The sequence below is a fragment of the Zea mays genome, chromosome 6 (genome assembly GCF_902167145.1).
Source record: "Zea mays cultivar B73 chromosome 6, Zm-B73-REFERENCE-NAM-5.0, whole genome shotgun sequence".
Classification (NCBI taxonomy): Eukaryota; Viridiplantae; Streptophyta; class Magnoliopsida; order Poales; family Poaceae; genus Zea; species Zea mays.
In genome coordinates, this window is record NC_050101.1 from 162,270,179 (window position 1) to 162,341,558 (window position 71,380).

The 71,380-nt window shown below is 49.8% G+C and overlaps 2 protein-coding genes across 2 annotated transcripts; one reads left to right on the plus strand and one right to left on the minus strand.

Moving 5' to 3' along the window:
• The first annotated feature begins 43,037 nt into the window (after positions 1-43,037).
• On the plus strand, positions 43,038-45,140 carry LOC100193990 (uncharacterized). Its single transcript, NM_001349842.1, has 5 exons — positions 43,038-43,407; positions 43,543-43,611; positions 44,137-44,214; positions 44,300-44,462; positions 44,557-45,140. Exons 1-5 carry the CDS (start codon positions 43,298-43,300, stop codon positions 44,848-44,850), a joined length of 714 nt encoding a protein of 237 aa, NP_001336771.1. The 5' UTR covers positions 43,038-43,297; the 3' UTR covers positions 44,851-45,140.
• A 129-nt stretch (positions 45,141-45,269) lies between these two features.
• LOC103630430 (delta-1-pyrroline-5-carboxylate synthase-like) lies at positions 45,270-53,404 on the minus strand. The gene is made up of 20 exons (NM_001352327.1): positions 53,201-53,404; positions 52,442-52,513; positions 52,116-52,322; positions 51,871-52,032; positions 51,426-51,703; positions 50,446-50,596; positions 50,192-50,356; positions 49,935-50,012; positions 49,763-49,852; positions 49,568-49,654; positions 49,420-49,506; positions 49,247-49,343; positions 49,047-49,150; positions 48,179-48,254; positions 47,272-47,422; positions 47,123-47,191; positions 46,894-46,960; positions 46,685-46,755; positions 45,860-45,939; positions 45,270-45,769 (listed from the first exon to the last, which is right to left on the minus strand). Exons 1-19 carry the CDS (start codon positions 53,258-53,260, stop codon positions 45,861-45,863), a joined length of 2,151 nt encoding a protein of 716 aa, NP_001339256.1. The 5' UTR covers positions 53,261-53,404; the 3' UTR covers positions 45,270-45,769; position 45,860.
• Positions 53,405-71,380: the final 17,976 nt, after the last annotated feature.

Below are 71,380 nucleotides of genomic sequence, written 5' to 3' on the forward strand. Positions count from 1 at the left end.
CCTTCTTCGGACATTGCATCACCCAATGGCCTTGCTCTCCACAGTGGAAACATGCTCTGTTTCCAACCTGAGCTGGTGCTGCCTGACTGTTCTGCTGGGGCAGGAAGACGAGGTGTCTGCTGATTCTGCCTCTGAAACTGACCTCCTCCTGACTGATTGTTCTGACGATTCTGATACTGGTGTTGAGAATACTGCCTTTGGAACTGCTGATGTTGCTGAGGTGGACGCTGGTTCTGCCTGAACTACTGAGGTTGATTGCTTGAGAAATGAGGACGATTGCTGCTTCCAGGCGGGGGTCCACTGATCTTGCGCTTGCGATCCTCCATCTCCTTACGCTTCCTCTCTGTCATGATTGCTCTGTCAATCAAGTGCTGGAATGTCGGGAAGGTATGATTCATCAATTGGTACTGAAGAGGGTCGACCAAGCCTCTCAGGAAACGATACTGTCGCTTGGTGTCGGTGTTGACATCTTCCGGAGCATAGCGAGACAACTGCAGAAACCTGTCTCGGTACTCACTGACAAACGATGACCCTTGCTTGAGGGCCAGGAACTCCTCCTTCTTCACTGTCATCAGACCTGCAGGAACATGGTACTGACGAAAGCTACCTCTGAACTCTTCCCAGGTGATGGTGTCGGGGTTGGCATGGGTGGCGAGATAAGACTCCCACCATGACTGAGCTGCTCCTCTCAACAGACGGGGACCATACAGGACTTTCTCCCTGTCATCGCACTGAGCGGTATGCAACTCCCGCTCCACAGTGCCCAACCAGTCTTCAGCATCCATGGGGTCAGACGAATGAGCAAACGTTGGAGGATGACCTCTCATGAATTCAGCACGCTTGTCCCTGGGCATCTGAGGCTGAGGTGGGGCCTGCTGCTGCTGTTGCTGAATGGCGGCCAGAGTCTGACCGATGGCTTGGACTGCCTGAGTCTGCATCAGAAACATCTGCTCGATCGACATCGGGGCGGGGGCGGCAGTTGCTGTTGCTGGGGCACCTCATCCTGCTGAGCGGCTTGCTCCTGCTGAGCACGCCTTCCTCCTCTGCGCCTGTTCTCTGACATCTGCAGGATGCAATCACACATCAGAACTGATCTTGCAAATCTTGCAGCATAAGAAAAGAGTATAGAATTCTTCAACAACACTGAACAGATGAGCATCTTCACTAATCTCCAACACAGACCACAGAACTTCTTAGATAAAGAGGAAAGTGGATTAAAAGGCTTCCCAACTAAATAGCTAACTCCTTTAACATATAACAGGCAAACCAAAATGCAGGGGATACCCACACTCTGGTGACAGTCATTACAAAGATCCAAATCAAACATAGTTCATCATGACAAACATAAATGCACAGGATATAGCAAACTACCCTGTCTAACTAAGACTAACTAAAAGCGAGACTAACGCTAAGACTGTAGCTTCTACATATATATATATTTTGTATTAATTACAAGATCCGATTCTAACGATCTATGGTTCTAGATTTATCTTGGTCTTGCAGTCGGGATTGCCATAAGACTGGTGTCCACGCCGAGGTGAGCGGTACGGGTGCTGAGTCCCGACGGGAGCGGGGGAACCATCATCCAGGTGACGACGCTCCGCGCGCTCAGCCCGCAGCAGGGCGATCTCAGCACGAGCCCTACTCAGCTCGTCTAGTGCATGGTCCAGCTCCGTGTTTAGCACGGCGGCTAGGTTGACTGTGCTACTCAACCTAGGATTGTCCTCGCCAACAGGTGAGACAATCACGCCTCCTGTGCTGCCAGATGGACGGCGGGGGTAATACTTCAGGTTGAGACCGTCAACTACCCCACCGAGAACCGAGCAGTAGTGCGAAAGCGCACGCCGTGCGACATCTTGCATGGCCGCCTCAGCTGAGTCCCGCTCAGAGACAGAATAGTGCTCTGAGCAGGCCTCCGCACCCTGGAGACTGTTCTCCGGACGGCGCACCAAGCAGGTCGCCTCCCAGCGGTCCGGGTAGACCCCGCGACTGTGCTGGTAGACCACACAGCGATACTCGATGGACCAAGTACGCCGGTTAAGTGCCCGACGTAGCAGGGTGTCGAGCGCATCGTGGAAGTGACACCCGCGAGCAGCGTCGCGAGTGATGGGTCGAGCAACCCATCCTTCTGGCTCCTGGTCAGCAGAAAAGTCGGTGTCGTGGCTCGAGCTGTCGTCGCCACCTCCATCGTCTGAGTCTCCTCCAGCAGCTACTCCAGAGGCTGGGGCGCCTAGTGGTGGTGCAGGGGGTGCCTCCAGGGGAAGCACAGGGGAGCAGCTCCTCACAGACTCTATCTCCTGCTGGAGCGAGAAAGAAGAGCCCTGCTGCTCCTGTCGTCGACGTTCCTGCTCCTCATGCAGGCGGTGGTGCAGCCTCTCCAAGTGACTGGACTGCCCGGCCACGGGATGACGAAGCGGACGCTCAGCAAGGCGGGAGGGTAAGAAGGGGATGACGGACTTTCGTGCAGTGTGTCTAAGACGAGCCATCTACAAAAGACACCGCAAGCAAAAGAGTGAGAACAGAACTAATGTGACCAGCAAGTAATGAACCATAAATAAATAAAGGATTAGAATAAAACACAATTTTCAGCAAGGTATAATATATAGTAGAACATAGTTTTGGTCGATATGACCAACTTTTGAAGGGATATCAAAGTCAAGGCAGGGACAGAGGTCTATAATCCTTAGAACAACCATTCTACTCTAGGTTAGCGGTCCTACAGTCAGCACGACTTTGATACCACCTATGTCACACCCGGTTTTAGAAGGCAAACCGAATGCTAACCATGTACGTGACAGGATCAGCAATTCACGTACACATCAGTTACATAACATGGACATCATCACACAATGCTCAAATAGTATTAAAAGGGAAATAGTCGATTACATCATATGTCCGAGACATCCACATAGTCTTTACAATAAATCAAAGTGCGAAAACGAAACGTAGATAAACGCGGCCTTCACAGGCAGCCGACTGGGGGTTGCCGCTAACCCACGCCTAGAACTCGTCGTAGTCTTGGAACTCCTGGAAGTCTCCTTCCACGACTTCATCTTCTCCTGAGCAGTGGTTGCAATGTTGACAACCTGGGGATGGGGGGGGGGTTTGGTGTGTAGAGCAAGGGTGAGTACACATCAATATACTCAGCAAGTGTCTTGTTTGGCTGTAGTGGACTAGCTTTATGTGGGGGATAAGTCAAGCAGTTGCTTTTAGTTGGTCAGATTATTACTTACTAGTAGAAAGCCAGGTTTTAACATTAACCCAAGTTATTAACCCGATGTACCCTTTCCAAACGGAAAGAGTACCACTTACCAGCACCATAGTCATAACCAGGACCATCAATCTCATTGCCACCTGTAAACCCAAAATGTCTCCGATCAAGTACCACTAATCACTGGAGCTCCCTTGGCCGCTCATAACCGCGAGCACGACTCATATATCAGTTTTCAAACACTCTGCAGAGGTTGTGCACTTTACCCACAAGCCGTGATTCCCTTTTCTGCCCGGAGATCATGACTCTCCATTGATCACTACCAAGGTGACCCAGCAGGGTTTCACTACGTAGCCTTTACAAAGACTCCCCAGGGCTGTAGTCGCCCGTTAGGTTTCCTAAATGTACCGCACTCCTCCCCAAGGGACAAATCAACCTTGGCAGAGCGAGCCGCATACACCGAGCCCCATTGACGGCACGACGGCTAAGCGAACTACACCCCGGATCCTCTAATTATCCAGCTAAGGGCACCCCATTCCACCCTCATGGTTGCACTGTTTTCCCAGGCGGTCATCCAAAGAACAGGTCCTTACGGAGAGGCACTCGAGAAACCGCTCGAGCCCCCTTAAAGGCCACAAGTATAACATCATAATAAGAAGAGGGAAAACAGCGTATCATTGATCATTCTCATCATGTTCATTGATTAGAGTTGAGCAATAGCATAAGACTAAGCAATAATAATCCAACCCAAATAGGTAAACAAGGACATGGATAACAAAACTAGTCAATCCTTAGGCATAAATGTGTAATGCGGGAGGTGAATTAAAGAATGAATAGGACAGAGATAGGTCAAAGGACACTTGCCTCCACCAACCGACTGCTGCTCAGGGGCTTCTCCTGCGAGTTCTTCGGGCTCTCCGACCGGATCGTTCTCTATGCGAGTGCAAACATACATATATCCACATATTTAATACAAAAGAACAGTACACCATACAATAGAATGCAGTAAGTAAACAGACGTTCCATGCGGGTTCGTAATTAAGGCTAAGAGAGAAAGAGAAAAAGACAGTCGAGAAACGATCACGTTAAAAGATTGTAAATCAAACTACTTGCTTAATGGAAAGGAATTAATTTGAATACTACGTTTGGCATAAAGTAAAGTCAAGTTCCACATTTAATCATTATAAACAATTGAAGATTAATGAAAGGGAGTGGCCGCACGTCGAGACGTACGACACGACATTTAGATTGCATTAAGAAGTAAACGACTCGCTGCGCGACAAAGCGCTCAACGAGACGCTTGCACTAATTATAAATAGACGTTAAGCATCGCGCGACGAAGCGCACGACGACATACTCCAACAGAGTTGAGTTTAAAGTGGAACATCGCACGTCTGGACGCGCGACATCGCACCTTAAACAACCTGAAATTAAAATAGATCATCGCGCGACGAAGCGCGCGACACAACACTTTAATAAATATAAACTAAAAGAATCGTCGCGCGACGCAGCACGCTAACTAACGGAGTTTGAAATCAACTACAAACTAGAAATAATCACTGCGCGCGTGGATTTACGCACGCGGGAACGCGTTAGGGGGTAAACGAGGCCACGCGAGTCACGCCGGGAGCTGGGACGCCACGCGCAGGGGGCCGAGGCGGGGGCGGGCGAGCGCCGCCGCGGGGGAAGGCCGGGGCGGGGGCGGGCAAGCGCCGCCGCGCCGGGGGAGGGGCAGGGGACGGGCGAGCGCCGCCGCAGGGGAAGGCCGGGGCGGGGGCGGGCAAGCGCCGTCGCGCGGGGGAGGGGCAGGGGGCGGGCGCCGCCGCGCGCAGGGGAGAGAGAGGGGGGGCGTAGGGAAGAGAAGGGGAGGGAGAGGGGGAGAGAGGAGAAGGGAAGGGGAGGGGAGCTCACCTCGGGGTCCAAATTCCGGTGATCGCCGTCTCCAATCCCTAGGGCACCATGGGGAGAGAGAGGTGGAAGAGGGAGAGGGAGGTTGCTGCGCGGGAAATCCAAATGAGAGAGGGAGAGGAGGAGGGGCGCATGGGGGGGTGGGCGCCAGGGGCGCGTAGGGCTGGGCTGGGCCGGACCGGGCCACTTCGCGGATCGAAACCCACGACACGCACGACCCAATCCGAGACGCACGACACAGGCTCCAATCGCGAATCGAAAACCGAGACAGAACGAGACGAACACGCAATATCAGACAAAGAAATGTGCTTCGGCATGATGCAACACCCATGACACTTAGGTCTTTGTTCATACACGACACGAACACTTGTCACTATACTGGTTTGAAATTGGGAAGAAAGAGCGAATCAGGAAGAGAAAAGAGAGTAACGCCCGAATTTGGTGAGAGAAAAGAAGAAAAAAATCCTACCCCCAAATTCAGGGTGTTACAAGATGCACCTTGTTGGTATGAGTATTCTATCAATCCTATTAAGTCTGGGGCCAAAATATCACAAAACACAACCAAGGAAACCACTAGTAACCTTGGATGTAGTTTTTGAACTGCTGAACGTAGTTCTAAGGACTACCAGTAACCCTAGACGTAGCCCTCCCATATCACTCAAATTCAACTTTCCATATTACATAAAGATTACTTGACTAAATGAAGCAATTAATTAATCAAATTAAACTTTATCTAAAATTGAACAGGGCTAAGCAACTCTACCCATAACAAAAGGAAAACACCAATTACAAGGAATTTTATGCAAATTCTAATGAACCTTACAATAGTGTTGTACCATCTTTTAAGTGAAATGGTGAACTTCAGATCCACCTAAGTATGTGTTCAATGGTTGCCCCTAACGCTCCCCCTAAAGTTCTAGGCACACTCTAAAGCCACAATGGTTATCCCTAAACGACACCCTACATTTAGAGACACACCCTCTTACCCCTACATCTATGGTGTTCTCTCTCTTCCCCCCTAAACTTTTTATACTCTAAACTACGAACTAAACACATAATTCATATGTGTGTATCATTTTAGAGTATAAAAATACATATGTGAAAAAATCTAATTTAAATAATGTTAGGAATATGGTGTATTATGTGTAGGGAATGAATTTAGAGGGAACTATTGCAGGAGTTAGACTTAAGGTGGAGAGGATGGTGAAAAAGTGAGATTTAGGGAGATAGAATAGAGGGAACCACTGAAGATGCCTAAATGGGATGTAGTTTACTGACTAGAAACTGAACCTCGAGGAAAAATTCCTTGTGTCACTTGACCCATTCATTTGCATTCTTAACACTTGCAATTAGAGATGGTAATGGATACCCGTTACCCAATACCTGATAGGTTTTTACTCTGATAGGGGACAGGTATGGACAAGTTTTTATACCCGCGAGTGGCTATATAGGATGAATTCTTTACCCAACGGCTAAGCGGGTATGAGTACATCCTGTAGCCACCGATACCCGTTTACCGGTTTACCCATTTATAATTAAGCCGACCAACAGATCTTAGCCTAGTCACCGAGATGCCCAGGTCTAGTCCACAAACAAAGAAACTATCTACATCAAAAGAGCAAAACCCTACCCCAAGCGGCCAAGCCCCAATCTCTTGGTCTCCTCTCCCCCAGTCTCAGGTGGAGGCGGAGGCGGCCAGGCCAGGCTCGCCGCTCACAACCTCTCCTCTCCTCGTCTCCCTCTCGATCCCGAACTCTAGATCTCGAGCAGGCGGCGAGCGTGGCCGCGACTCGACAGTTTGGCCCTCGCTTCTTGGTGCCTAGACGTTTGACGACTTGACTTAACCAGATACCCTGGTCCACTTGCGGGCTTGCGACATCCCCTGTGACCAAGGCCAGTGCAACGAGGAGCCGACGTCGCCCGTGGTTGGGAGCTCCAGCCACCCGCTATTCTTTCTAGGGAGCTCTGACCTCTTTCTTCTCCCCTCTGTGAAGTCTGCTAAATGCTCTCTGTTCTTGACTTTCATCAGTTTTCGGTAGAGTTCTTTGCTATTAATAGCTTGTCCTTGAACTTTCTTCTGAAGGATCTGTAATGAAGAGTTAAGATTGCCTGGGTAGAGTAATAGTTAGTTGAACCAATTTATGGTTAGAACACAAATTTACAGTTAAAATCATGGCATCGAACAACACAAAATTACAGTTAAAACAAATTTACAGTTAGAACACAAAGGTTAAGGTTGCTGAAGTAAAAGGAATATTGAGTGATTTGATGAATGGGTATCATGTGGAAGAGGGTGAAGATTGTAGTGAAGAACTTCCATCTTCACTTGACAACATGGACTTCCTATCTTCATTCAGTGCTCGTGTGCAAATAAAAGGCCAATGGAAATGTTGTTTAAATCTGAGCTAGATCGTTATCTTGAGGTTGAACTAGTTCCATTAGCAACCAAAAAAATTCAGGTTTTAGATTGGTGGAAAGTAGGTAGAACACGTTATCCTACTTTGAGGAAGATAGCAATGGATATATATGCAATTCCTGTTACTATAGTTGCTTCAGAGTCTGCATTTAGCACTAGTGGGAGAGTGCTTAGTGAGTATTGCAGTAGACTTACTCGTAAAATATTGGAAGCTCTTATGTGTTCACAAGATTGGTCTCGAAACAAATACAAAGGTATATATGTTGTATGGGTATACAAATATACTCTTTTTAGCTGCAAACTAACTATTTATTTTTTATAGTTGTTGACAAAGAGAAGCAACAAACTACCTTCTGGTCTTGTCTTCAAGATATTCAAGAGGACCTTCATGTAGCTATTGATTTATTTTCTGTAACAATCAATATAAATTGAACCGCATGAATAAAATTCTCTATTGTGTAAAATTGCTGGAAGTAACAATATAACAACACAACAACAGGATTTTACGATGTAACAATGAGGAATGGAGGATTGTTGTTTGGAGATTGCAGACTTGCAACTTGCTAGTGATTTGGGTGATTGTGAAGTTGTGATTGTTGTGTGCATGTCTGGCTTGCAGGTTGTAGATTGCTAGTGCTTTGGTACCCAAAACTATGTGATGAGTTGAACCTTTTAAGTACTCCCACTGTTTGCTTTGCTTGTGTTTTGGCAATTGTCACTCTTAATATATCATTGTAGCTATTATTGGCAATGTTAAACCAGTTATTGAATATTGGCAATGTACCTGTAATTTGTCAATGGTTTTGTGCGGATGTGCTCTTTATTCTCTATCCCAGGCTCCTAGCCATTCAGCGAAAGGGCAAGGGCCAGGGCACTGGACTGAACGCATGGCCTGTTACTGGCCACCTGTAGCCAACGAACAAGGGAGGAGCAAACAAGGGATGTACTCGGGTATGGGTTGCTAGTCGGGTGAATATACCCGCACGGGGACAGGTACGGGGAAATTTAATACCTACGATTATAAATGGGTTTTATAACGGGTGTATTCTTGTGAGACAGGTATGGGTACGGGGAGGTATTACCCGTTGCCATCTCTACTTGCAACTTTAAATTCATATTTTGTGCTTGTGTTGTTGCTTGGTAACTCTAATTGTTGTTGTAGCTAGCTCTATTGTTTAGTTGAAAAATATGTGCATCAGAGCGGTAGTAGAATTTTTGTTTGGTCAGTGTTTTAATACCGAGAGATGCAAACTTGCTTGAAAAAGTATATATATTAAAGACATAATAAAATCTTGCATAAGTACACGTACACACCTATCAATATAAACCCTTTCGAGAGAACATGCCAGTAGATCCTATGATTAACAAATCACCAAAGGCATCTTACTTTCAATAACCACACTAGTACACATAGCCTCTATAGTGGCGGTTCTAGAGACATTTTCACTGGCGCTTTTCAGTGCCGCCAGTGCTAGGGGCCAGTGGAAATCGTCATTTCCACTGGCGGTTATTCAAGAACCGCCAGTGAAAATGCTATTTCCACTGGCGGTTTTATTAAGCAAACCGCCAGTGGAAATGCTATTTCCACTGGCGGTTTATTTTATTTAGCCGCCAGTGGAAAGGTTTCCCGCCTTTTTTTAAAATTTTCGTACTGAAATTTATATATTTATATATATATATTGATAAACATGTAGTATTGATATTAAAAGCAACATGGAATTAAATTCTATCATACATTTATATACATCAAAGTCTTGTTTACAACCATGTATGCATCACACATTATATACATCAAAGTTTTCACTTAAGCTCTAATAACTATCTCGGCTAAGAGATAGTCTACTAATTTTTGTTAGTATTCTAAACTCTGGCAAAGCTAATGTTCCGGAAGCATCGTGATATTTTCCTTCTGCGGGAATGACCTCTTTCAATATGAATGTGCACAGGTCCTCAACTATGCCATACAATGCACCTTCAGTCAAGTTCTCCAGGCTTCCTTTTTGAAATTGTTGTAAAGGAAGTTTATAAACATCATCTATTTATACTCAATAATAACACATTTGCATCTTTAATGACATAAATACATACGTGACTATTACTAATAATACCTTGCCAGGGTTCGTGATGTATCGTCCGTTCATTCTCATGAACTCGCACACGTAGAACCCACATAGGACCGATCCGGGTGGTTGCTTGTGGCACTACATAACGGGAGATTGGTTATTTAGTTGCAACATTGTCCTATGTACGTACATGTATGATATGTATTCATAAATTCACATACTTACCGGCCAGTTATAATGGATGTCTAGTGGCACGCCTTTTTTGGACGTGTCGTACTTTCCACCATGTAGCTTATAAAACCTAAATGCCCTGTGATCTCAAATAGAATCACCATGTTATTCTACAATTCTCATCGATATAAGTATGCATGCATAGAAAAGGCTTACAACTCTAAGATGCTAAGGAATTTTGAATAGGCCGAAGGCTCGGTGTGCAAGGAGTCGAGCACCAGCACCTTTCCAACCTTAGGATAAATGAAGAAGCATATCCAGTGGTCCCTGTACGAATCAAACTTGTGATACATGTGTATTGAAATTATTAATTTTATTTATGCAAAATCACACTTACTTAAAGTTGTACGGGGCCACTATGGATTCCCTGTCTTGAAATTGAAGCTTTGCGTGTCCTATGTAGGTGGCGTATCTTGCTTCAAAACCCTTCTTCAGATCCTGGATACGCACCTCAATTTCTTCGTCTGTTAGCCCCTGTAATGCTTCGTTGCCTTTTCCGATTCTAAAAGTGTGGTTATCCTCGCATATCTTTATTGGGTTGAGATACCCAACCCTTTTACTGGCACTAGCATTGGGATTGGTACCATAAAGGATCTCCTGCTGATCATGTTGCATTCTGCAACGCACACGTGCATGTCAGATATTGAAAATTTATACAACTCACTAATAATAACACATATATGTGGAGTATGAGTGACACTTACAATGCAAATATGGTTACAAGTTGCACGTCGAGTCTCTGAAGGTTCATCATTAACCACATGTCCTCGAATGTAACAACGGCCTTTTGATTTGAACCTATAAAAGCATGGGCTGGTATATTAACACTGATGGTGTCGATGCCAACTAAAGATGCCCTCATGTACCAATCATGCAACCTTTTAATATTAGCCGGGACCTTCCTTAGTTTCTCAAAAGTGAGTAGTGGTCTACCCGGCACATATTTTTTAGGCACGTTTTTATAATCTGCCTTAGTTGGCTTCTTTATCTTTGCGGCCATTGCCTTAGCCTTTTTTGCGGACTCCTCGAGATTGGCCAAATCAACAGTGTCTGACGTGAGGCTCCGTCCAATCCCTTTCAAAAAACGAACAGTGCCAGCAGTGGATTTACTCTTCTTTTTCTTATCAAACGGGGACACTACTTTTGGTATAGAAACTTTAGATTTCTTTGATGGTCGTGGAGATGGTTGTGGAGAAGGTGGATCCCTGAAGGTCGATGTATGTGGCGGAGACGGTGGGCCACCATGAGGATGAGGAGAAGGAGGGTCAGAAAGAGGATGAGGAGCAGCATGTGAAGTTTGAGGAGGTGATGATGGATGTACAATAGGAACAACAATTTGAGAAGGCGGAGACGGTTGGGCCTGCGACGAATTCGACCAATCAACCAATTCGACATCCCTTCGAGGCCAAAGGATAAAATTCTTGATAGCTTGTCCAAGTGTCTCGATACCTTCGGGCCCAGGGATGTCTAGCATGTCGTCCTCGTATCCTTGGACGACTGTCGTCACTTCTACCCTGCAATATTCTTCTAGAATATCGTTTCCATGGAACTTGCGTTCTGGGATCGCAAGGCCTGTGGCTACTTTCTTTGTACGCCGATTGTTAATATCATATCTTATAACTAGTGTGCATGCCACAGGCCTTGTGATGTCATCAACTGGATAGCGGACCTTATTTCCCGTTGACGCGACAGAGCTTGGGATGGTCGTACCCTCGGTGGCAGCCGACGTTTGAGCTGCTGGAATTATTTGCATTTGTGGAGTGGTCATCTGTTGAACAGACATCACACTCGCCATCGCCAATTGCTGCATCAATTCTGGAGGAGGATTCGATAGCATTTCAGACATCAGGCCTTTGAACTCTTTCTTGGCCTCCTCCTTAAAATAATTTGCCATCTCTTCCTTGTATCGATCACGTTTCTTGTACAGACCTTCCCATTGTGGTCCGAATCCTTCCTTAGATGAGATTCCTCGTACACGACCAGGATGCTTAGGGTTACCGAGACCAGTCGTTAGAATGTCTTTCTCCCTTTGCGGCTTAAATGTTCCTTCGCTCTGCTTAGCTGCAATTGCATATATGTTTTTTGCCGCTTCTTCGACAGTGGGATCATCAAAAGATACACCAGACTCAGTTTCCCTTGGTTTTCTAGCACGGATCCAATTAGCTGTCCTTTCACCAAGTTGCTCGGACAACGTCGGCAACCCTGCAGCCTTCTTCTCGGCGTCTTCTTGTCTCCATTTAGGAACCTGACGCTTGTAACCACCTGTGTCAAGGTGGTGGCGGTATTTGTTCTTCTTAGACAGTTCTGAATTTGCCTCACTTAGCGATATGAAATCAGGGCTGCTCCTCTGCTCTAGAAATACTGCCCACTGACCTGCTGAGATTTTATATTTTTTCGTCGGGTCTAGGCCTTTCTTTGCAAACTTTGTATTCATCTCAGACCTCCAGTTTCGGAAATTGATTGCAAACTGCTTCATCGTGTATTTTTTCACGAGTTCTTCTGAACCCCCAGGCAAAACGAACCTCGTTATTAGCTTATTCCACATTTGATTCTTGACATCATCTGATACATCTCTCCACTGTCAGATTGTGATGTCAAGATTATCTCTAACTAAGAACCCAAGTGCATTCCGGAACTTAGGCAGTGCCTCTTCTGGAGCTAGGGGCTGACCATTCGGGCTCACGTCTGTGATTTTATATGTCTTGTTAGGAAACTTGTTTAGCCCCCTGTCACCTCTGTTCCGATCGCTCTGCTTCCTTTTCCTTGACCTCTCGGTGGTTGTCTCGGTCGATTCCGGTGCGCCTTGGGTCGGTTCCGGTGCGCCTTGGATCGGTTCCGGTGCGTCTTGGGTCGGTTCCGGTGCGTCTTGGTATCGTGCCGCAACTTTTTCGAGCATCGCACGAAATTGAGACAAGACCTCCTATTCATGTAATAAAATGCACAAGAAATCATGCATGTGTAATAGACATTGTGAAATCAGCTAATTAATTAGGTACACACACGAAATTAAGGATGTGTAATTTACCTCATGTTCTTGTGGATCATAAGTAGGGTCACGTTGAAACTCACGCGCAGCGGCCCTATCTATCCTAGTGGTAGGAAAAGGGTCGCTAGGCGTTTCATATCCTTCACTGCTGGATTCTTCTTGAGCAACACTCTTGTCCATGTGGTCGGGCCCTAATCCTTGGTCCTTGGTTGGAGAACTCATTGAGCTACATATTAACATAAGCAATAATTAAATTCATATTAACAAATACCCTAACCCTTAACCACTAACACTAACCCTAAGCCCTAACCCTAACCCCTAATATTGTGATACGAATATTATCGAGTTACGTATAGAGAGGGAGAGTCGTACAGGACGTAGAGAGAGATGGAGAGTCGTATAGAACGTATAGAGAGAGAGAGGGAGAGAGGAGGAGTCGTATAGGATGTATAGAGAGGGAGAGAGGGAGAGAGGGAGATGGAGAGTCGTATAGAACGTATAGAGAGAGAGGGAGAGAGGAGGAGTCGTATAGGACGTATAGAGAGGGAGAGAGGGAGAGAGGGAGATGGAGAGTCGTATAGAACGTATAGAGAGAGAGAGAGGGAGAGAGGAGGAGTCGTATAGGACGTATAGAGAGGGAGAGAGGGAGAGAGGGAGATGGAGAGTCGTATAGAACGTATAGAGAGAGAGAGAGGGAGAGAGAGGAGGAGTCGTATAGGACGTATAGAGAGGGAGAGAGGTGATGAGAACTCGCTCTGGTCAAGTGGGGTTCTGATGAGTTGCTCTTAATCGAAACAACGCAAGTGTGTCGTACGTCGTCTTCTAATTTCACTAGCTAATAGTACTACAATGGAATACATTGTTTACTAGAGAGTGGAAGCCAAAAAAACATTTTATACTAGTGAATCTAGTCTACATTTTACAATGGAATACGTTGTTTACAATGGAATACAATGGAATACGTTGTTTACAATAGAATACAATAGAATACGTTGTTTACAATGGAATACGATGGAAAAAACATGCTTTCCGTTGCTCTCTCCTCTCTCTCTCTCCATCTCCCTCCCTTTCCTCTCTCTTCCCTCCCTCCCTCTCCCTCTCTTTCCTCTCTCTTCCCTTTCCCCCTCTCTCCTCTCTCTCCCCCTCCACTCTCTTTCCTATATATACACTCCCTCTCCCTCCTCTCTCTTCTCTCTCCCTCCCTCCCTCCACTCTCTTTCCTCTCTCTTCCCTTTCCCTCTCTCTCCTCTCTCTCTCTCTCCCTCCACTCTCTTTCCTATATATACACTCCCTCTCCCTCCTCTCTCTTCTCTCTCTCTCCCTCCCTCCACTCTCTTTCCTCTCTCTTCCCTTTCCCTCTCTCTCCTCTCTTCTCTCTTCCCTCTCCCTCCTCTATCTTCTCTCCCTCTCTCTCACTCTCTGCAGAGACGCGCGCAGGGGTCTCCCTCTCTTCCCTCTCACTCTCTCACTCTTCCTAGGCTTAGGGTTTAGCCGCGCGGCGGCGGCGCGTGCACGGCGGCGGCGGCGCGCATGCCCGAGCCCGAGCGATCATAGACGAAGAAAGGGAGAGAGAGAGAAGAACTTACCTACGGCGCGGGGACGACGGCGTGAACGACGGCGGCGCATGGCGGAGAAAATCGCCGGGCGAAATTTTGGCAGCCTGACGGCAGGAAGTGTGAAAGACAGGGCGCCAGAGACTTAGCAAAATTTTCGCCCCCGTGCGCGCTTCTTTATATAGGAGATATTTCTACTGGCGGTTTCTACTGGCGGTTGTCATAGAGAACCGCCAGTAGAAATGCCATCCACAGACTGTGGAGGCCATTTCTACTGGCGGTTTTCATCGACAACCGCCAGTAGAAATCATTTATACTAGCGGTTTTCGTTGTGAACCGCTAGTAGTAATGTTTTTAGTATATTATTTTTTATTGTATATTCATACATTAAGTATATAAATTTTTATACATATTAAATATATAAATATATATATTTAGTATACATAATATATATATATTTATATATTACTTCTCTCTCTCCCTCCTCTCTCTCTCCCCTCTTTCTCTCTCTCCTCTCTCTCCTCTCTCTCTCCCCTCTCCCTCCTCTCTCTTCCCTCTCTCCCTCTTCTATCTCTCCCTCTATCTCCTCTCTCTCTACTCTCTCTCCTCTCCCTAGCTCCTCTCTCTCCCCTCTCTCTCTCTCTCCTCTCTCTCTCTCTATCCTCTCTCTCCTCTCTCTACTCTCTCCCTCTCCTCTCTCCCTCCTCTCTCTTCCCTCTCTCTCCCTCCTCTGTCACTAGAATGCCCGTTCTTGCAGTGTTTAAATACTACGTCGTCTCCTAGCTTCGCGTCTCTCATCACCATTGGCGTGAAGTTCTTTCACAAGTATCAGATCTGGTAAACATCTTTCCAAGTTCTTTCACAACATGTTCTTTGAAGATGCTTGTTTCTTACTGCCTGATATGTATATATTAGTCGAATAGTCCTCCCTGCTTTTATTTTACCTCGCGTTCTAGGTGATAAACCATGACCGGGAAAAAGACCACGACTTCCTCTGATGGCGGCACTCCAAAGAAATCCAAGGTGGTGGTGGAGGATGAGGAAGAGGCGGGGTTGGAGGATGAGGAAGAGGCGACTGTGACACTATCCGTGGAGAAGGACGCGCTGGAGTGCGACATCTGCTGCCTACCCTTCCAGTCCGAAGTTTTCATGGCAAGTCAGATTACCATGCATGTATATATATAGTACATATTGATTGGTAGGCTCCAGCATGATGCTCTGCTCTGTGTAAAATCAGTGCAAGAAAGGGCATTCTGGATGTGCAAAGTGCTGCATCCGCACGGACGGTAAGTGCTGGACCTGCTCCGAGCGCATTGGCAACAATAGCTCTCTCTCCCTCTCCTCTCTAGAAAGTCGTGTAAAATTACATGCTTCAGTTTGTCGCTAACAATAATCAATTACATGACATGTCCTAACAATAATCAATTACATGACAACTATATAATCTAGGGAGCTATTGTTCTGCCTTGTCCATCGTGGCGTACCCAGGGCATCGAATTGCGTGGGATGCTTCGCTCAATGTTCCTTATCTTGGTTGGATGGTCTATGAAAAGAGACATGTCGTTGAACTGGTTAAAATCCTCTAAATCAGATACACCATCAACTCCTATAGCTTGTTGTTTTCCAGGAAAAACTACATGCTTCGGTTTGTCGGTGCTTTTCTTCTCATTGTTAGAAATGATCTGTTCAGCATAGAAGACCTGTGCAGCATGATTAGCAAGGATCCATGGGTCATCTTTGTAACCTACCTTACTTAGATCAAGAACTCTGACCCCATAGTTGTCTACCGTGACATATTTGTCTTCAACCCATTGACATCGGAAAACTGAGATCTGAAATGTACCATAGTCTAGTTCCCATATGTCCTCAATAAAGCCAAAATATGTAATAATCTCACCAGTTTCATCATCTATGGCCTCGCATCGAACACAACTGTTTTGTGACATGCTCTTTTTGTCCTTGGACTTTGTACAAAATGTGAATCCACTAATGTCATAGGTTTGCCATGTTGTGACCTGGCGTGATGGTCCAGATGCCAACCCCTTGATGGTTTTTTCTTCTATTGTTTCTCCACGTGGAATGTCCTTCACCATTAGCCATGTGTTGAACCGCTACTTATGTTGCTTCATTACCCAATCAGCTGTATGCCCAGGATTTTGCTCGTGAAGCTCATTGATGTGTTGTTGGATAAATGGCTCTATTATCGCTAGCTGATGTAGGATGCTGTGATGTGCCTCAAGTACTGTATTGTAATCTGGTGGAATGAAAGATTTTCGTCCCATCCTCCCGCTTCCATACAATCTACACTCGTGTCGTGACGGAGGCAGACCTATTGCAACCTGATCTTTTAGGTTATTATTGCAGAATGGACCTCCGGACTCAATGGCCTCTTTGGTACAGTACCCCTCTATCATGGATGCCTCGGGACGAGCACGGGTTGATACATAGCCATTCAGTATTGACATGAAACGCTCGTACGTCCACATTTCATGCAAGTACATAGGACCCAATGCCTCTATTTGTGGCACCAAGTGCACCACAAGGTGCACCATAATATCAAAGAACGATGGAGGGAAACACATCTCAAACTGTGCTATTGTCTCCACTGCGAATTCCTGAAGAGATGCCAACTCATCACGGTCAATTACCTTTTGTGAAATTCTGTTGAAAAAGTAGCACAACCGTGTGATTGCCATCTTTAAAAACAAAGGATTTATAGCCCTGATGGCAATAGGTAGGAATGTAGTCAGCATGACATGACAATCATGTGAGTTGTAGTTGGTGACTATCAGGTCTTTCATTGACACAATACTTCGTATGCTAGAGCAGAATCCGGATGGGACTTTCAAATTCTTAAGCCAAACACACATCGCATGTTTCTCATCTACATTGAGATTGTAGCTTGCTGCTGGGAGATGATACTTCCCATTTTCTTGAAGAACAGGATGCAGTTCCTTTTTATGCCTAAATTTACCAAGTCCATGCGTGAATTGAGCCCTTCTTTTGTTTTGCCCTTTATGTCTAGCAAGGTGCCAATTATGCTTTCAAACACGTTCTTCTGAAAGTGCATACCATCGATCGCATGTCGCACATCTAACTCTTTCCAGTAAGGCAAGTACTCGAAGAAAATAGACTTTTTCTTGAATATAGCCCCCGGAGCTGGTTTGACATCCTTCCTTGTTTTTCCGTCTTTTGTCTTCTTCCCGAAAACAAACTTGATATTCCTGACTATTTAAAAAACTCTATGACCTTTATTGTTACCCGATGGAGCAGTAGAATGTAGTTCACCATTATTGTCAAAGTACTTATCCATCTTTCGCATGCGGTACCTGTGTCCTTCCAATAAAAAGCGTCTGTGCCTCATGTACACTATCTTCTTAGATGTAGTAAGGGACACGTAAGCAGTTTCATCAATGCATACTGTGCAGCCAACCTGTCGGCGTTTCGAGACCGGGGGGTCCCTAAGCCGACGAGTGAGTGTGCCGCGTGCCCCAGCCCAGATGGGTCGAGCGCGTGGGCGAGCGCGAAGGGGGGAAGCGAGGTGGCCGGAGACGGGCGTGAGAGAGGTGGAAATCCCGCGGCCTTCGTGTTCGTCCCGCGCCCAGGTCGGGTGCGCTTGCAGTAGGGGGTTACAAGCGTCCACGCGGATGAGGGAAGCGAGCGGCCCCAAGAGAGCGCCTATCTCGTCCTCGTCCCCGCGCGGCCAACCTTCTCTAAGAAGGCCCTGGTCCTTCCTTTTATAGGCGTAAGGAGAGGATCCAGGTGTACAATGGGGGTGTAGCAGAGTGCTACGTGTCTAGCGGGGGAGAGCTAGCGCCCTAAGTACATGCCAATGTGGCAGCCGGAGATATCTTGGCACCCAGCTGGTGTGATGTCGTGGCTGTCGGAGGAGCAACGGAGCCTGGCGGAGGGACATCTGTCGGAGCGGTTGAGTCCTTGCTGACGTCCTCCTGCTTCCGTAAGAGAGCTGAGAGTCGCCGTCGTCACAGGGCTTGCGGGGCGCCATCATTGCCTATCTGGCGGAGCTGGCCAGACGGGACACCGGTCTTGTTCTCTGCGGCCCGAGTCGGATCGGGGCAGGGTGATGATGGTGCTTCCTGTTGACGTGGCTGGCCTGCGCCCTAGGTCGGGCGACGTGGAGGCTCCTCCGAAGCCGAGGTCGAGTCTGTCTTCCATGGCCGAGGCCGAGCCCGAGCCCCTGGGTCGGGCGAGGCGGAGGTCGTTCGGCAGAGGCCAGGGCGGCGTCCGAGCCCTGGGGTCGGGCGAAGCGGAGTTCGTCGTCTTCTGGGGCTGAGCCCGAGTTTGAGCCTTGGATCGGGCGGAGCGGAGTTCGTCGTCTTCTGGGGCTGAGCCCGAGTCCGAGCCCTGGGTCGGGCGGAGCGGAGTTCGCCGTCTTCCGGGTCTTAGCCCGAGTCCGAGCCCTGGGTCGGGCGGAGCGGAGTTCGCCGTCTTCTGGGTCTTAGCCCGAGTCCGAGCCCTGGGTCGGGCGGAGCGGAGTTCGCCGTCTTCCGGGTCTTAGCCCGAGTCCGAGCCCTGGGTCGGGCGAAACGGAGTTCGCCGTCTTCCGGGGCTTTGCCCGAGTCCGAGCCCTGGGTCGGGCGGAGCGGAGCTTCCTATGGTGCCTTTGGCAGGGCCTGACAGCCTGTCAGTCTCACTCTGTCAAGTGGCACTGCAGCCGGAGTGGCGCAGGCGGCGCTGTCCTTCTGTCGGACCGGTCAGTGGAGCGGCGAAGTGACGGCGGTCACTTCGGCTCTGCCGGGGGGCGCGTGTCAGGATAAAGGTGTCAGACCACCTTTGCGTTAAATGCTCCTGCGACTTGGTCGGTCGGCGCGGCGATCTAGTCAGGGTTGCTTCTTAGCGAAGGCAAGGCCTCGGGCGAGCCGGAGATGTGTCCGCCGTTGGAGGGGGGCCTCGGGCGAGACGGAAATCCCTCGGGGTCGGCTGCCCTTGTCCGAGGCTAGGCTCGGGCGAGGCGTGATCGAGTCACTCGTATGGACTGATCCCTGACTTAATCGCACCCATCAGGCCTCTGCAGCTTTATGCTGATGGGGGTTACCAGCTGAGAATTAGGCGTCTTGAGGGTACCCCTAATTATGGTCCCCGACAGTAGCCCCCGAGCCTCGAAGGGAGTGTTAGCACTCGCTTGGAGGCTTTCATCGCACTTTTTTGCAAGGAGACCAGCCTTTCTCGGTTGCATTTTGTTCTGGTGGGTGCGCGCGAGCGCACCCGCCGGGTGTAGCCCCCGAGGCCTCGGAGGAGTGGTTTCACTCCTTCGAGGTCTTAATGCCTTGCGTAATGCTTCGGCTGGTCTGGTTGTTCCCTCATGCGAACTGGTCGTAGCCCGGGTGCACGGTCGGGGCCCATGTTCTCGGGCTGGTATGTTGACGCTGTCAACGGTTCGGCCGGAGCCGGGTTTGCGAGAGCAGCCCCCGAGCCTCCGCACAGGGCGAGAGGGCGATCAGGGACAGACTCGGCTTTTTTACATACGCCCCTACGTCGCCTTTCCGCAAGGAGGAGGGGGGGAGAACGCCATGTTACCCTTGATGGGCACCGAACATGGTGTCTCTGGTGAGCTGCAAGCGGGTAATCCGAGTGGACGTCCGTGCCCCGTTCGTTGGGGGTCGGCTAGGGGCCCAGAGGCACGCCCAAAAGTACCTGCGGGTGATCTGCCGGACCCGGTCCCCTGGCGACGGGGTCCGAGGGCTCGATGCCTCCCTCCGATGGGATTCCGTTACAAGATCGCTCCCGCTGGTCTCGGAAATGTCCTAGGGTACCTCGGGAGCGCAGCCCGAGCCTTGGTTATGTATCGAACGTACCCCTGGTCATCCCTCGCTCGGCGTCTGAGGCGACTGTGAACCCTTCGGGGGCCAGCCTTCGAACCCCTGATCAGTAATGGGCGCGGAGCCCGAGTAGCCTGAGGCAGCCGTGGAGCCCTTCGGGGGGGGGCGGCCTTCGAACCTCTGACCAGTAGTGGGTGTAGGGCCCACGCGATCTGAGGCGGCTGTTGAAACCCTCGGGGGGCCAGCCTTCGAACCTCTGATCAGTAGGGGGGCTCGGAGCCCGGTTCCTTCACGGGGAAGGATCCTTTTCGGGGTATCCCCCTTTCCCGGTCCCTGTTGCAAGAGATAGAGAAAGAGGAAAAAAAGGAAAAGGATACGAAATCGAACGACGTGGCGTACCTTTTTTGGCGCGGTTATTACGGCGAAGGCGAAGCGTCGCCCGCTTCTCCTGCCAGAAGCGCCGCCTGTTCTGCCGCGGAGTTAATACGACGGGGCGAGTGGTTGGCAGGGCGGCCGTTGCGCGTGCGCGTCGTCTTCACGCCGTGAGAGGAGGCTCTCTTGCTGCCCCTGGATGGGACGTGAGCTTGGCTGACGACGTGACCGCTGCTCCCGCCCGCCTGCCACCGTCATTACTGCCGGTCCACTTTCGGCTGCATTGACCGTCGCGCCAGGCTGGCGCCGCTGGGTCGTGCGCTGGGTCGCCTCGAATCGCGGCATTGGTTCCGCAACCGAAGAGGCGCGATGGTGGCGCAAGTGGCGGTGCAGTTGCTTGCATGCAGCATCTGGCGCACCGGTTGCGTGACGCGTGGGCCTGGGCCTCCATGCTGGCGTGTTGGGAGTCGGAGAAGCGCGTCCACCTGGCGCGATTGCATGCCGCCTGCATGGCTGCCTGCCTCTTCCGCCCGTTGGTCTGGGCAAAAGTGGGGGGTCACTTGTAACCGCTGGGCGGTTGTGTGCACCACTCGCGGCGGTTTGGCTTCTTCTGCTCTGAGCCGGTTTGCATGACATGCGGGACCCAGTCCCCGCGCCGCAGGGGAGGGCCTTAGAGCGTGTTGGAGAAGACTCAGCCCGTGACGTTTGGGGGAGCACGTAGGGAGAGTTGCCTTTAAAAAGGGGGGTGACCCCTTTCGGAAGGCGACTATGTCTTCTCCCTCCCTTATGCCTCGCGTCTTTCCACCTTCCAAGCCCCCGGATGGGGGAACCTGCCGTCTTTTCGCTTCATCGTTGGAGGAACGCAACTCCGTGGGAGTTGGTACCTTTCAGCCATCGTTCGGCTTCAATGATTTTCATCAGCCAGCCCGGCTGCACCCCCCCGCCGGCGGTCACCCAAGATGGTGACCACCAGTTCCTGGGTGGGGAGAAGCAAGCCGAGCTGCGATCTTGGTCCCACCCTCAGCTTCAAGGATGTTCATCATCCTCGCTGGGGTGGGGACCGGGCTGAGCCGGCGCTCTACCTCCCGCGCGGGTTCGTGGGTCACCCTCTCCCGCGGCGTTCGAGGGAGAGGGCGCTCACTGGCCCTGCGGGCGGCCTGGACTTCGACAACGTGGGGCTGGTCGACGGCGGGCGTCATCACCTCCAGCGTGTCGGAGTCGTCGGCTTGGCTCCCGGCGGCCCCTCCTACCGGAGGGCGGTTGCCGTGCTGTGTGCACGGGAGGACCACCCACGATGTCGCGCGCTGCTAGGGCGGCGTTCGTGTTCTGGGGTGGTCCTGCCTTTGCACCGGGATGGCGCCCTCGCGCAGAGGCCGGTGCCCCACTCGTCTAGGAGGATTTGAGTGGGGATCTGCCGGGGGGCTGGTGGCCCCTGCCATCGGCGCCGAGGCGGAGGCGGCTCGAGAAGTCCCCGTCACCGATGGGATCACCGCCACCATCCGCGCTTCGGGCCCCCGGTCCTTCGTACTTGTCCTCGCCCCTCGAGCGTCGGCGTGGGCGAGGGCAAGATTGCAGCAGCGCCCACCCTGAGGCCTGCGCTGCTGCAGCTCGACCATCCGGAGTGGGGGTCGTTGTCGTCGTAGTCAGAGCGGGCGGCGGCGAGCCGCTCGTCAGTCTTCTGTTGCTCCGCAGGCCCACCCCCATCGAGCGGGGTTGTTCGTACCTGTGGAGGGGGAACCAGAGTTCCGTTTGTAATGGCACTTTGAATGCCAGGGTTTTTTGTTCATTATGGCTGTCGAGGCCTGAACATGTATGTAATTTTGGCACGGAGCCGTGTTTTTTCCTCATTTTCGAGCACTAAGACTCGCCTGTTGATTATCTGAACCGCTTCACCAAGCATGAGTCGCCCTGTGTCAAGGTGACGAGTGAGGTATCCGTATCCCGGAGGCGTAGGAATCCCTCGGCTCGATCGGCCTTGTTGTCTGAGGCTCCTCTAGCTTAGTTAAAGAGACCCCTTGGCCGCTCTTCGACGAGCCGAGGCCAGGGGTAGCGATATCAGCACGAACAGAGGCGGAGTTGGCTCGAGAATGAAGACCTGGTTGGCCGGAGCCTAGCCGGGTTGTCCGTTAGTGGGGCCGACGCTGGAGTTGTCCAGCCGAGGCCTCGGATCGGGCTGGCGCCCTTGGAAGATGGTTGGCCGAGGCCCCAGGGGTAACCGGTCGAGCCGCCTGCTCGGGCCGGATTCCCGGAGAAGTCCCTGGACCGTGTCGCCGTCCGAGGCTGGGTCGGGCCTCGCTGAAGGTGTCGTCGATGCCGAGGGTGCTACAGCCCCCTTCCAGCGTGAAGACCCGAGCCTGCAGGATCAGATTGCCTTGTAGTGTGTGCCTTCTGCGGCCGCCGAGGCCAGAACACACACCCTCGCTGCGTTGTAAAGCTGCGTCTCTTTTCCTCTTGTTTCGAGTATCTGGACTTTTTGTCGGTAACAGGGGTGTTTGTGCGAGCGAGAGTTGCTTCTCGCGGAAGGTGATGAGTGAGGTATCCGTATCCTGGAGGCGTGGGAGTCCCTCGGCTCGGTCGGCCTTGCCGCTTACGCGTACTTTCGCCCGTCCATGAGGCCCTGTCACCGACTCAGTCGAGAAGGCTCGAAGGATCGCTTTGACAGAAGAGCTTCCGAACATAAAGACTTGTTCGGTCCGCGGAATCACTTTATCCGAACGCGAGTTACTTATCGCAGAAGGTGATGAGTGAGGTATCTGTATCCCGGAGGCGTAGGAGTCCCTCGGCTCGGTCAGCCTTGGTTGCTTATGTGTACTCCGTCGTTTTCAGGATCCGCTTTTCGAAGTAGTCAGAAAGCACGAAATACATTCTGGTGGAAGAGATCCTTTTTCGAGGAAAATTTTAACGCAGAGGGGGTTTCCCCCCTTTTAGCCCCCGAGGGAGGGTCGGGCTTTGCCGAGGCGAGGCCGACCCTTGCTTGTTGACTAAACTTTGCGTGGGTGCGAGGTATATGAACAACTTGAAAACATCTTAAGGGTAGAAGCGACGTAGCTGTTGGATGTTCCAAGCGTTGCTGTAGACCTCGCCTTAACCGCCGGCCAGCTTGTGCGTTCCGGGCTCCAGAACGTCGGCGATGACAAGCGGCCTTTCCCGGGGGTGTGTGCAGCCCCCGGGTACCCCCAGCAAGGGCTCGGGGTTTTTTCCTGGTTGGCTTTGATGCCCCGTTTGGAGATAATGAACTCCAAAACCATGCCCTGGGACGCCCCGAGGGCCCACCTTTTAGGGCTGAGCTTGGCGCTTTTCGCTTCTTTTAGCTTGTGGATCTCCTCGCCTATCACTCTGCGCTTCCCCTTGTCGAATCGGCGCAGAGGCTGCCTGACGGGTCGGGCTCCGGCCTGAATATCCAGCGAGTGCTCGGCGACATCCCTCGGTACGCCAGGCATGTCCGAGGGACTCCACGCAAAGACGTCGGCGTTTGCGCAGAGAAAGTCGACGAGCACTGCTTCCTAGTTGGGGTCGAACCCGGAACCGATCCGGATCTACTTGGAGATGTCGCCACTGGGGTCGAGAGGGACGGCCTTAACCGTCTCCGCTGGCTCGAAGTTGCCGGCATGACGCTTCACGTCCGGCACCTCTTTGGAGAGGCTCTCCAGGTCGGCGATGAGGGCCTCGGACTCGGCGAGGGCCTCGGCGTACTCCACGCACTCCACGTCGCATTCGAACGCGTGTTTGTACGTGGGGCCGACGGTGATGACCCTGTTGGGGCCCGGCATCTTGAGCTTCAGGTAGGTGTAGTTGGGGACGGCCATGAACTTCGCGTAGCATGGCCTCCCTAATACCGCGTGGTAGGTTCCTCGGAACCCGACCACCTCGAACGTCAAAGTCTCCCTTCGGAAGTTGGAGGGTGTTCCGAAGCAGACGAGAAGGTCGAGTCGTCCGAGGGGCTGGACGCGCTTCTCGGGAATGATCCCGTGGAAGGGCGCAGCGCCTGCTCGGACGGAGGACAGATCGACGCGCAGGAGCCTGAGGGTCTCGGCGTAGATGATGTTGAGGCAGCTGCCCCCGTCCATCAGGACCTTGGTGAGCCTGACGTCGCCGACGATGGGGTTGACGACGAGCGGGTATTTCCCCGGGCTCGGCACGTGGTCGGGGTGGTCAGCTTGGTCGAAGGTGATGGGCTTGTTGGACTAGTCTAGGTAGACTGGCGTCGCCACCTTCACCGAGCAGACCTCCCGGCGCTCTTGCTTGCGATGCCGAGCCGAGGCATTCGCCACATGCCCACCGTAGATCATGAAGCAGTCGCGAACCTTGGGGAACTCTCCTGCTTGGTGATCTTCCTTCTTGTCGTCGTCGCGGGCCCTGCCACCCTCTGCGGGTGGCCCGGCCCTGTGGAAGTGGCGCCGAAGCATGACGCACTCCTCGAGGGTGTGCTTGACAGGCCCCTGATGATAGGGGCACGGCTCCTTGAGCATCTTGTCGAAGAGGTTGGCACCTCCGGGGGGCTTCCGAGGGTTCTTGTACTCGGCGGCGGCGACAAGGTCCGCGTCGGCGGCGTCGCGTTTCGCTTGCGACTTCTTCTTGCCTTTCTTCTTGGCGCCGCGCGGAGTTGACGCCTCGGGAGCATCTTCCGATGGGCGGCCCTGGGGCTGCTTGTCCTTTCGGAAGATAGCCTCGACCGCCTCCTGGCCAGAGGCGAACTTGGTGGCGATGTCCATCAGCTCGCTCGCCCTGGTGGGGGTCTTGCGACCCAACTTACTCATCAGGTCGCGGCAGGTGGTGCCGGCAAGGAACGCGCCGATGACATCCGAGTCGGTGATGTTGGGCAGCTCGGTGCGCTGCTTCGAGAATCGCCGGATGTAGTCCCGGAGAGACTCTCCCGGCTGTTGCCGGCAGCTTCGGAGGTCCCAGGAATTCCCGGGGCGCACGTACGTGCCCTGGAAATTGCCGGCGAAGGCTTGGACCAAGTCATCCCAGTTGGAGATCTGCCCCGGAGGCAGGTGCTCCAACCAGGCGCGAGCAGTGTCGGAGAGGAACAGGGGGAGGTTGCGAATGATGAGGTTGTCGTCGTCCGTTCCACCCAGTTGGCAGGCCAGGCGGTAGTCCGCGAGCCACAGTTCCGGTCTCGTTTCCCCCGAGTACTTCGTGATAGTAGTCGGGGGTCGGAACTGGGTCGGGAACGGTGCCCGTCGGATGGCCCGACTGAAGGCCTGCGGACCGGGTGGTTCAGGCGAGGGACTCCGATCCTCCCCGCTGTCGTAGCGTCCCCCACGCCTGGGGTGGTAGCCTCGGCGCACCCTTTCGTCGAGGTGGGCTCGACGGTCGTGACGATGGTGCTCGTTGCCGAGGTGGCCCGGGGCCGCAGGCGCGGTGTTGCGCGTGCGCCCGGTGTAGACCGAGGCTTCCCGCATGAATCGGGAAGTCGCGACATGAGGTTCCGAGGGGTATCCCTGCCTTCGGGAGGCAGAGCTTTCGGCCCGTCAGACCGCAGCGCCTTCTAGGAGATTCTTGAGCTCTCCCTGGATTCGCCGACCCTCGGTGGTTGATGGCTCCGGCATCGTGCGGAGGAGCATCGCTGCGGCTGCCAGATTCTGACCGACCCCACTGGATGCGGGTGGCGGTCTGACCCTGACGTCGTTGGCGACGCGGTGCTGGAAACCCTGGGACAGGTGACGTATTTCTCCGGCCGGGGGTTGGCCCGCCCATACATGCCCGACGTCCCGGCGGATCGGCTCAAGCGCTCCTGCTGCCTCGTCGAGCCTGGCCTGCGCCCCGCGGACTTGCTCGAGCTGTGGGTCGTGACCCCCCGCCGGAACGGGGACCATAGCTAGCTCCCGCGGGATGTCAGCGTGAGGCACCGGCCTAGGAAGATCACCGTCCTCCGGCATGCCGAGATGGTTGCCTTCGGAGGGATCCCCTAGCTCGACGTGGAAACATTCGCGGCTTGGGCCGCAGTCCTCGTCGTTGAGGCTGTGGCTACCGTCGGAACAGTCGGAGAGGCAGTAGTCACATGCGGTCATAAAGTCCCGCATGGCACTGGGGTTGCCAAATCCAGATAAATCCCAACAGATGCTGGGATCGTCATCTTCCTCGGACCCAGAGGGCCCTGAAGCGTCCCAATCCTCTGGGACTCAAATGTGATACAATTACTAGTCCCAGGAGGCTAGTAAACACATTTATACATCAGATGATTCCAGATCTGCTTAAACGAGACAAACCTATAAAGGTGGCGAACAACTTTAAGAGTTGGTCCACAACTCGGGACATATCATCAGAGTGGGGCTGAAGCAGCCCGATATACGCAGCGAAGCAATTCAGCGGTCCAACAGCCACAGGCAAGGTTGGGAACAGTCGTAACTCTTACCCGATCTCCTTTTTCTGAAAAACAACAAATAAGCAAGGGTGAGTACAAACGTACTCAGCAGCCCACCTTCACCCGCGGAATGGGGAAATCAGATATAATGCATGGAATATGTGGAGCTCAGGATATTTTGCAGAAACAGCAATATTTTATGCAGAGTTGTTTTGAAAAACATTTTGTATTTTTGCAAAGCGCATCCTCTCCAAAAGGAGCAGGAAGTTTTTCAGTATTATAACAAAATCCCCTGGACTAAACCATCCAGGTATCTCAGCAGTTCCCACTGGTTTTCATTTTCAAAAACAGCTACTGGACTTCCCGTCCACCATAGCTCACGGCTCAACCGCCGAACCTTTTCAGAAACCACTTTTCTCAAAAGCATCTCTTTTTTGGAAAACAAAACATTAATTGCCATACCATACCAGACTCGTCCATTCCTGTGGACACAGACTATTCGAATAGGTTTTCAAACTCTGCGCAGAGGTGTACACTTTACCCACTAGTCCGGCTCTGCGATCTCATGATCAGTGAGATCCGAATCCAACTCTCTTTCTTTCCCCGCACGTCCTAACCTTAACGGTTATCCGGAAGGAGTCAGGCCACCACCATGTCCAAACCGGACAAAACTTTCCCCCTCCTTATCCTCCCGGTGCTCCCCAGCCTTCATAACCCTGGGGTTGGACCGTACGAGTTCAGATTGAGTGACTGCCCACACAGTCTCGAGTGGTTGTACTAATAAAGAGTACAGGTAGTGAAGATGACAAACCGGTCCTTATACGAGGGGACAATCCTTCTGCTCACGCCTAAACCAGCTGAGCCATCACCTTAGGCCCTCCCCTAAACCAGGGAGTCCCTGATTATCCCACTCACAAGGTGATAAGGGTGAAAACCCTTCATCATACACATTTTGAAAAGCATTTTCTTTTGAAAACTCACACCCTTTCTCAAATCATTTGTAACAAATATATTAAGGATTGATTGCGGCAAGCGGCTGGGTGGCCATAATAACTTGTCTCAAAATCATATCATGCATAAAATAACAGGCTGAGGGTTGTGGTTGAAAAATCATAGGTAATTTATGCATCAAAGGGATCCAGTGAGCTTGCCGTGCTTATTCGGCGAAGGGGGAAGGGGAGCTCGCGGAACTGGCTTCTGGCTCCACCGCCTGGCGTAGACTTGCAGATCTGGCCTCCACGAGACGACACGAACGCTCCGATAACTATGCAACATGAACAAGCAAACATACAAACCAACAAGTATAGCAACAAATATTTAGTATAGTGGTAAGAATAGTGATATATGGATGGGTAGAGTCTTGAGTAGAATCTGTGTCATGTGGTGTTGTGATATTACTGGTGGTGGAGCGGAGGTGCTTACCAGGAGGGTGGACTGGAGGCGAAGCGACACTATGTGTGTAGCCGGCAGAGCAGAGTAACTGAGTGGGTGGGGTGTTTGCCTTGGCTGAGGGTGTTGAGTGTGTGTGGAGAGGGAGAGGGTAGCTGGGTATATTTATAGCTGGGTGTATGTGGTGTAGCACAGTGAAATTCACTATTGGTGAGAATAGTGACGAATGAATCGTCTGACTTAGTATGAACAGGAGAGTTATAGGCAGAATATAGGACAAGAGTATTTTTGGAGTTTTTCTGGAATATGGACCAGGCTTAAGGGATGACATGGTTGGATAGGGAATAGTTTGATAAGAATTTAGAAACGAGAATTATTGGAATCTGAGTTTGGAAGCCTGGTTCGAAGGAATCTCAAAGTAAAGCATGCTCAACTTGGAGAAACCTAGGATGGGTGACCAGATGGGAAGTTCCCTACTGGAAGGAAAATCATAGTCACCGGAGTTCGTATGACTGGAACATGGGTCTGGCTGGTCTTAGGTGGACTGGACAACATGATGGATGAGTAGTTGAAATTTGGGATGACTAGATGACCGATGAATAGTAACGATGATTAGTAACGATGAATAGTGGCGATGGAAAAGAAATTATAGATATCATCGATAAATAGTAATGATAATGAATAGTAATGATAAATAGTAACGATGATGAATAGTGTATGTGAATAGTAACGATGAATAGTAATGGTGAATAGTAATGGTGAATAGTGATAGTGAATAGTCGTATGAACGAACGATGAACGATGAATAGGAACTATGAACGAACGGACGAACGATCGAATGATCGGACGAACGAACGATCGGAATTTTGGCAGCATAACGGCAGGAAAAGATTATTTGGACGAACGAACGGACGAACGATCGAATGATCGTACGAACGAACGATCGGAATTTCGGCAGCATAACGGCAGGACAAAGATTATCTGGAAGAACGATGAATAGGGACTATGAACGATGAATAGAGACTATGAACGAACGATGAACGATCGAATGATCGAACGAACGAACGATCGGAATTTCGGCAGCATAACGGTAGGAAAAAGTTTATTTGGACGAACGAACGAACGAACGATCGAACGATCGGACGAACGGCCGAACGAACCATGAACGATCGGACGAACGATTGAACGATCGGACGAACGAACGAACAAACTAAGAACAGGGGACGAACGATCGAAGAACGATCGAACGATCCTTGTGCTAGTGTGTGCTTGTGTGAAACATGGAGTGGGTGTGTGTGGGGGGGGGGAAGAGAGTTGCCATGAAATGGCTTGGGGTGGGATGAGAGGAGGCCCTTGCCCCTCTATTTATAGCCATGGTGGGGGATTAGGGGGAGGGATGAGAGGATTAGTGGGAGGATGAGAGAATTAGTGGGAGATTAGCATGTATTTGTCTTGTATAAGTGAGATTAGCTTGTAGAGCTCACTGTATGACACTGGAGGCATACGTATACGTATGAGCATGAGAAAAGTTACGAAGAAATATTTGTAGGGACTTGAAAAATGATTATAAAGGTATTTCTTAGGAAGAAAATACTTGGAGATATATTGGTGGAATATTTGGGCAATATTTCTGGAAAGAATTTGAGGAGGATCACTGGGGAAATATTTGTAGAATATTTTGAGGAGGATTTTAGAGAGAATATAGACCACTATACTTTATTTGTTGATATCAACTCGCAAACAAACATTTTGAAATGAAATTTGAAATTCATTTTGAATTTAGAGCGAGTTTGAGAAAATTTCAGGATTTGAATTTTTGGGATGCTACAAATCTACCCCACTTAAAAGGAATCTCGTCCTCGAGATTCGGCTTAGAAGGGTTATGGGTATAGCTTTACTTCAGCTACATATCTTCACTTTGCACACTCTTCGAGGAGATAGAGCTTCAACAAAATCTGGCCTTTGAGGGGCATCCGGTTGCTGATTGCAAACGTTGGTTCTGGCTACTCAAAGATCATTTTCAGGCTTCTGGCTTCCGCTTGGCAGCTAGCTTATTGAGGAAGCATCGATGCCAACGCGCAAACCTTTCTCTTGCGAACTCCCACATGGATTCCTTCCTTGATTGGTCTTCTAGTGCTTCATCAACAAAACTTGGGTGACCACTTCTCATCCAGAAACTTATAAGCTTCGATGATCTGGTCCTCCATAAGCTTGCTACATGCCTTATTCTTTTTCTCCATAGCAGAACCTTACTGGAACACTACCCCACTTAAAAAGAATGAGGGTAGATCTCTTGAATCTTGGGGATTTGAACTCCTTGAAGTACCTCATAACAAGGGTGTTACGGGGCCTTCTTCTGCTGTTGCTGCTTGAGCAGGCTGCGGAGAAATGACTGACACAGGGTTGATTTTGGGAGAACCTTCTTCTCATCTTCTCTTCGCTATCTTCTTTTCACTGACCCTTTCTTTCTCTTTGCTCTTCCCACTAGAGGATTCTATCAAATAGTATTACTATCATACAGAGGAGGAAACCAAAGACTATGAACCATGTACAACAGTCTTCAACCCAAGAATCACCAAGCATTGTGATCTTAGGGGTGAGGGAGTGGAAAATGGAGTTGCTTGCGACTTGGGAGAGGGGATTTATCTGGAGTGTGCTTTGAGCGAGTTGGGAGTTGAGGGGGCTGGTGGGGGGGTTTATAGGCGAGCGGGGGTGCTCGGTTGCGGAGTGGCGGTGATGGAGCAGGTGCTACGCGGCAGCGGGTGCGACAAGGGGAGGGGGGGTCTGGTGTTGCCGGCGATGATGGTGGCGGTGGGTGCGCTACAAAAGGGGGCGTGGGTGGCGGTAGTGCACTGCAAGGGGAAGTGGGGCGGTGGTAGTGCGCATGGAGGCGGGCACGCGTGCAAGGGGCACGGGTGAGTGGTGGGGTCAATGACCCTGATGTTTGTGGTCTCTGGTTCCAAGAATCTTTGCCTCTCTGTATGGTAATAACTCCTTCTGTCCTCTTTTCCTGTTTACTTTGACTCAGAGGCAGTGCTTTGATTCTCACGGTCGGTCCTTTTGACTAAGCGGCTGGACTGGTTCCTTCTGTAGCTTATTCCAGGCTTCAAGGGTAAGCTTCTCAGTATCTTCTTGGGTAAAGCACTTTTCTCTTGAGATGGGTTAAGATGAGAATGGAAGCATAAGGTGAGGATTAGATCTAATTTGTGATCTATGTTTTTAGAGAAAACCTTTCTTAAAAAAGAAAACACACAAGCTCAGCAATGATAAGCACAAACAAATCGAATGTTTTGAATAAGGGAAGGATAGAGTTTTTCCAAAGCGCGGACTACTCAGATTCGGGGGCTAAGCATAACTACTATTGCTTGGCTCCTGAATTGAGAACTATGCTAAATGCAACTTATGAGCACTAACGTTAAAGCATCACATATGCACTCAAAAGGGAGGAAAACATCAAGCGAAATTCATTTTGAAATGCCCTAGGGGGCAACACAAATAGAGTTTTTCAAAGCACGGGACTACACGATTAACTCTCATACATGCAGGGCTCTAGCCAAAGTGAAGAAAAACTTCACTACCCAATGCATGCAGAGGACTGGGCATACTAACTTCAGAGCAGACAACTTCTCTTCTGGCAAGGCTTGCACACAACTTCAATCTGAGACATCTCCTGGATGGGTTAAGAGGGAGTTGATGTTGATGACTTCTTCTGGCGGCAACTGAGATGGCAAGACGGAGTCGAACTCTTCTTCAAGCTGGACTGGCTCTTCTAGTTCCTTAGAGGGCGGCGGTGCTGGCGGGGTGCTTGCAGCTTCTTCCTTGACCTCAAGGGATGGTGCTGGAATCTTCTTCATGGTGAGGGGCTCATGCAACTCCGGCGGGGGATCTTGGGAGGACTCGGGGTGCTCTTGCTTATCCATAGCCTTAGGGGAGACTGGAATTCCTTCCAAGACTATGGCTCCTTCCAGGAGTTCCCAAGCCTTCTTTTCTCCTCTGGTAGAGACCGGGTGACCTTCAAGAATCTGGGGATCTTCAGCTCTCCTGGGTTGAACTGGGTTGGATGGAGCGGGCTCTTGGATCCGCACGGCTCTACGTTGGTTATGGGTTACCAAGTAGGCCTCCATCAACTTCTGGACGTGCTCACCTTGGCTTGCTTCAGGGCTTCAACAGCAATGGCTTCACGACTGTCCAAGGCAGCTACACGGGCTTGAGCTGTGGTGAGATCCACATGCAGCTGACGGTTGCGCTTCTCTACATCTTCTGCTCGGGCAATCATCTGACGGTGGTGCCGAGCCAAGAAATCATATTGTGCATCAAGGGTGAGCAGGTATGCAGTGAGGTACACGACTGTGGGGTCATCCTCAAGCAGCTGTTGCCCTTCCAATGCACGCATCCTGGCCATCCAAGCGGGACAGTCTCTCTGAAAGGGCGGAAAGAATCTGAGCGGAGTGTCGGCCACTTCTTCTTCGTAGATCTGACACAGGGCCCTTAATGCCTTGCGAGCGAAAACTTGGCAGGTGTCTTTGAATCTGTGCCCAGCAGCAGTGACACTCCATTCCACATGGTGTGGACTGGATCCAATATATACAGTCACGACACACTTCTCTGTGCCATGCTCGACGAACTCACGACCATCATACTCTGGCTGGCTCCTGATTCCGAGGCGGACTGTGCATGCTCTCAGCAACTTGGGGAAACCATCTTCATTCTGGCAGAAGCTGGTTTGGCACTGAACCTCCATCTGACTTCTGAGAGAAGGAAAGGGGGAAAACATTTTTGAAATGAAGGGATGAGAGCAAGAATTTTTTTTAAGAAAATAGTTTGGACTCAAAAACTTTTGATCAGGCTAAGGGTTACGTCCTGCGGCCAACCTAACAGCTCTGATACCACCTGAAGCGTCCCAATCCTCTGGGACTCAAATGTGATACAATTACTAGTCCCAGGAGGCTAGTAAACACATTTATACATCAGATGATTCCAGATCTGCTTAAACGAGACAAACCTATAAAGGTGGCGAACAACTTTAAGAGTTGGTCCACAACTCGGGACATATCATCAGAGTGGGGCTGAAGCAGCCCGATATACGCAGCGAAGCAATTCAGCGGTCCAACAGCCACAGGCAAGGTTGGGAACAGTCGTAACTCTTACCCGATCTCCTTTTTCTGAAAAACAACAAATAAGCAAGGGTGAGTACAAACGTACTCAGCAGCCCACCTTCACCCGCGGAATGGGGAAATCAGATATAATGCATGGAATATGTGGAGCTCAGGATATTTTGCAGAAACAGCAATATTTTATGCAGAGTTGTTTTGAAAAAACATTTTGTATTTTTGCAAAGCGCATCCTCTCCAAAAGGAGCAGGAAGTTTTTCAGTATTATAACAAAATCCCCTGGACTAAACCATCCAGGTATCTCAGCAGTTCCCACTGGTTTTCATTTTCAAAAACAGCTACTGGACTTCCCGTCCACCATAGCTCACGGCTCAACCGCCGAACCTTTTCAGAAACCACTTTTCTCAAAAGCATCTCTTTTTTGGAAAACAAAACATTAATTGCCATACCATACCAGACTCGTCTATTCCTGTGGACACAGACTATTCGAATAGGTTTTCAAACTCTGCGCAGAGGTGTACACTTTACCCACTAGTCCGGCTCTGCGATCTCATGATCAGTGAGATCCGAATCCGACTCTCTTTCTTTCCCCGCACGTCCTAACCTTAACGGTTATCCGGAAGGAGTCAGGCCACCACCATGTCCAAACCGGACAAAACTTTCCCCCTCCTTATCCTCCCGGTGCTCCCCAGCCTTCATAACCCTGGGGTTGGACCGTACGAGTTTAGATTGAGTGACTGCCCACACAGTCTCGAGTGGTTGTACTAATAAAGAGTACAGGTAGTGAAGATGACAAACCGGTCCTTATACGAGGGGACAATCCTTCTGCTCACGCCTAAACCAGCTGAGCCATCACCTTAGGCCCTCCCCTAAACCAGGGAGTCCCTGATTATCCCACTCACAAGGTGATAAGGGTGAAAACCCTTCATCATACACATTTTGAAAAGCATTTTCTTTTGAAAACTCACACCCTTTCTCAAATCATTTGTAACAAATATATTAAGGATTGATTGCGGCAAGCGGCTGGGTGGCCATAATAACTTGTCTCAAAATCATATCATGCATAAAATAACAGGCTGAGGGTTGTGGTTGAAAAATCATAGGTAATTTATGCATCAAAGGGATCCAGTGAGCTTGCCGTGCTTATTCGGCGAAGGGGGAAGGGGAGCTCGCGGAACTGGCTTCTGGCTCCACCGCCTGGCGTAGACTTGCAGATCTGGCCTCCACGAGACGACACGAACGCTCTGATAACTATGCAACATGAACAAGCAAACATATAAACCAACAAGTATAGCAACAAATATTTAGTATAGTGGTAAGAATAGTGATATATGGATGGGTAGAGTCTTGAGTAGAATCTGTGTCATGTGGTGTTGTGATATTACTGGTGGTGGAGCGGAGGTGCTTACCAGGAGGGTGGACTGGAGGCGAAGCGACACTATGCGTGTAGCCGGCAGAGCAGAGTAACTGAGTGGGTGGGGTGTTTGCCTTGGCTGAGGGTGTTGAGTGTGTGTGGAGAGGGAGAGGGTAGCTGGGTGTATTTATAGCTGGGTGTATGTGGTGTAGCACAGTGAAATTCACTGTTGGTGAGAATAGTGACGAATGAATCGTCTGACTTAGTATGAACAGGAGAGTTATAGGCAGAATATAGGACAAGAGTATTTTTGGAGTTTTTCTGGAATATGGACCAGGCTTAAGGGATGACATGGTTGGATAGGGAATAGTTTGATAAGAATTTAGAAACGAGAATTATTGGAATCTGAGTTTGGAAGCCTGGTTCGAAGGAATCTCAAAGTAAAGCATGCTCAACTTGGAGAAACCTAGGATGGGTGACCAGATGGGAAGTTCCCTACTGGAAGGAAAATCATAGTCACCGGAGTTCGTATGACTGGAACATGGGTCTGGCTAGTCTTAGGTGGACTGGACAACATGATGGATGAGTAGTTGAAATTTGGGATGACTAGATGACCGATGAATAGTAACGATGATTAGTAACGATGAATAGTGGCGATGGAAAAGAAATTATAGATATCATCGATGAATAGTAATGATAATGAATAGTAATGATAAATAGTAACGATGATGAATAGTGTATGTGAATAGTAACGATGAATAGTAATGGTGAATAGTAATGGTGAATAGTGATAGTGAATAGTCGTATGAACGAACGATGAACGATGAATAGGAACTATGAACGAACGGACGAACGATCGAATGATCGGACGAACGAACGATCGGAATTTTGGCAGCATAACGGCAGGAAAAGATTATTTGGACGAACGAACGGACGAACGATCGAATGATCGTACGAACGAACGATCGGAATTTCGGCAGCATAACGGCAGGACAAAGATTATCTGGAAGAACGATGAATAGGGACTATGAACGATGAATAGAGACTATGAACGAACGATGAACGATCGAATGATCGAACGAACGAACGATCGGAATTTCGGCAGCATAACGGTAGGAAAAAGATTATTTGGACGAACGAACGAACGAACGATCGAACGATCGGACGAACGGTCGAACGAACCATGAACGATCGGACGAACGATCGAACGATCGGACGAACGAACGAACAAACTAAGAACAGGGGACGAACGATCGAAGAACGATCGAACGATCCTTGTGCTAGTGTGTGCTTGTGTGAAACATGGAGTGGGTGTGTGTGGGGGGGGGGAAGAGAGTTGCCATGAAATGGCTTGGGGTGGGATGAGAGGAGGCCCTTGCCCCTCTATTTATAGCCATGGTGGGGGATTAGGGGGAGGGATGAGAGGATTAGTGGGAGGATGAGAGAATTAGTGGGAGATTAGCATGTATTTGTCTTGTATAAGTGAGATTAGCTTGTAGAGCTCACTGTATGACACTGGAGGCATACGTATACGTATGAGCATGAGAAAAGTTACGAAGAAATATTTGTAGGGACTTGAAAAATGATTATAAAGGTATTTCTTAGGAAGAAAATACTTGGAGATATATTGGTGGAATATTTGGGCAATATTTCTGGAAAGAATTTGAGGAGGATCACTGGGGAAATATTTGTAGAATATTTTGAGGAGGATTTTAGAGAGAATATAGACCACTATACTTTATTTGTTGATATCAACTCGCAAACAAACATTTTGAAATGAAATTTGAAATTCATTTTGAATTTAGAGCGAGTTTGAGAAAATTTCAGGATTTGAATTTTTGGGATGCTACAGGCCCGTAGGTCGAGACGTCCGTCAACCGGTCCCAAGGCGACCGCATACGAAACCCCAGAGGGGTTGCACTCGCCTCAACGAGAGCGCCCGCCAACGCGAGGTCGTTGGGCGGGTTGAGGCTGAGTCGAAATGACGTAGGATGGGAATCGGTCGGTACCTTTTGGTCGACGAGCAGCAACATAGTCACGTCGGGGACTGATTGCACCGCCGTCTCAGGTACGAGGGCGACGTCCTGCAAGCTCTCCGCGAGCGCGCTGGCGTCGTCCACTTGCTCGGGATTGGCGTGTCGCGGGGGGACGGCGCTCGCCTTCGTCTCAAACGCGAGGTCGACGCCCGACGCGCCCCCCGTTGGGGCGCTGGGGACGTCGATTCGCTCGACAGCCGACGAAGCGCGGCCTCCCGCTTGGCCTTGGTTGCCCCGCCTCCTCCTCCGTTGGCGGGGGAGAGGACGGGGCGAGCTCGAATGTTGTTCTTCCACCACGCGGGGAAGATGTCGTCGATTCCGCCGCCGGCGGACGGGTTGTCGGCCGCCATTGTCGTTGTCGCGCGGCGGTGGAAGGAGTATCATGTCGTAGCTGCCGTCGAAGGACATGAACTCAAGACTCCCGAAACGGAGCTCCGTCCCGGGCCGGAGAGGTTGCTGGAGACTGCCCATCTGGAGCTTGACGGGAAGCTGTTCGTCAACACGCAGCAGGCCCCTACCTGGCGCGCCAACTGTCGGCGTTTCGAGACCGGGGGGTCCCTAAGCCGACGAGTGAGTGTGCCGCGTGCCCTAGCCCAGATGGGTCGAGCGCGTGGGCGAGCGCGAAGGGGGGAAGCGAGGTGGCCGGAGACGGGCGTGAGAGAGGTGGAAATCCCGTGGCCTTCGTGTTCGTCCCGCGCCCAGGTGGGGTGCGCTTGCAGTAGGGGGTTACAAGCGTCCACGCGGGTGAGGGAAGCGAGCGGCCCCAAGAGAGCGCCTGTCTCGTCCTCGTCCCCGCGCGGCCAACCTTCTCTAAGAAGGCCCTGGTCCTTCCTTTTATAGGCGTAAGGAGAGGATCCAGGTGTACAATGGGGGTGTAGCAGAGTGCTACGTGTCTAGCGGGGGAGAGCTAGCGCCCTAAGTACATGCCAATGTGGCAGCCGGAGAGATCTTGGCACCCAGCTGGTGTGATGTCGTGGCTGTCAGAGGAGCAACGGAGCCTGGCGGAGGGACAGATGTCGGAGCGGTTGAGTCCTTGCTGACGTCCTCCTGCTTCCGTAAGAGAGCTGAGAGTCGCCGTCGTCACAGGGCTTGCGGGGCGCCATCGTTGCCTATCTGGCGGAGCTGGCCAGACGGGACACCGGTCTTGTTCTCTGCGGCCCGAGTCGGATCGGGGCAGGGTGATGATGGCGCTTCCTGTTGACGTGGCTGGCCTGCGCCCTAGGTCGGGCGACGTGGAGGCTCCTCCGAAGACGAGGTCGAGTCTGTCTTCCATGGCCGAGGCCGAGGCCGAGCCCCTGGGTCGGGCGAGGCGGAGGTCGTTCGGCAGAGGCCAGGGCGGCGTCCGAGCCCTGGGGTCGGGCGAAGCGGAGTTCGTCGTCTTCTGGGGCTGAGCCCAAGTCCGAGCCCTGGGTCGGGCGGAGCGGAGTTCGTCGTCTTCTGGGGCTGAGCCCGAGTCCGAGCCCTGGGTCGGGCGGAGCGGAGTTCACTGTCTTCCGGGTCTTAGCCCGAGTCCGAGCCCTGGGTCGGGCGGAGCGGAGTTCGCCGTCTTCCGGGTCTTAGCCCGAGTCCGAGCCCTGGGTCGGGCGGAGCGGAGTTCGCCGTCTTCCGGGTCTTAGCCCGAGTCCGAGCCCTAGGTCGGGCGGAACGGAGTTCGCCGTCTTCCGGGGCTTTGCCCGAGTCCGAGCCCTGGGTCGGGCGGAGCGGAGCTTCCTATGGTGCCTTTGGCAGGGCCTGACAGCCTGTCAGTCTCACTCTGTCAAGTGGCACTGCAGCCGGAGTGGCGCAGGCGGCGCTGTCCTTCTGTCGGACCGGTCAGTGGAGCGGCGAAGTGACGGCGGTCACTTCGGCTCTGCCGGGGGGCGCGTGTCAGGATAAAGGTGTCAGGCCACCTTTGCGTTAAATGCTCCTGCGACTTGGTCGGTCGGCGCGGCGATCTAGTCAGGGTTGCTTCTTAGCGAAGGCAAGGCCTCGGGCGAGACGGAGATGTGTCCGCCGTTGGAGGGGGGCCTCGGGCGAGACGGAAATCCCTCGGGGTCGGCTGCCCTTGTCCGAGGCTAGGCTCGGGCGAGGCGTGATCGAGTCGCTCGTATGGACTGATCCCTGACTTAATCGCACCCATCAGGCCTCTGCAGCTTTATGCTGATGGGGGTTACCAGCTGAGAATTAGGCGTCTTGAGGGTACCCCTAATTATGGTCCCCGACACAACCTTTCCCTTAAACTGGCCTGATAATGTGAAGAGTGCAGGGTAATCGTTGATCGTAACAAAAATAATTGCTCTCAGCGTGAATGAATCTTTACGATACTCATCCAACATTTGAACACCCGTTACCCACAATATTTTCATATCCTCCATTAAGGGCTCTAAAAATACATCCATATCAACTCCAGGTTGTGTAGGTCCAGAAATAAGCATGGTTAGCAAAATGTACTTCCGTTTCTGCATCAACCATGAAGGAAGGTTGTATATGGTGAGGATCACTGGCCATGTGTTATGCTTCCTGCTCCTTTCAGCAAATGGATTCATTCCATCAGTACTCAGTGCGAACCTAACATTTCTTGGTTCATCGACAAAGTCTCAGTGGTTCTCATTGAAATCTTGCCACTGCTTCCCATCGGCTGGATGTCGAAGCTTCCCATCGTTTTTGTGCTCATCAGAAGCATGCCAGCTCATAAGTTTGGCATCCTCGGGGTTAGCGAACAAACACCTCAATCGATCGACGACGGGGAGGTACCACATCACCAAAGCAGGAATCTTTTTGAGCGCATAATAGTCTACTTCTTCTTTTTCTTTGCTCATGGATTTTGAAGTCTTCTTTTTGGCTTTCTTTCGCTTCTTCCCTTTAGACACAGATGCAACACACTCTTCCTCTCGATAGTCTTTATTCGTCTTGTACCTACTTGCACCACACTTTGGACAGCTCTCCAAGTCTTTATAATCATCACCTCGATAAAGGATACAGTGATTTCTACACGCGTGGATCTTCTCCACGCCCATAGTGAGTGGACTGATTAGTTTCTTTGCATAGTACGTGTTAGCAGGCACTTTGTTCTCCTTTGGAAGCATGTCTGCGACAATACTCAAGAACGCATCGAAGCCAGCATCAGACAGACCATGTCTAGCTTTTAACATCAACAACTTTAACACAGACCGGAGCGTCGTGAACTCTTTGGTACAGCCCTTAGACTCGTCGTACAAAGGCTCTTCTGCTGCCTTCTTCAGGGACTCCATACCTTTCATGAAGAACATCGATGGATCTGTATGACGACGCAACATTGCCTCTAACAACTCTGCATCTTCCTCGTCCATAACATTTGGCAGAACATGGGTTCTTTCACGTTCATTTCCTCCGGCGTAACCATGATCAGTAACATTTGGCACTACATGTTCGCTCTGTGGAAGAGGTTGTTGTGTCTCGTGAACGAACTAAAAGTTGTCGTCGATGTTCGCAGGGTTTCCAGCTGTATAAGGCGAAGAGCTACCCTCTCCATGCTTTGTCCAAATTATGTAATCCTTCACAAATCCTCGGCATACCAGATGAGATATGATTTGTTCTGTGTCATCAAATACAACAGTATTTTTGCAGTCCATGCATGGACAATATATGTGCTTTGTCTTTGTTCTCCAAGCATGGTTTTTAGCGACAACAATAAACTTATGGGCCTCAGATATGTATGATGGATCTAGCCTTGATAAGTTATACATCCAGGATATGCTCTCCATCATCACCTGCAAAAAAATTAACATAAAACACATGGTGAAACCCTATATCCAAAAATGTGGCTAAAATGTGAAACCCTATATCCAAAAATGTAGTTAGACTACTTTATCTCTTCCAATAAAAGTAGTTAGACTACTTTATCTCTAACACATGGTGAAACCCTATATCCAAAATGTGGCTAAAATGGAGGAAAAATGAACAAAATTTGGCAAAAGAAACATAAGCCAAACTTTCCTAGCAACTAATAAACAAAAAAATTTAATACCCAAACCTATCTCTAACACATGGTGAAAGCCTAGTTTCAAAATGTAGTTAAAATTGAGCAAAAATAAACAATAACTGACAATTGAAACATAATTAAACCAACCTTCCATACAACACATTCACCATTCATTAAGCAACTAAATATGTGTTATGGATAAACTTATTTGAGAACTAAACATGAAAAAGGAGAGGGAATAGACAAAAACTAACCATCTTAAGCAACCTCATTTGAGGAAATAGAGAAAATAACCTAGCTATACTCTTCTCTCTCACATGTAAAACCCTAGATCCAAAATGTGGCTAAAATTGAGCAAGAATGAACAAAAATTGACAAAGAAACATAAATCAACCTTTCTTATCCACCTTCTTCCAAGAAATGAAGACCAAAACCTCCCCCTTATATTTTTGTGAAATCTGGACCTCCAAAATCGCCTCCAATGGAAGTTGGCTGCGAGCATACAGTTCACTGTCGGGGGAAGAAGAGGGGTATTTATAACAGACAGTTCACCGGCGGTTGGCTTGAAAAACCGCCAGTGAAAACCTATTTCCACTGGCGGTTATCTTAACACAACCGCCAGTGGAAATAGGGTATTTCCACTAGCGGTTGTGTTACACCAACCGCCAGTGGAAATAGGTTTCCACTGACGGTTCTGTTACACCAACCGCCATATTTCCATTGGCGGTTGAGTTAAGATAACCGTCAGTGGAAATAGGTTTCTACTGGCGGTTCCCAAGCCGGGCCCACCTCGTTTTTTTACTGGCGCGCGATAACTGAAACCGCCAGTGATAATTTATGGGTGCCGCATGCTATGAGATCTTTTCTACTAGTGCCACGTCCCTTGCAATTAGAAAAGAATAGTTAACCGAAAATACTAGTCATGCATGTACATTAGTTTCTTTAGAGCAAATACATGAGACACCAAGTATGATGTATGAACCAGTTCTTGTGCACGGATGGTCGTTATAATTGTGCATTGGTTAAACTCGATCTGCGGGGATAAAACACCCTCCAGACATTACATTAAAAAAATCTTCTCGTGCAGATCGAGAAAACTCATAAACTCATGCTCCATTCGTATACAACGGCATATTGTAGGTTATGCGAGAATGACCGCCACCTTGTGCATTGGATAAAGAAAATGACCGCCACCAAGTATTCGTGGATCGACGACCAGACGTGTTAGGTTCGGAAAGAGAACGTCCACTGTCCACGCCGAGCATTCGTGGATCTAGCGTGAAGTCACTATGAACATGCAATGTCGATCGTCAGCCTAGTGTTGCTTTCCTTCTAACAAAAGGATTACGAGAAAGTGAGAAAGCCACCACGCTCTATATAGGTTACACCCCTATGGCACATATTTAAATGTCGTCAGTGGATGTGGAGCAAGTAGCATGGCGCCCACTTTCTACCATGTCATGTGGTCTGATAAATAATGCTCGCAAGCCTAACAAATTCATTCTACCACACACCAGAATTAAACATCAGGCACCGATCGCTAAAAATATGTATTTAGCGATATAGCATTGGCCTGTAAAAAAAATGCCAGATCATCGGCCACTAAAAATGATTTCAATGACTACACATCCTAGTTCAGCGTGCACAATCTAATGTACTTGTGTATGTTGTTTCTCCTTTTGTGAATATAGTTTAAGTCGTGTTTAATTGTGCCAACTACTTAGTGGTGCCATATTTGTGTCAGTTCAGTGTGCACAATCTAGGCACGATATTGAACATTGTGCCATACTGGTACGAGCACTATGTAGATTGTGTCGTACCAAAGCACTACAGATCATATCGTGTTTAGTATCAACCTATTTAGGGGGTGTTTGGATCCTCTGACTAAGTTTTAATTCCTGTCACATGTAATGCCAACTACTTAATGTTCCAATGCTAGTTATAAATGTTAAATATAGTTTAATTATAAACTTAATTACATAGATGAGACTAAACAGCAAGATGAAAATCTATTAAATATAATTAGTTTATGATTCTTTACATGCCATAGAAAACATTTGCTAATTATAGCTTAACTAGGCTTAATGAATTTATTTTGTCTTTTAGTTTTATCTATATATTAAATATTATAATTAAACTATATTTAATATTCGTAGTCATTTTGAACATCTAATTTAATATGAACTCAGCTTTAGTCAGAAAACTAAACACACACCTAGCATAGCTCAGGTGACCATCTATACTTACCATGCTACCACCGAATTCCAGCCTACATATTTTTGAGAGGCAGCCAATGCAACACGTAGTCCCACCGCACCCGACTCCTTCGATTATTTGAATATAGATTCCGTGGGAACCATCCGCCCGCTCGCCGGGGTCCAGCCGTGCAACACATAACACGCGCCCGCGTTGGCGTATTCTATTCGCCAAGAGCCAAGGGGATTGGGGAGGCCGTCCATGTTGCGTGTTGTTTAGACGCGCCAAAAGGCAAAAGCGTGGAGGAGGCTCATCAAGCACAAGCACGCCACGCGATCCACACACGGCAAGCAACGCCCAGGGCTCGTGCTCGCCCCGCGACCCGCGAAAGATCTGTGCTGGTTCGCTCGCTCGCTCGCGCCGCGCCGCCGCGTGGGGGTGCCGATGAGCTGCGCGGGGCAGGCCGGCGGGTGGCTGCTCGACTACGCGCTGGTGGAGGAGGAGATCCAGGGCTCCGAGTTCATCTACATGGTCGACGACCCGGCCGTCTCCAGGTGAGGGAGCCTCTCCGCCTTCTCGCTGGATCGTCTTTGGTCTTTGATGCTTGTGCTTGGCTGGTGGCTTACCGGTGAGTTGTTGGGTAGCTGTTGATTGGTTGATTGATTAATTGGTTCGGTTTGTGCTTGCAGCGTGATACTGGGGTTTGATGCTCCCAGGAAGGAGGACGGCGTCCAGGACAACCCCGGCGCCAAGAAGAGGCAATCTTTCTCTTCTTCCTTCCTTTCAGTTGACCCTCAACATAAAGTTAAGCTTGGCGAATTTCGCATGCCTAGTAGGAGCTTGCAGAGATATAATCACGAATGGGTTGGGATGTTTCTTGTTTGTCGCTAGTATTACTATTACCTTAATTGTTGTGCTGGAGTAATCTGGCATACAAATTACTTGATTACCAGTACTCCGCTCTGATTGACACGAGAGGTAGAACTAGTGGGGTTCAGGAATTGGCAAACATGTCAATCCCGTCGCTGTAGAAGAAAACTCACAGATTTCAGGTTGTCCAGAAAGGATGCAGTGCTTGCGGACACGTCTAGCGAATTTGCTTTCTCGTAATTAACTCCACTTTGAGAGCTACTACTTGTGCGAATTCAATGGTCCCATTAATTTCACTGTACTGTCCAAATAAAGCGGAAAAGTGTCCACATCACACTAAGTCCAATTCTGTTGCCCCTGAAGTCCGTGGGCATAATTTGCTGTGCTTTCCTGTTTCCCTTTCTTCTACGCAGATCCCGGCCGGAGTCCAGCGCGCCACCCGGCACCAAGGCTTGCCGTGAGAAGCTCCGGCGAGACAGGCTCAACGAAAGGTGCGTTTCAGAGTTCAGACTATCAGTTGCCACCGCTTCACCCTAGAGAAGATGTCCACCGAGTATGACCATTCCCTATATCCAGGTTCAACGAGCTCTGTGCCATCTTGGAACCCGGCAAGCCACCCAAGGCCGACAAAGTCGCTATCCTAAGCGACGCTGCCCGTCTCCTGAACCAGCTGCAGGGCGAGGCCCAGAAGCTTAAGCAATCGAACGAATCGCTCCAGGAGTCCATCAAGAGTCTTAAGGTATGTCAACTGTCAAAACGCCTGGACAACCATCCGTCCAAAGTGTATGGAACTCTACTCCATAGATTTGCCGGTTCAATATGTGGCGCTGCAGGCTGAGAAGTCCGAGCTGCGAGACGAGAAGACGAGGCTCAAGGCTGAGAAGGAGAGGTTGGAGCAGATGCTCAAGGGCGTCGTCAGCCACGCCGCGGTGGCTGCTCCGGGGCCCTTCGTCCCGCACCCTGCTGCGGTCGCTCCATCTTTCCACCACCACCCGGCGGCGTTTGCTCAGGCTGGAAAGTTCGTCCCGTACCCCAGCTACCCGCCGCCGGCTGCGTTCTGGCAGTGGATACCGCCGACGTCCCTCGACACGACCAAGGACCCCGCACACTGGCCGCCGGTCGCCTAGCCGACCTACCACCTCACCGTGGCATCATTCATCGGTGATGCGTTGCCGTGTGTACTGAATTTGATCGAAGCATGCCTGAAAAAAGAAACCTTGGCTGCTGCTCGTGTCAAGGACGTGATGTGCTGAAGTTCAGGCGATCTAGGTCGGCTGGAGAAGTCTATGTAACAGCCATAATGCTAAAGCAATGAAAGTGATATATTAATTGAATCGGGCTAGTGTTTCCTGAAACTACGGTTATTTAGACATTGCCTGGAAGGCTAGAACAATGCAAACTTGGGTAACATTGTGACAAAGATCTTAAGTAGTTTACCATCTCCATATTCAAACTCCACTACGTGTAGAGTGCAAAACAGTGTTTAGACAATGACCATATAACTGAACTGCTGGAGGTCTAACAATGCAAATTTGGCTAACATTGTGGCCTGCAATATGAGAATATGTTATACAAGATGTATCAGAAACAACTACTCCCTCTGTTTTTTTAGTTGTTGCTGGATAGTTTAATTTTGCATTATCCAGCGACAACTAAAAAGAAACAGAAGGAGTACTACAAAGTGACCCAATTAGGATAGCTCATAACTCTTGCGATCAAGTAGGATTTAAAGAAATATATGTATCACTACAAAAACTGACAACATATATGTTCAATCAGACCCAAAAAAATTAACAATATAACCGAATTCTCTTGTTTAACCTAGACTAGACACAGCCTCGGTACATTAGTGCTCTACTACTCCCAGCACTGCTTTATCGGGGTGGTGGGTGTCTCACCAGAATGTTCTAGATAAAAATGACTGGATAAGTGGACATTGCAGTTCACCGTCCCTCATCGAAAAGATTCACCACTCTCTGCTCCTGTCTGACGACACTATCAAACATCACTGGATAGACACGAATCCTGATGAAGCACAAAAACGGCCTGCATAGTTGCGCTTACCACTATCATTTGACAGTACTTTATAACAAAAAAAATTGCAACAGCTTTATAGAAAAATAAATAATTACTTGCCTCATGGCAATGGAAGGTTCTTATGGGTGTATGCGATATCATTGTCACCGTTCACCACTTGCCCGCTCCCTCGCATGATCCTATAGGTTAAATTTTTTCAATGTTCATCCATAAATATACAGTATTGCAGTAAACATTCAAAATAGCAGGAGAATTAAACAGATCCCTACCAGAGTGTACAAGTACAATTTAGAAAATACACTATTCAAGAGCATCTATACACTTAGTAAATTGTTCGAGAACTGCATTATTGGGGAGGTGGGGTCTCCAAGCTCACACAGAAAGACCCACCAGATCGATCATATGTCACGGGAACTGACATATCTTTGGTCCATCGGTGCTCTATTAGGGTCCATTCGGCAAACCTAGATCAAAGCCAGGCCAGGAAGCCAGCCAGCCTAGGATCGAGTGGAACACTCATTCTTGGCCAGGAATCGATCCATGTGAGAGGACACTTGGATTTGTTCTAGGTGGAGAAGTGAGAATGAGGAGTCAAAACCAGATGGATTTGTTCTCGATCCGGGTCAAAACGAGCAACTAGATCGAATTCCAATCCAGGCTAATTTGTTCAACCTGGAAGAGGCTGGAAACATGCCAATCTGGCCGATACGAACGCGCCCTTACTCTTTATTAGGGAGGTGGGACCCCCAAGCTCATACAGAATGAACCACGAGTTATCAATGTTTTGTATATTGAGGACTCAAATGCGCAAACACAAGCAGCCCGTATATCATAACACGCAGGACTGTGCAGATAGTAGAGAAATAGTGATTACTTCAACAGAAGAATAACTGAAGGGTAACGATTGAATGGAAAGTCACTTACCAGCGCGTTGTTAAGAGACCTTCAACACCCACGGGCCCACGAGCATGTATACGCCCTGTGCTTATGCCAACCTATTTAAGATATTTCAAAGGTAGAAATATGAAGATAACGGTAAACAATCATGAGAAAAGATAAAAAAAAGTAACTTATGCCAAGACATTCTTTTCCAAAGAGTTCACTCAAATGCCATATAAAAAGATAGGACCTACCTCAGCACCCAATCCAAAACGAGCCCCGTCAGAGAATCGTGTGCTTGCATTATGAAACACAGCAGCACTGTTGCAATTGTAGAAAAATATACCATCAGTGAGATATCTATCATCATTGAATTCAGAACAAAAGAACATCGCGCAGTGACAGCAAGAATAAAACACATTTAATTGATTGCACAAACAGTAAAAATGAATAAAAAGAGGAGGTGCTGATGTTTAAACGTACCTATCAACTTGACGCAGAAAAGTTTCTGCTACTTTATCATCTGTAGTGACAATGCAATCTGTATGTGCACTGAAATAAAAGAACAGCAGTGAATGTCTGGTTTACTAGATTTTCAATAATGAGGGAGAGGGGGGGGAGACTCTAAGTACCTTCCATAACAATGTATATGGTCAATCGCTGACTGTACATCATCAACAAACTCAATTGCGCAGGCCATAGAACTATATTCATGATGGAATGAATTTGCTTCTGGAATGCACAATACTTCATGTGCAACAGGCCCCCCAAAAATAGCAACTCCTGCAACACATCATAAGTTTATTTTTTAAGTAAGACGAAGCAATCCACAAGTTCATATAAGTATATGCCTTTGATGAAAGTGAACCAATGCATTCCAAATAACAAGCATTTAAGCTCAACATGACCTGATTTATCCAAAACAATAAGAATTTGCGAACATATAAGAGATGTAGGCATCTGCCAACAAAATTCTAACAAAGAGTTAACATATTACTTGCATGTGAGTTGAACGTATTGTTTGCATGTGTTTTATTCTTCCCCGCAAATAAACTTCTTTTCATGTACTAACAACTTATTTTGCAATCTTAACAAAGACATATTCTAAGAATTACAAAAGATCGACTATAACGGTACAGCTCACTTGACTCCACATCTGAACACAAGGTAGAACAATGCAAAAGTAGCAAGTATCCTCTCCTGATTCAGGATACACATTAGGCCTTGTTTGGCTGCACTCTAATCTACCCTAATCCACATGTATAGGGTGGAACCACACCACCAAGGGATAGTTTGGGAGCCACAAATCCGGAGGGGGTTGAAGGGGTTAGAATCCCCTTCTTATTCAATTTTGAATAAGAAGGGGAATCTAGCCCCTCCAATCCCCTCCGGATTTGTGGTTTCCAAACTGACCCCAAATGTTTATTGGGGTGGATAGGAGTGCAGCCAAACAAGCCCAAAGTTGCATCGAGAAACAAGGAGCAGCTATACACCAATAGTTTAAGCCTTAAAGATGCACAAGTAAAGTGAAATGCAAACCTTTTGTTTTGAGTGATAGCAGTAAGTCATCAAGACCTGGAGCCTTTATAAGATCTTTATGAACAAGCAATGTCTCCTGCAGAAAACAAAGGCAAATTATGTTATATCTGAATATGAAATAAGTTTATCTAGACTTACGGAAAAAAGTAAGAGTATCATGAATTGTGCTGAAAATATCATATATGTCACAAAGATTTCTACTATGAAAGTAAATGTGCTATAAAAAAGAGAAGGTGGATTACAAGGAATAAACATCTTGATAGACTAGTTATATATTAAATTAATTTTAAAGAGAAAAATCTTAATAGTGAATCAAGGATGACAAGTCCACGTATGATTGCGAAGGATTTTCATTATAAAAGAAAAACATAACATACTAGGATGTCGAGTATGCTCTTAAGTTGTCTAATTTATAGTACTATATAAGCCACTAGTTTAAACTTTGGAAAACCCACCCAACTAAATCATCCCCACATCCATAGCCTCCACTAAATCCACCAAACAAATTGCACCCAGACTTAACATACAATCAAAACCAACAGTTCAAATTGCTGGATAAGCCCTCTCCCTTACTCAAATCCAATGGACAATATTATTTGGATAATACATCATCCCTCCCCCTCTCCCTCCCCCACCGCCCCCTCACTTGTGCCGCCACCGCCACTGCCGTCAACCCCTCGCGCCGACACCGCAGCCGCCATCAACCCCTCCCTTCCCCTCCCTGGGATCATAGCGTTAACCCGGGCTATATGCTAGTGTGTAAAGGTATCACTTGGTTCTCTTGAGTAAGGATGTGCCAAGAGTAGTTAAGTATGCAAGCTGAAAAGAGACATGTTAAATACTATAAATTGTAACAAATTAGACATACCATAGCATTGCAGGCTGCTGGGTAATCAATTTTGGCATCCATCACTATTTGTTTTGCCATATTCATGTTAGCTGATTTGTCGATGTATACATGACAGATACCATCTATAGAGGAAAGATTCAGAAATCAAACTAGTCTGCATATTTTGATATTGTAGTGAAATGTTTGTACCAAAACATGCTATTGGAAGATAAATTTACCAGCATGACCAAGAACAGGGATCTTAGTTGATGTCTTGATTTGTGAAACCAGCTTATTGCTGCCTCTTGGAATGACAAGATCAATTACATCATGAAGCTGTAGAGTGTATTATGAGTTTAGGCTTATTAGGCATAATGGTACAATCATCATTTTCATAATATATTACGCTCACCTTTAGTAAATCAGCAATTTCGTCTCTACTTGTAACAAGGCCAATAAGTTTTTCACCCACGTTGCTAGGAATGGCACCAGTTATAACCTATAAGAATTTTTTTCAGGAAACGAATCTAAAAACATGTCATATCAGCATGAGACAATACCTTATGCAATACTTTGTTTGATCTCATGGCTTCTTTTCCACCTTTCAAGAGAAGACCATTGCCACTTCGAATCGCTAAAGATGCAATCTACATAATGATATGAAAGCTTAAAGATAGCTTATAAATATGCCTAAGTACTAAGCATGAACAAGTCACATGGTGAAAAGTAACTGGTAAATTACAATAAAAAACTACCTGGACCAAGGCATCAGGCCTGGACTCAAAAATAACCAATAGGACACCCAAAGGACATGATGTTTTCTCGAGAATTAAATTTTCAGCAATCTGAAAAAGATACTCTTGCAGATGTAGTATTTATCTTTGGAAAATGTCAGCTTTTCATTAGTTAGAGTTTGTAAGAACTCACCTCTGTTCTTTTGAGTATTTGGTTGATTGGGTCTTCCATACGTGCAAGAGTGCGAATGGATTTCGCGAGGGCTGATATCTGTAACATGATGAAATATTAAGGTGAATTGGATGAAAATAAAAACACCAAAAGGTGAATCAGATGAAAATAAAAACACCAAGAAAAAATGCAGAACAGTCCAACAAATCAAAATGCAAGGAACATAAAGTTAATAGAGTTGCGGTTAAAATATATGCTGAAATGTATAATGGCGCTACCTTTCCTGGCTTTAGGGTCAATCTATCAACCAAAAATTTCTCATATCCAGCATCTTGCGCTGCAGCTACATCGGCTTCATTCTCGGTCCTAATTAGATTCTCATTTTTCTCCAAAGCATCCGCCACGTCTAGCAATATTTTATTGCGCTCATCCGACGACAAATTCTATTTCATAAATGTCTAAAGTTAGTATAAAATATTCAGCAAAAAAATTATGGGCTAGCAATTTGTGTGGTATAGTCTTGATAACACACCTGCAGACGCCTTGAACATTCTCTTGCAGTAACAGCCATCTCACATGCACTAACATCACTGGATGGTTCCCACAAACTCGCGTCCTTATGAAAGAGAGTACCAATCTTCTCTCCTTGGAGAACTCTAATGATGCTCCCAGATGCAGATCCACTGCAAGGATAAAAAACGAAAGTTAAACCACTTTGCTAATCCACTGCAAGTATAAAAAGAAAGTTAAACCGCTTCGCTATTCCTCGTAGAGACAAACATAGTTTACAGCATATGAACTTTACTTGTTCTGTCAAGGTGACAAATGAACACTATTATGACAAGCTAACTACTACATCCATATTGCAATGTTTGTCCATAACACACCAAGTGCAGGGATTAACAAAGTATCCTTTCCAAGAAAGAAGTTAATTCAATATGACCAGCCATACCATAAATAACATGATACAATTACTCTTCTTTCAGCGCGTTTAATTAGGATAGAGTGTAAACAAACAATAACTACAATATTGATATTCTCGATGGACAAGCATTGTGCAGAGTATTTTCCTAAGGCCATGGACAAAAATTGTAAAATGGATCGGGTATTTGGGTTTCAACAGCACATATTATTATAGGTAAATAAAATCCAACGCCAAAAAAAAAGTGAACATCGCAAGCAAGATTCAGCCTAACACCAAGGATATACTGCATGTCTGAAAATCAATTCTCACATCATTTCAGATGTAAGCACTTAAGTCAAAATGCAGTTTACACCAAATATAGTAAGTCAAACCACCTATCCACTATTATACTTATTACTACCATAGTACCATTCAAACCCACTCTCCACTATTATACTTATTACTACCACTGAATATATAAATGAGTAAAAAAGAGCAATTATTATTCTCTTGCTAAAGAACATACCTAACGAAGGATAGTTATTGTTCTCTTGCTAAAGAACATGCCTTGTTACGAGAACAGGTGTGCCACTGTTTAAAGAACATACCTTGTTATAACAACAGGTGTGCCACTGTTTGAAGCCACGAGAGCAGCCTTCACTTTAGCTGTCATTCCTCCTCTACCTACACGTGACTTATCCCCAAAAGTAATTTCGTTATGATATTTATCTTTGATGTATGTATGTATCATCTTTGATTGAGGTTCACTAGGTGGACCGCTGTAGAGGCCATCCACGTCACTGAGTAGAACAAGAAGATCTGCTTTAAGTTCTATAGCCAAAAGACCGGCTAAACTGTCATTATCCCAAAATATACCCGATGAATCCTGCAAAAACAAACTGTTTATGAGTATGACATCGAAAATGCTTTTAAAAAATCAACAGACTCATGCATTGGTTAAGGTCAAGGTGCATAAGTAGCACGATATCACATTTATCAAGCAGTGCAGCAAATATTGTTGAAATTTAATGTCATGCATGGTACAACACAAACCTCATACGGAGCCTTTCTGGTGCTGATGGCATCATTTTCATTAAATATTGGTACAACTTTAAGATCTAATAGTGACTCAACAGTTTCACGAAGCCTCTCCCTGAAGTTTGGATTCTCAAAATCACTGTCTGTCACAAGAAGTTGGGAAGAGGATACATCAAGCTGCATCATGGGAAGCTCAACATTAACATATGGACAAGGCGCAGAACTGACGACAAATTTGGATAGCAAGTTAACAAACACACTTGAGTAAATAGCATATCATAGAGAGCCATGAGGCCACTCTGTCCAACGGCAGCGCAAGCCTTTCCATCCAGCTCCGTCTGTGGCTTTTGCATATCAGCAAAGCTGCTATTGACAAGCTTCCTGTAATTGAGCCTCTGCTTCCCCACACCAACAGCACCTGAGGACACAATGATCACCTCGTATCCTAGAGCATTTATCTCTTTCACCTGCAAAGCATTGCGGAGAATATTTTGTAGGGTGTCCTCCACAGAGGATCCTATAAACTAACATATTTGGCTAAGAATCTTTGATGGAACATTATGAAAGTTTGGACTAGAATTGCTACCTGTTCACAAAGAACACCAAAATTGCCTGTGGATACTCGCCCATCATGCCTCGTGACAACTGCAGTGCCCACCTGTTGTGAACAAGGTAAGAATCAGCTGTAATCAAAACCAACCAAAGAAGATCTCAGACGGATAAGGTAATTCACAAATGCTTTCAGCGATGGCAATACCAACACATGTAACATGTTTGCTCCCAACCCCGCAAAAACAACCCACTTTTTCCCGGGCCCGTTCAGCCCGTTCAATTCCCTCTTTTTCCCGGACACGTTCAATTCCATAGATAGGAATAGGATTCCCCAGCTGCCACCCGACATTCCCCAAAAAAAAAACAGAGAAGAAACAATCAGGGAATTCGAACGAGTTGATTCGCATACGAAAAAAGAGCACATCAGATTCAGAAAGGATGGCTTCTTTACGCATTTCCCATCTGACACAAATCACAAAGTAAAGATTACGGCAACCAAATTCCAAACGCAGGAGTGAACGTATCAACTTTCACCATCGACCCGTCAACTCGACTATAATGATAGAAGCAAAAAAAAATTAAAACCCAGACAAAACCCTGCTGCCTGACTAGACGAAGAGAAACCCAAAATCGAACACGGTTATTCAAGAACTATTCGCGCTAAAACAAGATTATAAAACACAGCGTTCCTTCAGATATGAACAACGCAATGCGGATAGAACCAAAAAAAATCGCGATTTAGATCTAACAGTTCGGCCGCGCCAATCGAACGATCCAATCATCACCCAATCACCTTGATGATGACGCGTTTGACGTCCTTCATGAAAATACGGCTCTGGTCTGCGGTGGCCATGACCGCCGCCGGGGCTTTTAGCTCGACGCCGCTCCTGGTTCTCCGTCTGCCCTCCCTGTTAGTGTTAACTTCGCCCTCTCTTGTCCGTTTTTTTTTTCGGCACCTCCCTCTCTCTCGTCTCTCGTCGCCGCAATCGCAAGGAGTGGAGAGAGGACAGGTCTTTGAAGCGCGATTTTATAGCTTTCAACTGACTAGTAGGACCCACCTACCACATCGGATAATTATGCTTTAAATAAATCCAATAAACAAATAACAGTACACAAAGGAAAAGGGGAACGCCTGACTGAGGCTTGTGTCGTGTCACTATGTAAAATATGGATCATAGAAAGAAACGAAACCATTGAGATAATAAATCTAGAATGTTCAGAGGAAAAAACATATTTTTAAAGCCTGTTGTAGATTGTTGTGTTTACATGCATTATTATATATTATTTTACGATACGTATTTTTGGCTTCCTCTCGTACACTGGCGTTCTCGTATTTACACAGCAGCTGTCAGAAGCGAACGCTTGTGCAGGTCTCTGTCGTGTTCAGCAACCGGGCGAGCCGGACTCCAAAGTCCAAACGCGACGCTGTGCGAGCTGCATTGACATGCCACGCTCATGAACAATGGGAAAGGCCGAAAGGGGACAGGGACAGCGAGGGATCGGCCACTATACGGGATCGCGATGGGAACTGTGTAGGTGGCACGCACGAATGGTCAGCGATTGACGACCGGGCGTGATGGATCTATAATATACTTTTCGTCTTGACCCGGTTTTGGATGCCTCTGGCGAGCTCGGAGGGTGCTGGCGCCTGGCGGTGCACGACAACATTGCCGTGCCTCCGTGGAAAATATGGCGCACGCGACGCGACAAACATCTTTGGCAACCTGATCTGATGGGGGTGGAATCTGAGCTCACAGCCAGCAGGCGCCATCCCCTGACACAGACAGTGCAAAAAGCCAAAAGGGCATCCACGCGGCCGGCGCCGCGGCATTTTGGCGCAGCTCGCCACGGCGCGGTCGCGATGGGCTGCCGGCTGGCCTTTTACGGCTTTACCGTCCCACAGGGTAGATACCAAAGATGCAGAGATGTAAGATATCATGACCTTAATATAAATCAGAATTTAGGGCTTCTTTGAAATGAGACGATTTTTTTGTTTCCTGCGTTTTTTCTATAAAATTAAACTAACTTTATGAAATTCCTGTATAATTTCTCTAAAATTGCTAGTTCCAAAACAAGCCTTACCTATCCCCGACTAGCCGAGACCCATTTATATATTCTATAATAAAATTTTATGAAAAAATTCCACACATATATTAAAATATAGGAATCGCTATATATTAAATGATGTGAGCTAGAATACATAAAGTACTTCTAATATCATGCAAACATAATACAGGTTATCTTCTATATTTTTCTCATGCAGTGAATCACATATTAATTTTATGATTTAACTTTGAGAGTAATATCAGAAGCTATAATGCAAGGTCCGCTCCACACTCCTGTGTGACAGTTGAATAGCATACTAGGATTTAACAATGACTGTCCTATATGATGTTGCCATTATGGAAGTCCGGAATATGCCTTGTTAATTTATGAAGGTATGCATATAACTGAATCATGTGCATATAAGGTTTACTACGTGTAGACGAGTAGTAAGTCACAAAAATAGAATGAATAGTTAGGCAAAATGCTATTAGAAACACCCTGGCATTTTTTAGGATCGTGATATATATAAATTCTGAAGATTAATACCAATCATTCGTTCATCCAAAAACTCACTATGTTAGGAAAACAAATATGAAACTCTAAATAGCGATAAGTCTAAATTGTGCAGGATTTAGAGAATTCATAGACCGTGTACCATGGTTCTAGTGCAATTATTCAAAGTTTTATTTTTTTGCAAATACATGGTATAAAATCCATACAGGGTTGCATTAGCATTTTTTTTTCAAAATTAAATTCAAAGCATAGAAAAAAATCATAACCGATCTACCATTTGATTCATGAAAAAAATGTATAAACAACAACCGTTGAACTTCATATTTAAAATGTGCATATATATACACGTTCTTATATATACGGGTATAATAAATATAGTAAATGTCTATAAATAGGGAGTCTAAGGTTAATAATTATAAAAAAATGTTGTAAAAAATACTCTCTAAGAGCAACTCCAAGAGTTTAGATATAATCTTAGCTAAATTTAGATTTTTACGAGGTCTCTAAAAAATAGACAACCTTATAAATGGTAGGGTAAACCAACAGACTCTCCAAATATTGTATCGTGTGTCAAGAAAGATGAATACATTTATGTTGTTCTAGTATGTTCATGGGTTGATGATTCACCAGCCATTGAGCAGCGCGGCGATCAACCCACGAAGCAAACCTCGCATGCATGGTGGCGTTCACGTGGTTGTGGGCGCGGCCATGATGCTCTTGTTGGACGAGGAGCTGGTCAGCCTCAGTGCCCTCATGGTGCTCGCTAGCACCCAAGCCCAGCTCCAGTGGCTCCATGAGCCGGTGCCCCTTGTGCTCCCGTCGTTCTTGTCGTCGGGTGCCGAGAGCCAGTAGGATGACGAAGGCGGGGCTGCAGTGCCTAGGCAGCCACAGAAGAACCCGACGCACTTGACGCGGTGGTGCTGGTCCTTGCTCGTGTTCCTCGCTGCCGCCCTGGTGGCCTAGCGCGTCCGCGGCCTTGGGCTTGGCCGCTTGGGGGCTTGCAGTGGGACTGTGGGAGTCGACGCGGTGGAGCGTGCAGCCGCCAAAGCCGGTGGAGAGGCGCTCCAGGAAGTCTCCCGAGAAGCTGTAGCTGTCGCAGCCGACTGAGCGCGACCTCGCCACCTTCCGTCCGAACGACGGCGATGACAACGAGCCCTTGGCCCCTCGCTGCGGCGAGAGGGTGCGCGAGAACAGAAATACGTGAGCGCCCGCATGGAAGAAGGGAGATGGCGAGGTGGACGAGCTAGTCAAAGATGCCGAGCGAACTGGACAAGATACCGAGTAGAATAGAATAGCGAAGAAGAAGGAGAGCTTGTTGGATTGAGTTTTGAACATCATTTGTCTATTTTTACCTATGCTTATCAATTTAGCTAATCTTTTGGAGTTGCTCTAAAGGGGTTATATTTGAAGTGTTTCCACAGTTCAAGAAAGTAGAGACGACTGGGCTCGCTATTCTAGTTTCGTCCTCATTTAATAGTGTGACATATCATATTTTTTTAGTGACATAGTATAATATTTAAGTGGGTTGAGTTTTATAGGATGAAATTAGTTTATGGGGATGAAACCATATCAATTCGTTTCTGAAGTCTTGGAAACCGTGTGAAACCTCTATTGAGAATGATTTATTTCATCTTCATAATATTTAATTAGTATGCTAGTCTATGAAATAATAAGGTAAAATATTGCATTGGAAGGTATTGTTTCATTCATACTTTTATAGCATTTTTGATGATGTGTCAGTGTTGGAAAGAGTGCTACGAAATTCTCGTTGAGAACAACATAATGAGTCCAAGTCTAGTACTTTATTTGTTCATAAAACATGAGCTAAAATTTTAGATTAAGGAATTGTCTGAATCCACTAAACCTGATAATTAAATGTTAATATTAGCAAAGATCTCCTAACAATTCAACTAATGGCCCAGTTAGTAATTGTTAGTTACATTTCCAACCGTCTATTAGTTTATTAGTTGGCTCAATCTAGATAATATTAGTTAATATCTAGCTAAATACATAATTACTTCTCTCTTTCTATTCCAATTACACCAAGGTCCATCAGATGTGGTGACTGGTGTTTGGTTGAAGAGTTAGGTAGAACCAGCAAGAGCTCTGTTCCACCCTAGAATGGTTTTCTAAATACAAGAGACGTCTAAGAGTGAAAGGGAAATGGTCTCAACATTTTCTATAATCGATTTTGGTGTTTGGCGACCATCACAGACCTTATGGACTAACCAGTTTGACTAGTTGATCATTTCTCAGGTGTATAAGTTCATCTACAGCTATTCTAAGTCGACTGCCCGGAATACCGTAGATTATTCCGGGCAGGAGAAGCTTTTTGGAAAAACATCTATGTGCGGACCGTCCGGGCCCTTGCGGTGGACCGTCCGCGACATCAGGGTGAGCCTCGCACAGGAACACTGCGAAAACACAAGTTAACACTACGAACCGTCCGATCAAAAAGCGAGCACCGTCCGAGACCAAGCGCGAACCGTCCGGACTCAGGCGAGGAACGTGCAGTCGTTGTAAAACCAAAAAAACCCGAAGGTGATGGGTTCAGTATAATTCATTTTTAGCGTCCTAGCGGACCGTCCGGGGTGCACGACCGGATCGTCCGCGTCTGCTTTACCTGACATCTGACGACGCATTAAATGCTCTGTACCCGTTGATATAGCTGTTACTGCTGACCGTTGTGATTTTAGCCGTTGATATGCAGGGGCGGACCGTCCGGACCAGGGGCGCGGACCGTCCGCGATCGACAGAAAGGGGACAACGGCTAGAAAGTGGTTGGAGGCTATAAATACAACTCCAACCACCTCCATTCACTTCACCCAAGCACTCCATTCATTCTCATTCAATACAAGAGCTAGCAATTCATTCCAAGTCACATTCAATGCTTCCAATCTCTCTAGGTTTCCCAATTGAGACAAGTGATCACTAGTGATTAGAAACTTGAGAGGGTGTGATCTGTGTTTCTTTTGATTGCTCTTGTTGCTTGGTTTTCTCAATCGTGCTTTCATCATCTCTCTAAACTCTCTAAGTGTTTTGTAAAGCTTGCAAGAGACACCTAATTGTGTGGTGATCCTTGCAGGGTCTTAGTGACCCGTGAGATTAAGAAGAAACACTCAACCGGTCTAAGTGATCGATTGAGATAGGGAAGGGTTGAGATAGATCCGGGTTTTATGGCCTCCTCAACGGGGACTAGGTTCTTTGGAACCGAACCTCGGTAAAATAAATCACTGTGTTCACTTATTGATCTTGACTTGATTTGTTTTCTCTCTTTCGTCTCTCTAAAAGTTCCCTTGCTAATATTGTTTGAGTTTGCTCCCAAACGTTATCCGCATTGATTGAGCAACTCTAAAAAAGGAGAACTATCTTCCACACTCCGATTTAATTCTAACGCTAACCCCGACCTTAGTATGTGTTTAAAGTTTATAAATTTCAGTTTTCGCCTATTCACCCCCCCTCTAGTGCGAATTTCAAAGAGACTGCATGATACAATATTGAGCATGTCAATGTTTCGAACCAGCTCCGACAAGTAAATTTGTTTGTGCGCGTTCCGGGGTCTGGATGGTGTGCTCAGTGGGCACGAGATTTATACTAGTTTGGGCCGAACGTCCCTACATCCAGTCTTCGGTGGCTCGCGTTACCAGTACCTTGTTGATCAATGCTTGTAGTAGGAGTTACAAGCAGGCGAGAGAGGGAGGTGTCTCCTAAGTCTCTTATGCATGGAATGACCTAAGGACTATGAATCTGATGCTCTCAACCTAGCTAAGCCTTGGGCATTATGGCGGTGTGCTCCTTAGCTTTGGCCTTCGTAGTTCTCCATGTGCTCTGGCCTGGTCGTTCGTGTATCGGTCAACCCTCCCCTTTTATAGGCCAAGGCAGGAGGGCCGGTTACCGGTAGCTTCTCATGGAAGGAGCTACTGCGTCGTGGTATAACAGGGTGTTCTACCTCGGTAAAATCGTGCTTGTAGGTATGTGCCTCGATCGTTTGGCTTCTCTGGCTACACTCTATAAGACTAGCGGTGTGGGCGACAAAGAACTCTGACACCATCAATATTGCCTCAGCGCCACGCCGATCCCTAGCCTTTATAGCCTGGGGCTCTGCGTGGCTCGTCATGTTGCGGGTCTTGTAGATGGCTAGTGTACTCATACCTAGGGTTGATAGGCCATGAGTGGGCTGTAGGCCTTAGGTCCGTAGGTCATGAGTGGAAGGAGGATCGACTCTCCCACCATGACCTGGTGCTAGGCACAGTTAATACAGTCTGTCACTTATGGTGGGTCAATGTAGCATCCCAAAAATTCAAATCCTGAAATTTTCTCAAACTCGCTCTAAATTCAAAATGAATTTCAAATTTCATTTCAAAATGTTTGTTTGCGAGTTGATATCAACAAATAGAATATAGTGGTCTATATTCTCTCCAAAATCCTCCTCCAAATACCCTACAAATATTTCCCCAGTGATCCCCCTCAAATTCTTTCCAGAAATATTGTCCAGATATTTCCCCAGTGATCCCCCTCAAATTCTTTCCAGAAATATTGCCCAAATATTCCACCAATATATCTCCAAGTATTTTCTTCCTAAGAAATACCTTCATAATCATTTTTCAAGTCCCTACAAATATTTTCTTCATAACTTTTCTCATGCTCATACGTATACATATGCCTCCAGTGTCATACGGTGAGCTCTACAAGCTAATCTCACTTATACAAGACAAATACATGCTAATCTCCCACTAATCCTCTCATCCTCCCACTAAACCCTCTCATCCCTCCCCCTAATCCCCCACCATGGCTATAAATAGAGGGGCAAGGGCCTCCTCTCATCCCACCCCAAGCCATTTCATGGCAACTCTCTTCCCCCCCCACACCCACTCCATGTTCCACACAAGCACACACTAGCACAAGGATCGTTCGGTCGTTCTTCGATCGTTCGTCCCCCTGTTCTTGGTTCGTTCGTCCGTTCGTCCGATCGTTCGTCCGTTCGTTCGTCCAAATAATCTTTTTCATGTCGTTATGCTGCCGAAATTCTGATCGTTCGTTCGATCATTCGATCGTTCATCGTTCGTTCATAGTTCCTATTCATCGTTCATCGTTCGTTCATAGTCCCTATTCATCGTTCTTCCAGATAATCTTTGTCCTGCCGTTATGCTGCCGAAATTCCGATCGTTCGTCCGTTCGTTCGTCCAAATAATCTTTTTCCTGTCGTTATGCTGCCGAAATTCCGATCGTTCGTTCGTTCGATCATTCGATCGTTCATCGTTCGTTCATAGTTCCTATTCATCGTTCGTTCATAGTCCCTATTCATCGTTCTTCCAGATAATCTTTGTCCTGCCGTTATGCTGCCGAAATTCCGGTCGTTCGTTCGTCCGATCATTCGATTGTTCATCGTTCGTTCATAGTTCCTATTCATCGTTCATCGTTCGTTCATCGTCACTATTCATCGTTCATCGTTCGTTCATACGACTATTCACCATCACTGTCCACCATTACTATTCACCATCGTTACTATTCATCTATCATCCGATCGCCCCAAATTTCAACTACTCATCGATCATGTTGTCCAGTCCACCTAAGACCAGCCAGACCCATATTCCAGTCATACGAACTCCGGTGACTGTGATTTTCCTTCCACTGGGAACCCCCCCATCTGGTCACCCATTCCAGGTTTCTCCAAGTTGAGCACGCTTAACTTTGAGATTCCTTCGAACCAGGCTTCCAAACTCCGATTCCGATAATTCTTGTTTCTAAATTCTAATCAAACTATTCCCTATCCAACCATGTCATCCCTTAAGCATGGTTCCTGTTCTAGAAAACTCCCAAAATACTCTTGTCGGCATTTTGAGACCGGGGGGTCCCTGGGCCGACGAGTGAAATGTCGCCGCGTGCCCCAGCCCAGATGGGTCGGCGCGAGACGGAGCGCGAAGGGGGAAAAAGGCGGCCGGAGCGAGAGAGAGGTGGAAATCCCGTGGCCTTCGTGTTTGTCCCGCGCCCAGGTTGGGTGCGCTTGCAGTAGGGGGTTACAAGCGTCCACGCGGGAGGAGAGCGAGCGCCTGTCTCGTCCTCTTTCCTGCGCGGCCAACCCTCTCTAAGAGGGCCCTGGTCCTCCCTTTTATAGGCGTAAGGAAAGGATCCAGGTGTACAGTGGGGGATGTAGCAGAGTGCTAACGTGTCTAGCGGAGGAGAGCTAGCGCCCTAAGTACACGCCATCGTGGCAGCCGGAGAGGTTTTGGCACCCGGTTCGTGTGGTGTCGTGGCCGTCGGAGGAGCGCTGGAGCCTGGCGGAAGGACAACTGTCGGGGCTGTCGAGTCCTTGCTGACGTCGTCTTGCTTCCGTAAGGGGGCTGAGAGCCGCCGTCGTCATAGAGCGTGCGGGGCGCCATCATTACTTGTCTGGCGGAGCGAGCCAGATAGGACGCCGGTCTTGTTCCCCGTAGCCTGAGTTAGCTTGGGGTAGGGTAATGATGGCGCCTCCTGTTGACGTGGTCGGTCTGTGCCCTAGGTTGGGCGATGTGGAGGCTCCTCCGAGGTCAAGGTCGAGTCTGTCTTCCGAGGCCGAGGTCAAGTCCGAGCCCCTGGGTCGGGCGAGGCGGAGACCGTCGGCGGAGGCCAGGGCTGAGTCCGAGCCCTGGGGTCGGGCGAAGCGGAGTTCGTCGTCTTCAGGGGCTGAGCCCGAGTCCGAGCCCTGGGGTCGGGCGGAGTGGAGTTCGTCGTCTTCCGGGGCTGAGCCTGAGTCCGAGCCCTGGGTCGGGCGGAGCGGAGTTCACCGTCTTCCGGGGCCGAGCCCGAGTCCAAGCCCTTGGTCGGGCGGAGCGGAGTTCACCGTCTTCCGGGGCTGAGCCCGAGTCCGAGCCCTGGGTCGGGCGGAGCGGAGTTCGCCGTCTTCCGGGGCTGAGCCTGAGTCTAAGCCCTGGGTCGGGCGGAGCGGAGTTCGCCGTCTTCCGGGGCTGAGCCTGAGTCCGAGCCCTGGGTCGGGCGGAGCGGAGTTCGCCGTCTTCCGGGGCTGAGCCCGAGTCCGAGCCCTGGGTCGGGCGGAGCGGAGTTTCCTATGGTGCCTGAGGCCGGGCCTGGCTGCCTATCAGCCTCACTCTGTCGAGTGGCACAACAGTCGGAGCGGCGCAGGCGGCACTGTCCTTCTGTCAGGCCGGTCAGTGGAGCGGCGAAGTGACTGCGGTCACTTCGGCTCTGTCGACTAGAGGACGTGCGTCAGGATAAAGGTGTCAGGCCACCTTTGCATTAAATGCCCCTGCGATTTGGTCGGTTGGCGTGGCGATTTGGCCAGGGTTGCTTCTTGGCGAAGACTGGGCCTCGGGCGAGCCGGAAGTATGTTCGTCGCTGGAGGGGGGCCTCGGGCGAGACGTAGATCCTCCGGGGTTGGCTGCTCTTGCCCGAGGCTGGGCTCGGGCGAGGCGTGATCGAGTCCCTCGAATGGATCGATCCCTGACTTAGTCGCACCCATCAGACCTTTGCAGCTTTGTGCTGATGGGGGTTACCAGCTGAGAATTAGGAGTCTTGAGGGTACCCCTAATTATGGTCCCCGACAGTAGCCCCCGAGCCTCGAAGGGAGTGTTAACACTCGCTTGGAGGCTTTTGTCGCACTTTTTTGCAAGGGGACCAGCCTTTCTCGGTTGCGTTTTGTTCCGGTGGGTGTGCGCGAGCGCACCCGCTGGGTGTAGCCCCCGAGGCCTCGGAGGAGTGGTTTGACTCCTCCGAGGTCTTAATGCCTCGCGCAATGCTTCGGCTGGTCTGGTCGTTCCCTCATGCGAGCTGGTCGTAGCCCGGGTGCACGGTCGAGTCCCAAGTCCTCGGGCTGGTATGTTGACGCTATCAATGGTTTGGCCGGAGCCGGATTTGCGAGAGCAGCCCCTGAGCCTCTGCACAGGGCGAGAGGACGGTCAAGGGCAGACTCGACTTTTTTACATACGCCCCTGCATCGCCTTTCCGCAAGGAGGAGGGGGGAAAGCGCCATGTTGCCCTCGGAGGGCGCCGAACATGGTGACTCCGGTGAGCTGCTGGCGGGTAATCCGAGTGGACGCCTGTGCCCCATTTGTTAGGGGTCGGCTAGAGGCCCGGAGGCGCGCTCAAAAGTACCTGCGGGTGATCTGCCGGACCCGGTCCCCTGTCGACGGGGTCCGAGGGCTCGATGCCTCCCTCTGATGGGATTCCGTTACAAGATCGTTCCCGCTGGTCTCGGAAATGTCCTAGGGTACCTCGGGAGCATAGCCCGAGCCTCGGTTATGTATCGAACGTACCCAGGGTCATCCCTCGCTCTATGTCTGAGGCAGCTGTGAACCCTTCGAGGGCCAGCCTACAAACCCCTGATCAGTAGTGGGCGCGGAGCCCGTGTAGCCTGAGGCAGCCGTTGAACCCTTCCGAGGGGCCGACCTTCGAACCTCTGACCAGTAGTGGGTGTGGAGCCCACGCGCTCTGAGGCGGTTGTTAAACCCCTCCGAGGGGCCAGCCTTTGAACCTCTGATCAGTAGGGAGGCTCGGAGCCTGTTTCCTTCACGGAGAAGGATCCTTTTCGGGGTATCCCCCTTTCTCGGCCCCTGTTGTAAGAGAGAGAAAGAGGAAAAAGGAAAAGGATATGAAATCGAATGACGCGTCGTACCTTTTTTGACGCGGTCATTATGGCAAAGGCGAAGCGTCGCTCGCTTCCCCTGCCAGAGGCGCCGCCTGTCCCGCCGCGGAGTTAATTCGACGGGGTGAGTGGTTCGTGGGGCGGCCGTTGCGCGTGCGCGAGCCGTTCGAGGAACGGAACACGGGCGCGCCGTCTTCATGCCGCGAGAGAGGGTTATCTCACTGCCCCAGGATGGGGCGTAGGCTTGGCTGACGACGTGACCGCTGCTCCCGCCCGCCTGCCACCGCTATTACTGCCGGCCCATTTTTGGCCGTATTGACCGTCGCGCCTGGCTGGCACTGCTGGGTCGTACGCAGGGTTGCCTCGAGTTGCGGTACTGGTTCCGCAGTCGAGGAGGCGTGGCAGTGGTGCGAGTGGCGGTGCAGTTGCTTGCACGTAGTGACCGGCGCGCCGGTTGCATGATGCGTGGGTGTGGGCCCCCATGCTGGGTGCGTTGGAAGTGGGAGGGGCGCGCCCACTTGGCGCGGTTGCATGCCGCCCGCATGGCTGCCCGCCCTTTCGCCCGCTGGTCTGGGCGAAAGCGGAGGAATGCTCGTAACCGCTCGGCGGTTGCATGCACCACGCGCGGCGGTTTGGCTTCTTCTGCTCTGGGCCAGCTTGCATGACGCGTGGGACCCAGCCCCCGTGCCGTAGGGGGAGGACCTTGGAGGGTGTTGGAGAAGAAGGCCACCGCCTGTTCGGACCTGATGCTGTTTAGGGGTCGGACCTCGATCCACTTGGAGAATTTGTCGGTGGCGACCAACAGGTGCGTGTAGCCCCCGGGTGCCTTCTGCAAGGGGCCGACGAGGTCCAGACCCCACACAGCAAAAGGTTAGGTGATGGGTATCGTCTGTAGAGCCTGAGCGGGCAGGTGGGTCTGCCTCGCGTAGAACTGACACCCTTCGCAGGTGCGGACAATTCTAGTGGCGTCGGCCACCGCCGTCGGCCAGTAGAAACCTTGTCGGAAGGCGTTTCCAACAAGGGCTCGAGGTGCTGCGTGATGGCCGCAAGCCCCCGAGTGTATCTCTCGTAGGAGCTCCTGACCTTCGGCGATGGGGATGCATCGCTGGAGGATGCCTGAGGGGCTACGGTGGTAGAGCTCCTTCCCATCCCCCAGCAAGACGAACGACTTGGCGCGTCGCGCCAACCGCCGAGCTTCGGCTCGGTCGAGGGGTAGCTCTCCTCGGTGGAGATATCGCAGGTACGGGGTCTGCCAGTTTCGATTAGGCGTGACCCCGCTTCGCTCCTCCTCGACGCGCAGTGCCTCACCCTCGGGGGCCGAGGGTACCTCGGGCTGAACCGAGGGTGCCTCGGGCCGAGCCGAGGGTGCCTCGGACTGAGCTGAGGGTACCTCGGGCTGGGCCGAGGGTGCCTCGGGCTCGGGCGTGTCGTCGATCTTGACGGAGGGTTGATGCAGGTCTCGGGAGAAGACGTCCGGGGGAACCGTTGTTCGCCCCGAGGCTATTTTAGCCAGCTCGTCTGCAGTCTCGTTGTAGCGCCGGGCGATGTGGTTGAGCTCGAGCCCGTAGAACTTGTCTTCTAGGCGCCGAACCTCATCACAGTAGGCCTCCATCTTCGGGTCGCGGCAGTGCGAGTTTTTCATGACTTGGTCGATGCCAAGTTGCGAGTCACCGCGAGCGTCGAGGCGTCGGACCCCTAGCTCGATGGCGATGCGCAATCCGTTGATCAGAGCCTCGTACTCAGCCACATTGTTGGACGCCGGGAAGTGGAGGCGTAGCACGTAGCGTAGATGCTTTCCAAGGGGCGAGATGAAGAGCAGGCCTGCGCCTGCTCCTGTCTTCATCAGCGACCCGTCGAAGAACATGGTCCAGAGTTCCGGTTGGATTGGAACTATTGGGAGCTGGGTGTCGACCCACTCAGCCACGAAGTCCGCCAAGACCTGGGACTTGATGGACTTCCGAGGGGCGAACGAGATCGTTTCGCCCATAATTTCCACCGCCCACTTTGCGATTCTACCCGAGGCCTCTCGGCACTGGATGATCTCCCCCAGGGGGAAGGATGATACCACAGTTACCGGATGAGACTCGAAGTAGTGTCGCAACTTCCGCCGCGTCAGGATCACCGTGTACAGCAACTTCTGAATTTGTGGGTAGCGGATCTTGGTCTCGGACAGTACCTCGCTGATGAAGTAGAGTGGCCTCTGGACGGGCAATGCATGCCCCTCTTCTCGTCTCTCAACCACAATCGCGGCGCTAACCACCTGAGTGGTCGCGGCGACGTAGATCAAGAGGGCTTCTCCGGCAGCGGGAGGCACCAAGATGGGCGCGTTGGTGAGGAGCGCCTTCAGGTTCCTGAGGGCTTCCTCGACCTCAGGGGTCCAAGTGAAGCACTCGGCCTTCCTTAAGAGGCGGTACAGAGGCAGGCCTCTTTCGCCGAGGCGTGAGATGAAGCGGCTCAGAGCCGCAAGACATCCCATGACTCTATGTACGCCTTTCAAGTCCTTGATGGGCCCCATGCTGGTGATGGCCGCGATCTTCTCCGGGTTGGCCTCGATGCCCCGCTCGGAGACAATGAACCCCAAGAGCATGCCTCGGGGAACCCCAAAGACACACTTCTCGGGATTAAGCTTCACGCCTTTCGCCTTGAGACATCGGAATGTCACTTCAAGGTCGGAAAGGAGGTCAGAGGCTTTCCTCGTCTTGACTACGATGTCATCGACGTAGGCCTCGACCGTCCGGCCAATGTGTTCGCTGAACACATGGTTCATGCACCGCTGGTACGTCGCACCCGCATTCCTCAAGCCGAACGGCATGGTGACATAGCAGTACATGCCGAAGGGTGTGATGAAAGAAGTCGCGAGCTGGTCGGACTCTTTCATCCTGATTTGGTGATACCCTGAGTAGGCATCAAGGAAAGACAGGGTTTCGCACCCAGCAGTGGAATCCACGATTTGGTCGATGCGAGGCAGAGGGTAGGGAACCTTCGGACATGCTTTGTTTAGACCAGTGTAGTCTACACACATCCGCCATTTCCCTCCTTTCTTTCTCACAAGCACAGGGTTGGCAAGCTATTCGGGATGGAATACCTCTTTGATGAACCCTGCCGCCATTAGCTTGTGGATCTCCTCGCCTATGGCTCTGCGCTTTTCTTCGTCGAATCGGCGCAGAGGCTGCTTGACGGGTCGGGCTCCAGCTCGGATATCCAGCGAGTGCTCGGCGACATCCCTCGGTATGCCAGGCATGTCCGAGGGACTCCACGCGAAAACGTCGGCGTTTGCGCGGAGAAAGTCGACGAGCACTGCTTCCTATTTGGGATCGAGCTCGGAGCCGATCCGGATCTGCTTGGAAGCGTCGCTGCTGGGGTCGAGGGGGACAGACTTAACCGTCTCCGCTGGCTCGAAGTTGTCGGCGTGGCGCTTCACGTCTGGCACCTCCTTAGAGAGGCTCTCCAGGTCGGCGATGAGGGCCTCGGACTCGGCGAGGGCCTCGGCGTACTCCACGCACTTGACGTCGCATTCGAACGCGTGTCGGTACGTGGGGCCAACGGTGATGACCCCGTTGGGGCCCGACATCTTGAGCTTGAGGTAGGTGTAGTTGGGGACAGCCATGAACTTCGCGTAGCATGGCCTCCCCAATACTGCATGGTAGGTTCCTCGGAACCCGACCACCTCAAACGTGAGGGTCTCCCTTCGGAAGTTGGAGGGTGTTCCAAAGCAGACGGGAAGGTCGAGTTGTCCGAGGGGCTGGACGCGCTTCCCGGGGATGATCCCGTGGAAAGGCGCAGCGCCTGCCCGGACCGAGGACAGATCAACACGCAGGAGCCCGAGGGTCTCGGCATAGATGATGTTGAGGCTGTTGCCTCCGTCCATGAGGACCTTGGTGAGCCTGACGTCGCCGATGATGGGGTCGACAACGAGCGGGTATTTCCCCAGGCTCGGCACGTGGTCGGGGTGGTCGGCTTGGTCGAAGGTGATGGGCTTGTCGGACCAGTCCAGGTAGACTGGTGCCGCCACCTTTACCGAACAGACCTCCCGACGCTCTTGCTTGCGATGCCGAGCCGAGGCGTTCGCCGCTTGCCCACCGTAGATCATGAAGCAGTCGTGGACCTCGGGGAACTCTCCTGCCTAGTGATCTTCCTTCTTGTCGTCGTCGCGAGCCCTGCCACCCTCCGTGGGTGGCCCGGCCCTGTGGAATTGGCGCCGAAGCATAGCGCACTCTTCAAGGGTGTGCTTGACGGGCCCCTGATGATAGGGGCACGACTCCTTGAGCATCTTGTCGAAGAGGTTGGCACCTCCGGGGGGTTTCCGAGTGTTCTTGTGCTCGGCGGCGGCGACAAGGTCCGCGTCGACGGCGTCGCGTTTCGCTTGCGACTTCTTCTTGCCTTTCTTCTTGGCACCGCGCTGAGTTGACGCCTCGGGGGCATCTTCCGGTGGGCGGCCCTGGGGCTGCTTGTCCTTCCGGAAGATAGCCTCATCCGCCTCCTGGCCAGAGGCGAACTTGGTGGTGATGTCCATCAGCTCGCTCGTCCTGGTGGGGGTCTTTCGAGCCAGCTTGCTGACCAGGTCGCGGCAAGTGGTGCCGGCGAGGAACACGCCGATGACATCGGAATCGGTGATGTTGGGCAGCTCGGTGCGCTGCTTCGAGAATCGCCGGATGTAGTCCCGGAGAGACTCTCCCGGCTGCTGTCGGCAGCTTCGGAGGTCCCAGGAGTTCCCAGGGCGCACGTACGTGCCCTGGAAATTGCCAGCGAAGGCTTGGACCAGGTCGTCCTAGTTGGAGATCTGCCCTGGAGGCAGGTGCTCCAACTAGGCGCGAGCGGTGTCGGAGAGGAACAGGGGGAGGTTGCGGATGATGAGGTTGTCATTGTCCGTTCCACCCAGTTGGCAGGCCAGCCGGTAGTCTGCGAGCCACAGTTCTGGTCTCGTCTCCCCCGAGTACTTTGTGATACTAGTCGGGGTTTGGAACCGGGTCGGGAACGGCGCCCGTCGTATGGCGCGGCTGAAAGCCTGCAGACCAGGTGGTTCGGGCGAGGGACTCCGATCCTCCCCGCTGTCGTAGCGTTTCCCACGCCTGGGGTGGTAGCCTCGGTGCACCCTTTCGTCGAGGTGGGCCCGACGGTTGCGGTGATGGTGCTCATTGCCGAGGCGACCCGGGGCCGCAGGCGCTGTGTCGCGCGTGCGTCCGGTGTGGACCGAGGCTTCCCGCATAAATCGGGAAGTCGCGGCGCGATGTTCCGAGGGGTACCCCTGCCTTCGGGAGGCGGAGCTCTCGGCCCGTCGGACCGCGGCACCCTCTAGGAGATTCTTGAGCTCTCCCTGGATTCGCCGCCCCTCGGTGGTTGATGGCTCCGGCATAGCGCGGAGAAGCATTGTCGCTGCAGCCAGGTTCTGGCCGACTCCACTGGAAGCGGGTGGTGGCCTCACCCTGGCATCGTCGGCGATGCGGTGCTGGATACCCTGGGGTAGATGGCGCACTTCTCTGGCCGGAGGTTGGCCCGCCCATTCCTGCCCGATGTCCCGGCGGATCGGCTCAAGTGTTCCTGCTCTCTCGTCGAGCCTGGCCTGCACCCCGCGGATTTGCTCGAGCTGTGGGTCATGACCCCCCGCCTGAATGGGGACCACAGCTAGCTCCCGTAGGATGTCAACGCGAGGCACAGGCCTAGGGAGATCACCGTTCTCCGGCATACCAAGATGGTTGCCTTCGGAGGGACCCCCTAGATCGACGTGGAAACATTCACGACTTGGGCCACAGTCCTCGTCGCCGAGGCTGCGGCTACCGTCGGAACAGTCGGAAAGGCAGTAGTCGCATGCGGTCATTAAGTCCCGCATGGCACTGGGGTTACCAAGTCCGTAGAAATCCCAACAGAAGTCGGACACGTCATCTTCCTCGGACCCCGAGGGCCCGTAGGTCGAGACGTCCGTCAGCCGGTCCCAGGGTGACCGCATACGAAACCCCAGAGGGTTTGGACTCGCCTCTACGAGAGCGTCCGCCAAAGCGAAGTCGCTTGGCGGGTCGAGGCTGAATCCAAAGGGCGTGAGATGGGAATCGGTGGGTACCTCTTGGTGGACGGGCGGTGACGAAGTCACGTCAGGGACTGACTGCACCGTCGTCTCAGGTACGAGGGTGACGCCCAGCAAGCCTTTCGCGAGCGTGCTGGCGTCGTCCGTTTGCTTGGAAATGGCGTGTTGCGGGGAGACGACGCTCGTCTTCGTCTCAAACGCGAGGTCGATGCCCGACGTGCCCCCCGTTGGGGCGCCGGCGCCATCGACTCGCTCGACAGCCGACGAGGTGCCGCCTCCTGCTTGGCCTTGGTTGCCCCGCCTCCTCCTCTGTCGGCGGGGGAGAGGGCGGGGTGAGCTCGAATGTTGTTCTTCCACCACACGGGGAAGACGTCGTCGATTCCGCCGCCGGCGGGCGGGCTGTCGGCCGCCATTGTCGCTGTCGCACGGCGAGGGAAGGAGTATCATGTCGTAGCTGCCGTCGAGGGACATGAACTCAAGACTCCCGAAACGGAGCACCGTCCCAGGCTGGAAAGGTTGCTGGAGACTGCCCATCTGGAGCTTGACGGGAAGTTGTTCGTCAACACGCAGCAGGCCCCTACCTGGCGCGCCAACTGTCGGCGTTTCGAGACCGGGGGTCCCTGGGCCGACGAGTGAAATGTCGCCGCGTGCCTCAGCCCAGATGGGTCGGCGCGAGACAGAGCGCGAACACTACAGGAATTCACTTAATTCCCGTCGGCCTGAAACCGACGGGAATAAGCCCTAAACCGACGGGAATAAGTAATTCCCGTCGGTTTAGGACTTATTCCCGTCGATTTCAGGCCGACAGGCGTCCCTTGTCGGGGATAAGGTTATCCCCGTCGGCGGCTGATGGGAATAATTAATTCTCGTCGGCTAGATAGTGGCCGGCGGGAATTAAGGCTAATTCCCGTCGGTTTTGCTGGCCGACGAGCGTCACATATTAATTCCCGTCGGTTCCCCAGGCCGACGAGAGTTATTAATTAATTCCCGTCGGCCCTACGTGGCCGACGGGAATTAACTGGGCCAACGGGAGTTAGTAATTAATTCCCATCGGTTCGACCATAGTCGACGGGAATTAACTGGGCCGACGGGATTACCCTATACTGCTACAAAAACAACACTAAATTATGTCACTATTTCTGCACACATAACATATATCAAACATAACATAAATCACATATAACAGCCACATTACAAACACATGTAGAGATACGACATCCACAAACACATGCATTTAGACATAAACACTTGCATTTATAATTAAAACATCCACCAACGTGTACGACATAGTATTGAAACATAACATCCACCAACATCAAACAACGAGTACGACATAGTATTGAAACATAACATCCACCAACGAGTACGACATTTCAAACATAAGTTTAAGTGTTTAGAGATAACCACCACTTGGGTGGTTAGAGCTTTGACCGCCGCCGCCACCACCACCAGGAGGAGGGAACGCGAAGAGCAAGTCAACAAATCCAGTCCCTACTGCTGGATCAGACCCACTGCCACCCGCTTCAGGCGTAACCTATGCAAGTTAGCAAATATCAACATGTTAAATGCAAATATCAAAAAGTATACAAGTGTATAAATTAATGGAGAGTTATCAAACATACCCTATCTCCAGGTGCAAGTATATGTGTCGGAGGGGTGGTGAACTGTGGTGGTGGAACTGGTGTGTTTGCAAATTGGCTTCATTGTGGTGGCGGTGGAAAATTTGATGTCATGCCCTGTTGCTGCATTAACTGTTAAACACATATGTGTTACTACCGAAGATGTTGTATTGAAATATAATAATTTAGAGTTCGGAT

Bases quoted from the DNA above. Each gene is read 5' to 3' on its own strand.
- LOC103630430 (NM_001352327.1), bottom strand. From the start codon at position 53,260: ATGGCCACCGCAGACCAGAGCCGTATTTTCATGAAGGACGTCAAACGC. The intron at 47,192-47,271 runs GTACTTAGAGTC...CTTTTATTTCAG, and splicing joins CATATACATTGTTATGGAAG to TGCACATACAGATTGCATTG. The intron at 46,961-47,122 runs GTACGTTTAAAC...CAATTGCAACAG, and splicing joins TTTCTGCGTCAAGTTGATAG to TGCTGCTGTGTTTCATAATG.
- LOC100193990 (NM_001349842.1), top strand. From the start codon at position 43,298: ATGAGCTGCGCGGGGCAGGCCGGCGGGTGGCTGCTCGACTACGCGCTG. The intron at 44,215-44,299 runs GTGCGTTTCAGA...CCCTATATCCAG, and splicing joins CGAGACAGGCTCAACGAAAG to GTTCAACGAGCTCTGTGCCA. The intron at 44,463-44,556 runs GTATGTCAACTG...GTGGCGCTGCAG, and splicing joins AGTCCATCAAGAGTCTTAAG to GCTGAGAAGTCCGAGCTGCG.